The 69,881-nt window shown below is 33.7% G+C and overlaps 10 protein-coding genes across 12 annotated transcripts in view; 2 read left to right on the top strand and 8 right to left on the bottom strand.

The window, feature by feature from the left end:
• Nucleotides 1-5,192, bottom strand: part of LOC145571942 (uncharacterized) — a 7,045-nt gene extending 1,853 nt beyond the window's left edge. The window contains exons 1-8 of the mRNA XM_081630959.1: nt 4,905-5,192; nt 4,578-4,644; nt 4,263-4,466; nt 2,754-2,935; nt 2,437-2,611; nt 2,143-2,354; nt 1,474-1,599; nt 1,248-1,390 (exon numbers count right to left, since the gene is read on the bottom strand). Of these exons, the coding sequence (XP_081487085.1) occupies nt 1,248-1,390; nt 1,474-1,599; nt 2,143-2,354; nt 2,437-2,611; nt 2,754-2,935; nt 4,263-4,466; nt 4,578-4,644; nt 4,905-4,938 (1,143 nt within the window). The 5' untranslated portion in view covers nt 4,939-5,192. The remainder of the gene's footprint in view (nt 1-1,247; nt 1,391-1,473; nt 1,600-2,142; nt 2,355-2,436; nt 2,612-2,753; nt 2,936-4,262; nt 4,467-4,577; nt 4,645-4,904) is intronic.
• A 4,056-nt stretch (nt 5,193-9,248) lies between these two features.
• LOC145570308 (serine/threonine-protein kinase MHK-like) lies at nt 9,249-16,687 on the bottom strand. 3 transcript variants are annotated; one of them, XM_081629345.1, is made up of 18 exons: nt 16,422-16,687; nt 15,120-15,503; nt 14,943-15,021; nt 14,194-14,262; nt 13,989-14,078; nt 13,461-13,599; nt 13,219-13,321; nt 12,979-13,031; nt 12,635-12,701; nt 11,847-11,955; nt 11,693-11,758; nt 11,499-11,567; nt 11,361-11,421; nt 11,167-11,271; nt 10,723-10,757; nt 10,576-10,621; nt 9,681-9,756; nt 9,249-9,545 (listed from the first exon to the last, which is right to left on the bottom strand). In XM_081629345.1, the coding sequence occupies exons 2-18, from the start codon at nt 15,125-15,127 to the stop codon at nt 9,470-9,472; spliced, it is 1,251 nt and encodes a 416-aa protein (XP_081485471.1). In that variant the 5' UTR covers nt 15,128-15,503; nt 16,422-16,687; the 3' UTR covers nt 9,249-9,469. The 3 variants fall into 3 exon arrangements, with proteins under 3 accessions (XP_081485471.1, XP_081485470.1, XP_081485472.1); XM_081629344.1 differs by having other exon boundaries at nt 15,120-15,377; XM_081629346.1 differs by having other exon boundaries at nt 9,249-9,542; nt 15,120-15,377; nt 16,422-16,686.
• A 13,035-nt stretch (nt 16,688-29,722) lies between these two features.
• Nucleotides 29,723-31,785, top strand: LOC145571941 (F-box protein At3g59000-like). The gene is made up of 2 exons (XM_081630958.1): nt 29,723-29,875; nt 30,478-31,785. The coding sequence occupies exon 2, from the start codon at nt 30,480-30,482 to the stop codon at nt 31,563-31,565; it is 1,086 nt and encodes a 361-aa protein (XP_081487084.1). The 5' UTR covers nt 29,723-29,875; nt 30,478-30,479; the 3' UTR covers nt 31,566-31,785.
• Nucleotides 31,786-31,891: 106 nt separating this feature from the next.
• LOC145571940 (uncharacterized) lies at nt 31,892-32,635 on the top strand. The gene is made up of 2 exons (XM_081630957.1): nt 31,892-32,122; nt 32,249-32,635. Exons 1-2 carry the CDS (start codon nt 32,018-32,020, stop codon nt 32,492-32,494), a joined length of 351 nt encoding a protein of 116 aa, XP_081487083.1. The 5' UTR covers nt 31,892-32,017; the 3' UTR covers nt 32,495-32,635.
• Nucleotides 32,636-32,973: 338 nt separating this feature from the next.
• LOC145570307 (quinone-oxidoreductase homolog, chloroplastic) lies at nt 32,974-36,916 on the bottom strand. The gene is made up of 4 exons (XM_081629343.1): nt 36,666-36,916; nt 34,924-35,065; nt 33,995-34,086; nt 32,974-33,817 (listed from the first exon to the last, which is right to left on the bottom strand). Exons 1-4 carry the CDS (start codon nt 36,729-36,731, stop codon nt 33,128-33,130), a joined length of 990 nt encoding a protein of 329 aa, XP_081485469.1. The 5' UTR covers nt 36,732-36,916; the 3' UTR covers nt 32,974-33,127.
• A 2,210-nt stretch (nt 36,917-39,126) lies between these two features.
• LOC145571939 (quinone-oxidoreductase homolog, chloroplastic-like) lies at nt 39,127-42,777 on the bottom strand. Its single transcript, XM_081630956.1, has 4 exons — nt 42,619-42,777; nt 41,121-41,262; nt 40,339-40,430; nt 39,127-40,156 (listed from the first exon to the last, which is right to left on the bottom strand). The coding sequence occupies exons 1-4, from the start codon at nt 42,682-42,684 to the stop codon at nt 39,467-39,469; spliced, it is 990 nt and encodes a 329-aa protein (XP_081487082.1). The 5' UTR covers nt 42,685-42,777; the 3' UTR covers nt 39,127-39,466.
• A 509-nt stretch (nt 42,778-43,286) lies between these two features.
• LOC145570305 (quinone-oxidoreductase homolog, chloroplastic-like) lies at nt 43,287-46,904 on the bottom strand. The gene is made up of 4 exons (XM_081629342.1): nt 46,774-46,904; nt 45,038-45,179; nt 44,405-44,496; nt 43,287-44,274 (listed from the first exon to the last, which is right to left on the bottom strand). The coding sequence occupies exons 1-4, from the start codon at nt 46,813-46,815 to the stop codon at nt 43,585-43,587; spliced, it is 966 nt and encodes a 321-aa protein (XP_081485468.1). The 5' UTR covers nt 46,816-46,904; the 3' UTR covers nt 43,287-43,584.
• LOC145570303 (quinone-oxidoreductase homolog, chloroplastic-like) lies at nt 46,829-50,723 on the bottom strand. Its single transcript, XM_081629340.1, has 5 exons — nt 50,618-50,723; nt 49,964-50,145; nt 48,675-48,816; nt 47,701-47,792; nt 46,829-47,518 (listed from the first exon to the last, which is right to left on the bottom strand). Exons 2-5 carry the CDS (start codon nt 50,027-50,029, stop codon nt 46,829-46,831), a joined length of 990 nt encoding a protein of 329 aa, XP_081485466.1. The 5' UTR covers nt 50,030-50,145; nt 50,618-50,723.
• On the bottom strand, nt 50,066-53,495 carry LOC145570304 (quinone-oxidoreductase homolog, chloroplastic-like). The gene is made up of 4 exons (XM_081629341.1): nt 53,158-53,495; nt 52,111-52,252; nt 51,478-51,569; nt 50,066-51,360 (listed from the first exon to the last, which is right to left on the bottom strand). Exons 1-4 carry the CDS (start codon nt 53,221-53,223, stop codon nt 50,674-50,676), a joined length of 987 nt encoding a protein of 328 aa, XP_081485467.1. The 5' UTR covers nt 53,224-53,495; the 3' UTR covers nt 50,066-50,673.
• Nucleotides 53,496-62,561: 9,066 nt separating this feature from the next.
• Nucleotides 62,562-66,204, bottom strand: LOC145570302 (UV-B-induced protein At3g17800, chloroplastic-like). The gene is made up of 2 exons (XM_081629339.1): nt 65,756-66,204; nt 62,562-63,645 (listed from the first exon to the last, which is right to left on the bottom strand). The coding sequence occupies exons 1-2, from the start codon at nt 66,082-66,084 to the stop codon at nt 62,859-62,861; spliced, it is 1,116 nt and encodes a 371-aa protein (XP_081485465.1). The 5' UTR covers nt 66,085-66,204; the 3' UTR covers nt 62,562-62,858.
• Between the last annotated feature and the right edge of the window lie 3,677 nt (nt 66,205-69,881).

Genomic DNA, 69,881 nt, shown 5'->3' with positions numbered 1-69,881 from the left:
GAGCCTTAATCACCATTTTCACCGCACAAAAGCTTCTCCATTTTCACCATTTCTCTCACTGCTCCACTCACATTCTTTCTTAATTCTTTGTTACACATCATTCTCAACTTGATGTAAACTTTGATTATGCTCATTATCATCATATCATCACGGCAAATGCGGTAAAGCTACAAATAGACAAAAGGAAGGGCATCGATGGAAATTGAATAATGAATGTTGGAGGAGTTTAGGTGGTTAAATAGGCAAATAAGTGGGGTTGTATAGCGTGCACCGTTAAATTTTTGAATGAAGTTTTGTATAAGGTAGTGTTAACAAAACTTTTGGAAGAAACTTGGTTTTTTTTTTTTTTTTTTTTTTTGAAACAGAGTAGTTATTTTCAAAACAGAATATAAACTTGGTAGTTCAATAATCAATCAATCAAAATCTTAATCTCATAAGTGGGGTCGGCTACATGAACCAAAAGTGATTATTCCGTGTAGTCATCAACGGAAATCTTCCTCCTCCATCCCTTACGAATTACGATCCAATGCCTCATCTTCATGCAAATCCATATACTTCATATCCTTCTTAACTCCTAACCAAGTCATTTTCGGTCTCCCTCTCCCTCGTTTAACCCCTCCATGGTCCCACTCTTCCACTCTTCGTACCTCATATAAACTTGGTGGTCATTAACAAAATTTCCTATTTATGATAATGTGAAGGTACAAATTAATCAAACTAGAGAATGCATGTTTTCTGTTTTCTTTTATATGTCCAACTTAAAGGAAAGCACATAGGTTGATTGGATCACCGAGACAAGAGTTTTAACATATTCTTCCATAACCCACAGACTAAAGCTAGCTCAAATCTACGATGCATAACTAATGTAAAGTACTGTATTAAAAATATTCAATTTTATAACTTTAACCTTCCTAAAACTAATATCAAAACCAAAAGCATTAGGGCCAGGGCAACCAGAACTGAAACATCCTAGAATTTTGAATATAGTGTAGCACAATAACATGTGTATAGAAATAAGGTCTAGTAGACCTCCAGTCTCTAAAGGTACAAATTATAACAACAAAACAGGCCACCAGCTTCATTAATTATAGGTCTCCGAGTCATAGCCAAAGACTGAATTAGTTCTAGCAATAATAAGTTTTACTGTGACATAAATCAAGCAGCAGAGAAAAAATTGATAATGAAAAAAAAGCAAAGAACACAGTTATCATGCAGCCATGCAGGTATGAGAATGCATAGGATCTAACCTTTTCTTTGACACCGTCTACAAAGACAGTACTCCTGTTAATCCATTCTCTAGACTCTTTACAAGGAATATTTTTGTCCGCGTGTTCCAAAGAGTATCTTATCATGTCAACAATTGTCAGTTCACTTGTTGGATCAGAGTTATCTGTAAAGAGTTTTCTTTTAAGTAATTTTCTTGACAAACACTATTTTCTTTTCAAAGAAAGGCCATCTACTCCAAGTAATTACCTGGTATGTCAAATATCTGTTTTGCTGGTGGTACACCCAACTTCTCTCCTAAGTAAACGCGGACACGTGCTCGGTCCCCTAGAGAAAGTAAATCGCCATGTGTGACTACAATAATAGGCTTATCATCTGCAGTTAGAAAAAACACAGTTACTGGTGATTAACTCTGTATCTATTGAGGGGCAATATACTGCACGTAATCGAGAGAGAAGCAACAAGAAGTTGATAATATAGGGTGGAATACATGCATATCCTATATGAGAACTTTGTCGAGCAAGATGATCAACACAAACCATGTGTTATACAAAATAACAAAGCACAAGAGGATGATAAAAACATGACCAAGAGAAAGCAGAAACCAAACCAAAAGAGCAGTTGCTCATCCAAGCTAGATTTTAATATATGCAACAAATGTACAGTGCATCAACCAGAATATAGAGGTTTACAATTTAGTTTAACATTGCAGTATGGCATTTTTATTTCTCATTTTTCTGATAACCGTGCTTTTACAAGGAAAATACTCAGTACATAAACACCTTTAATTATACTCCATCATTTAGTCATTAAATAATCTCATACACTTCCTTAAACCAAGATAGACCATGCATGAACATGCAAATCACATACACACATATAGACTGATACATCCAATAAATTCAAGAGCTTCAATACCTTTGAATGACAAATATGGGCAGCTAAAAGTCTTGGCCACCATTTCCACATACGCCTTGTCTTCTTTCTTGTCACTATTCATAGATCTGAGGACTTGAAAGCCATTAACAACAAATATAACAAAGTTGACCTTTCTGATCACAGTGGAAGAAACACCACTCTGTTGAGCCTTGCATTTTAATGACATCTTCAGGTTAGAAGCATCTGAATCCCTACACCAAAGCACCAAGAAAGAGTCATATTATATTATTCATCCTGGTGAAGCAATGTCAGTACCATATCAAATTATCATACCTGATAACTAACTCTCCATGACGAACCCCTTTGGTCATCCAACGCTGAAGTATTTCATCATTATCTGCAAAATTCTCCGACAAGCTACGAGTATCAAACAAACAAAATGAAGTTGAACCTCTGGGAATCATATATTCCTGAAGGAAGTAGGTCCCCTCCCCGGTAGATGGGTTATCTGACATAAACAACCAAATAGTGAGCTTCATGCATTATTCTTCTGATTGCAGAAAAAACTAGTAGCAGTAAAATATAGAGAAAAAGAGGAGGGGGGGGGGGGGGGTTCAAATCACATAAAGGAACAGGGGAGCTGAAAATACATGTTACTTGGGCTCTTTCTGATGCAAACTTGTCATCTTCAAACACTCTTGATATTCTGTTAATCAAACTGCTTTTCCCAGATCCTGTAGGACCAATTAGTAAGAGCGTCGTCGTTTTTGGTATAACATAATTGCTGAGCTTCTTCCCACCAGCATTAGTTATCCATGAACCAGGGTTGTAGCTGCAAAATTTGTTGATTTATCCAAGATGAGTGTTCAATTTCCTCACTTAGTTGAGGTTTGTTAAATAACTCTCTTCTCTTCTTGCTCCTAGGCTATCTCAGTATCTCATATTTTCACTTATCCACTTCACCCATGCAAATGAGATTTCTTCTAAAAACAAAAAAGTAAATCCAATTTCAAAAATACAACTGCCCTACAATGACAGGTTTATACAAAGTAATCCCTTTGTTTAAAAATATTTGACACACTTCCCTCTTGTGGAAGCTTCAGAATAACTGTCAAAGTTCCTTATTTGGACATGACCCACCATTCTGTTTTTATCTCACCAACTATGACAACTATATTTTTCCCGTTCTCACATGTCCCATTTTATTACAAAATAGAATGATTCCATTAACTATACTTTATATCAAACAACTTACTTAAAAGTCCCCACTCAACATTTTCTTAAAATTTGTGCCCGAATGATAGTGTTTATTACTACAAAACGAAGGGAGTAATTGATACCATGAGGTAATGAACAATGAACTAGCTGAATCCCAAGGACTTGGATAAATCTGTTGATCACAAGATTCACAAGTATCACAGCCACCACAACCCATTTAAGGCTTTAAGAGCTATTTAAGGCACCACTAAGCTGCAACAACCATCTAAGGTACTGCCAAACATGTATGACCCAATGTATCTTAAGCACAACCACACCATCCAATAAACAACCAAAAGTATGGTATTGTTTTTTTTTTTTTTTTTTTTTTTTTTTTTTTTTTTTTTTTTTTTGATAAAATGTTATTGGTTTGTTTTATTGATCATAGAAATCAACAATGAGCTACTCATACTAGGTTAGAACTAAAAAGAAATACTTAACCTATGGATTGATAGCATAACCCTAATGATTGATCTAGGATCTCAATTCAAGGAGTAAACACCGTTAGATGTAGACTTTGGGGTTAAATAGTCATATTTAGTGAAAAGAAGGGATCAATAGGTGCTCCCAAAGATGAGAGACTTTTCCAATATTTAAAACTAACAAGGATTAATCTCTTCTGAAACATCCAATACTAAAGATAGTGCTACTATGAAACTAACAAGGACTAATCCCTTATAACAAAGAAGGTATAACCGTATAAGCAAGCAACACAAAATCCAACTTCAAAAATACCTTAAATCAATAGTTTTATATTTTTTTTTCCCTCAATTTTTAGTTGCAATACTTTTCACGCTTGACATACGCACAAAATATCAAAGTAGAAAATTTTAATCGGATAGTCCATCAAAAATCTGAAGCAGTATACATAAACAAAGCAAATAAAACTTTAGAGAACAAACCTCAAAATTTTACTCTTTGCTTGATAAAGTCCCTCTTTTCGAACCCACAATTCATCATAATTCTTCATAATCTCATTGTAAGCATTCTTCCTTCTCCTCAAATTTCCATCAAATACTACCGAATTTGAAGAATTTCCATGACTCACTTCATCAAATTCTTTAAAAACAAATTCATATGACTCACTGATTGATTCATCACCATCCCTGAACCAACAAAACCCCTTAATAAGATCAACATTCAACCGAACAACAAACCTATTAAACCATCATAATTTACTAAAATTACTCAATATCCCCTATCAAACAATCAATTACCTGTAAAATGAGGAAGGATGAGCTGAATAATCTGGGTAATCATAATCCAAGGATGATAATTCTTCTTCTGTTTAATTTCAAATAAGGAAATATTCAAAATTGCAATAAAACCCCATTAACACAAAATTACAACTTTAAACAATTAAGCAAACAAGATTAAATTTTGAATAAAAAGGATTGAAGCTTTGTGGATGTGAACTAGCTTAGTTGGTTCAAGTCTCGGAATGGTATCCAAAACCGGCCCGAGATCAAAACCCGTCTACATCATTGCCTAACACCCAACAAAACATGAAAACTTTGAACAAAGGAAGAGGAGAGAGATAATACCAGAGGTAGAACAAGGAAGATTATCACCACCCATTGAAGCTGAACTTGCTTCCCCCTCTAGTAGCTGCAACAATGACGAGATTCGGGATTATGAATTGTTCCTGATTTTTCTTCCACTGTAGCACATTAATTATTTAACTAATACGAAGTACTAAAAATTTATATTGGTTGGAAAATTTTTAAATATATATATATTTTTTAATATTTATAAATTTATTTTCAGGAGTCATTCACTGCATAGGAATTGGTAAGCTGTTGAAAATTGGAAGTTTTTGCTGGCTGCCCAGATCAAACTTCAACTTCAGTAGATCATTATAAAAAAAAAAATACTTATATTTATATAAAGGGGTGCTTCATCACATTGCCACATCCACATGGGAGCTATTGGTTGATTTTGGAGTATAAGCGTAATTTTTTTTGTTAATTAAAATTACAATGCATAAATATGTTGTTTAATTAAAACTTTCAATGATTGTTTGTATTGTTTAAAGTGAAATTGCATAAGTTTGTTTACTTTACTTTTGATAGAATTTATTTGAACTTATCGTGTACAAAATATTATTCGAATAAAGATAAGGTGAATAATGTAAAAGATCATTATTATCCTTTATAAATATAATAGGATCTAACAGAAGTGCAGTGTACTTTTAGATGGAAATAGTCGATGTGTACATTAATGATAAATAGAAATTGGTATTTTTTTTCATTAAACTAAATACTAAGTATATAAATTGAAACATAATTAATAATAATCATTAGATTGTTGCAACGAGACTAAGAGTATTATTACCTTATACGATCGTATTGAGCTCTTATCTAGTAACTTAAACTATTGAATGAGCATTTAGCTCTCAACAAGTTTCTATCAAGTTAAAGAACACATCATCCATAACGATAGCAAGTTGACATACAATTGTTCTAACTTCTAATGTTGGGATTTCATCACACACACATACTCTAATACTTTTGTAATGATGATGAATGATACTAATGGGAATTTAATAAAGTAATTATAATAAAGCTTTATCGCAAAAGTCCAATACTTATTACATACTCCATAAACGATGAGACGTGTATGTACCATGGCGTCCATGAGTATACAAGTCGAACATTCCTTAAAAAATTCCTCTTAAATTCATAATCATAGCCATAATTACGGAGTTTAATTGTAGAACAGTGAATGCCAAGGACAATTGCTGCAGCATCATACAAAACGAATGCAAAAGGATTAAAGAAGCTGCAACAAACCAACAATAACAAATTAACAACAAGAACATGTTTATGGCACTATATGTCCGTCCAAAGAAAAAAGCCAATTTAACACGTATTATTTGTGCCTGAACTTTATTTTACTAACACCATCCCTAGATCTGATCTAGCAAATGTATTGGTCCATTATGAATTAAACAAAGCATGTGAATTGCTAGTAAAATACATTACTTCTTAATAACCATTTTAATACAATTTACCTGATATTCTTTTTTAGCCTTGAAGAAGCATATCAACTTACACCAAGTTACATTAGTATAATTTGTTAGAAGTTTTAACAACATTAGCCTGCATTTAGTGATCCCCTCCGTATCTAACAGAAGTGCCACAATGGTATCCGTTGATGAAAAGCTCGGTCTGACTTCTGAGGCACCTGTATTCCGGACATCAAAATCTTACCACTCTTTCTTTATGAATACCTGAACAATTTGACTCGTACTTTTACAGTACAATTACATACAGACGAGGATTAACACCATCAAGGTGTAGGTAAATGGTCAGAGCCATATCAACAGCAAAGCCATTCATTCTTCTAGGTAGTCAAATTGCATATATAAGGCCTAAAGATTTACTACTCTGCTTATTATCAGGTTACGAAAAAGAAGGGGGGGGGGGGGGGGGGGGGTGATATGCCATTGTCAAGACTGGTAAATTAAACCTTAGGAAGCTGAACCCCTACACATATGACATCATTTCAATGTGCCTCTACATGTCATCCATACTCATCATTTACAATACGATTACATACTGGTTCAGTAAAATCAAAATAGGAGCTCCTGAAAAAGAAAGAAAAGTTGAAGATCATGATTTAATATAGAGATCAGTGCACTGATTGGCATAAAGTTTGTGGATGATGAATATAAATGTTGCGTAAAGGCACACGGAAATAATGTCCTGTCCTAGAACAACATTAAAAAAAAAGAATTGCTACTATATAAACAATATTTCTAATGATGAACATAGCTGATATTCACAAACTTCGTAGATACTTTTCTTCAGATTAACATCGAATCAGGACTAGTTTAGGATAAACAGTTCGTTTATACAAATTTTCTTATTAGATAGTACGAAGTATGTGACTAGAAAGAATGATTCACTGAGCTGAACAACCAGATCAGACTTCACCTGTCAGATGGTTTTAACACATAGATATTGATAGCTTACAAACAGTAGCATCATAACATTCCATGATAATCAGTTCGGAGGACTGACAAGAATATTAACAAGTATATAGAATTAGTAGGGCATTCTTCTACTATGTACATCATAAAATGAAATTTACTGCACATAATGCAAGCCTCAAGAAGCAAATACCTTTTGATGATGGACACTAGAAAGAAAAAACGTGTAATCATGAGCAAGTATCATTTAATTCTGTATAAATGATGGATCAGATAAATCACAGTTCTTCTTAAGCTCTTCCATTAATCCATTATACGAGTAAAATCTGTAAAATGCCGATTGCAGTCTTACTGCCCAATCTGCTTCCTCATACATCGATCTGAGAAGGTGCCTAAAAACTCACAGCATGCAGTGATGCAGACCTTCTGACCCCATTTCCTTACCTTTCTTTAGCCTAATTATGGGTCATTCTGGCACAATGGTACCAAATGAACAAGCCTGAATTAGTACAGGCAGTAATACGTACGCAGTCAGAAGAACAAACATCTTCCTGAAGATAACATCAACATGACAGGAAAAGGACGAGTTTGGAATTCATCTGGTGATACACAAGTGATGTTTGGCAGGGAAGTTCGTTCCATGTGTTCAGATGTTCCTAATAGCATCCTGAATCTTGATGCCAAAATTTAGTGTACGTTTCACTCGAAAGAAACGTAGGTTGGGTAGCTTCTGCTATACTCCTACACAGAAATCAAAACAAGTTCAAGGCTTCCCTTATTCTCGATCACAAGTAGGAATAGTTTGCTACTTCTGCACTCAAACAATCAATTACCAATTTAAAGAAAATATAAGCTCTTTACATTTGAGGGCCTGGTAATGAGGCACCCTAGGACTCTGCATGAATTGGCTCAAGTGTTGGACTGTGAAGGCTAGATCAGGCCTTGTATGAGTGAGGAAGTTCAGCTTGCCCACCAAAGTTCTATAGAGGCAGAATATCGAGCTATGTCTAATGCTGCAAGTGAGGTTGCTTGGATGGTTAGACTGCTGGAACAAACCTCAAACCTGTTACACTGCATTGTGATAATCAGAGCTTAATTCACATCGCAAAGAATCCAGTGCAGAATAACCATCATACTAGCAAAAGAAATGTGCGACATTATACCCCGTATGAATGTAGATCAATCTAAATCACAATCGATGCAAATTTATAATCTGAACTAGCAATAACCATCATACTTGACTTATTACGGAGTACCATAAAATCTATTTCAACAAAATTGAACCCTTAATAATGAATCAGTTATTACAACACCTTTAAGCATGATCATAAATTATATACTTGTACTATAATTAACATGAGATTAATGTTTAACTAGTATATACTTGTCAAAAAAAAGCTAAAAAAATCTTACTTTGTTTAGGTTGTAATCTTGCTTTTCTTTTATAGAACTCTTTGTCAAAAAAAAAAAAAAAAAAAAAAGAAAATGTTGTGCAAACCAATTAGAAGCTTTTTGCGCTTTGTCAAACGAATGAGAATAATCTTTATTTTTTTTTATTTTTTCGGGTGGGTGGCCAATGGGGGTGGTTGCTATGGATACAGCTGCCAAACAGCCCATACATTTGACTTTAATATTTGTGGCTCACATAATCACATTACGACAAGGAGTTAAATTATGCTTTGAAAAAATATGGCTAAAAATAAAAGTCATCTCCCCCCTGTGGTTTTTTTTTTTTTTTTTTTTTAAACTCGAATATAACCTGAACCGGATTAACCTGAAGAGACCTAATCCAAGCTCAATCACCAGGGATTCACCCGAAGAGACCTAATCCAAGCTCGATCACCAGGGATTCACCACCAGTATATAACCTACGTACTGTGTTAAAAGAAAAGTTACAGAAAAGTGTTTCAGAGTGAAAATTAGTTGAAGTCAGAAATGAATGCTTACTCGAATGTTAACTGCTTAAATATATTTACAAGTGGCTACAATGAGCGTAATCAGTTAATCACTGTGATCCCTACCACAATTGTTTTTGTGTTGGATAAGAAATAAGGAAAATAAATGAAATAATTACATCTCTATGATTCCTCCGGATTAAATATAAATAAAAGTTAAAAGTCACTAAGAGACAGTGACTCGGCTGTAGGGGCGAGGAAACAGCCAACAATGGGCCATCTAAAATTCCTGGCTGCAAAGCTGCAAGGCCGATCCTGAATGAGGAACTGCAATTGGGGGGTGCGTCATTGAACTGCTAGAAGCGAGAATTCAGTTAGTTCATAAATCTGATAACAAATGCTTTGAGCCTGACAGCAATCGATGAGATATAAATTTTAACCTTCTCGGAGGGTTTTATCATGTAACAAAATATCAAAGTTAATTTACCAACCTGAATGAAAGTGACAAGGACGGATCAACTGGAGGAGTCGCTCCATTTCGGCAAGGTGAAAAAAGTGACCAGAAAACTGTATTAAAAAGAAGCACGTCAGTTCTCAGTTGCTCACAGAATAGAGGGAGAGAAGTTTAGGTTCTGAAAACAGTTTAGATTTGGACTTGGGAGACATGAAAATCAGCAAGTGGAACAACCTATTTAAAAATAACAGTTTCTACATTATATATATAAATATAAATATATATATATATATATATATATATATATATATATATATATATATATATATATATACGTATTTGATTACCAATTCCCAAAACAATTTTCTCCAAAGCAGGCAATGACAATTTAAGGTAAGATTATTGAGGTCATAAGCACAGCCCAAATCTACAGTCCTCACCAGGCAACTCCTTACAAACTTTCCCAAGTGAAGCAGTTTGAAATATTAATCAAAAGTTTTAGGGACTAATTCCAAAATACAAGAAGCTTGAATCACATATCTGCATATGCAAGGACTTGATCATGCAGAAAAGGTGTCTTTGAGCCTGCAAGTACATTCTGGTGTTCTACTAATACTCTAATAGTAGAAATAAATTGTTTCACTGGAGCCAGGAAGTTCCAAGAACATAAGGCTGAAGTTACAAGTCAACTAATAAAATCTAGTGATTCAAATGCGAATGAATCAACCAGATTGCAAGGAACTATGCAGTTAAATATAATTTGACATTAGGAGAAATGTGAGATACCCATGTAAATTTATTGACGAACTTAAGAAGCCCTACCAAGTACCAAGAGCCTAGAGGTACCTTTCATCAAAAAGCCTAAGTGGAAAAATGGCCACCTAACCAGCGTTCTAACATTTTGTGTAAAACAACGCTTATGCAAAAATTACCTGACTGCTCTGGATGATCCTGGAAATTAGAGCAAAAATATATATCCTGCAAGGTCAAATATACAACTTTAGATGATCGCCAGAAGGCAGCTAATTTCAAACAAAGTACACCACTTCCAAGTAATTTGCTGAGCATTATGTGCTAACCTGCCGTGTGCTTCCAGATACACTAGGTCCCATCTCTGCACACAACAATGGCATTATTAAACTTGAAGAAGTAAAATAAAAGATTAAGGCTTATTACAGCAAATGTCAAAAAAAACATCTTAAACCTACAATTTAACAAACAAGTTTCTCCTCAAGATTATAATTTCAAGGGAAAACAGAATCAAGTGCAGTTGATGGTCAAGCAAACAGTTGTCATTGATTCTCCAAACAGAAAAAAGAGCAAGGAACCTAAAGCACCTTTACTTGCGAGAAAAATCAACAATTTAAGCAAACAACTAGAAAAATCTAGCAATAATCCCATCATTATGCCTCTTAAGTCTCCGCTTACACTAGCACACCAAAGCAGAATAGTTTTCAGCAATCTAGTACTCATAGTAACTGCTTCTAAATAAAGGGTGATCATAATCAACATAGATCTCTCACCTAAAGCTGAAACACCAGGGTTCACAGCCAATGACAGCCCAAGGAAACAATCATCTGGCTTGCTGTCAAAGTCCCACAGGTTCAGGTCAAGGTTTGGCTTTGTTTCTGTTACGCAAGAAGGGCAATTAAATATCAAAGAATTACTGAATTAGTATAAAGAAGGTTCGACATAACATGTGGTGTTAAATGCTTACTCGTATACTCTGGTTTGTTCTGTAAAGGATCATGAATTGGATGAGGGACCCATGAAGCAACCTGCCACATAGCTCAAGTAAAGTTATCAATCAAGCACAGGAAAGACCTTATGAATTTAAACTTGCATTATTACATACATTAAAGAATGGATGCTGCAGCGCCTGCTCTGCTGTTGGCCTCTTAAGTGGATCCCAAGAACACAGTTGCTGAAAATCAAGAAAAAGTGAAATTAATACTGTCATTCACACGCACAATCACGCAAGAAAGAATGAACATGATCATAAATACAAACATTTAATGGGCATAAATATTCTACACAAGGAACACATACGCTGATAAGATCAACAGCTTCCCAGCTAGCATTTGGGATTATGTCTGCCAGATTCACAGGCAAAATCTGAAGATGTAAGGAAAAAACCATGATTTAGAAGATACAGCAAGTCAGAAATAACACATAATAGGTAGATAACTAGAATATTTCCAACCTGTGAATGACAAATATTGGCCAACTGTGTGTAATTTTTTGCATCTGGAAACACAGACCAATTAGGAGCACCAAGTATACTGCATATTTTGTACAGCTGATCTATTTCACTGTTCATAGATACCATATCAGCGTACTATCACCAGATACAGAAATAGACCATAATAGTAAAACAATGCACTTCAATCCAGTTCTCAGCTGATATGCATAAACTAGATGAAAGCATGTAGGGTATGCATAACATTCACTGCTCAAAAAAAAAAAAAAAAAAAAAGGTACCCTACCCTTCACAAGCAAGCAGGAAAAAGAACTTTAAAACGGAGCCAAATTATGGTCATGTGTCTCACTGTTAAATACAAAAGAAAAATGAGTTTTTATATATTAAAAGAAATTCAGCTTTTATATGAACCCTTCTCAAACTGGTATTTGAATTTATTCTGGCCATATATAACATCATGTTCTTAAATGTGGTACAAGCCACAAATATTCTGAGATAGGCAACATGAACATAGTATAGGTCATACACACATATTTTGTGATTTCTTTGGAATATGTCTATGCAAGTTCGTACTTTCCTCTTTCCAAACTCTCAGACACTAAGAAGTAAGGGGCAGGAGCAGCCATCACTAGGATAAGGTAAAGAACATAAACCATAACGACATTTAAGTATTTCCAATGGTACAAAAATCAGCAAAAATATACACCCCAAAAAACGTGTCAACCAAAGTTCTATAAATTACTCTAAATAATTATTTCAGCACAGACCACTAAGACTAAATTAAAACTTACCTTTCTCCAGGGAAAATAGGACACAAGGTAAAAAGTTCAGCCATTACTGCACCAATTGCCCACATATCTGCAACAATACAAACACATTTAGCAGCTTGCAAGGAAATGGAGAAATGGACTAATAATCATCTAGGACAAAGGAACATAAACAGGTAGTATACACAAAGCGAGTAGAAGAAGAATGCTAGAATTCACATACTACCAGCAGGGATATTATACCAAATAAATAAAGGAAACAATACAGCACTTCATGAAAGACATTATCAAGGCAGTGAAAGACATTATTGATTGATGAAAAAAGGACCAGCACTCAATGAATTAAAAAAAAAATTAAGAGAACAAACCAATTGCAGGAGTGTAAGTTGAAGACTTTAACAGAACTTCTGGGGCCCGGTACCTGGAAGACAACACAAAAATCTATATGAGATGATGCAGTTGATAGCTTTAGTGCTTTACACGTTATTGAAGACGCAGATGCACATAAGACATGATGATAACTGCAGGAGCTCTTTAGTTTATTACATAATTATACTGTATATGCATAGAATAGACATGACAAAAGGGGAAGAATTTTATACACTCACCAGCGTGTTGAAACATAATCAGTATAAGGAGGCATTGATGAAAGCTCCCTGGCGAGTCCAAAATCAGCAATTTTGATCACATCATTCGTTACCAAAAGATTCTCTTTTATGGGCAAAATTCACAAGAAAATTTAAAAGGTTAGAGAGAAAAAACCAAAGGCACACTTAGAGGACAGAACATATTTTATAGTCACTAAATGACTTCTGATGTGCTGATCCCAAGGCATGGCTAAACATCATACCGGGTTTTAAATCCCGATGAAAGTATCCATTCCTATGCATGTGTGCCAGCCCTTGAAGAACCTGAGTCAAGAGGTTTCTTATATCTTCTTCCGAAAAAGGTATCTGCCGTTCCTTCATTAAATGATATAGATTGCATTCCTGAGGTAAATACAAGTTAAAATGGAACCTTCAAAAGCAACCCAGCAAGCAAAGGCATGGTGTGACTAAACTGGTCATAAGTCAAAAAAAGATTCATTGGCATAATCCAGTAGCCTAACTTATTTCCTCAACAGCCAAAACTTAAAAATTATAAAGTCTTTCATCATCTCTATGCAAGAGACTGGATATACTCTACAGCCTCATTCATGCATTGTGTTTTTTGTTAATGATGAGAATTAACATTTAGGACATGGAACCAATCTTTAAGAGGCACACGCAGTAAGTAAGCCAATTTATGGAGTTTTTATGTTAAAAATCAAAGTTAAGTCAGTATCTAAATATTACATATGTAACCAAGATTGCAAACAACATGACACTTAGAAACTTACCATATATTCAAATATAAAAAATAGCTCATTATTTTCTCGTACGACTTCTTTCAGCTTTATGATGTTGGGATGACTCATTCTACGGAGAGACTGCAAAAGTAGGTAGCTTGTCAGGGCACTATCACAGCATGAAAGTAAATATTGCTACAATCAACGCCTGTAGCATTCAATATTTCAGACTAGCCATGGTAAATGCAAAAAGTACCTTCACTTCCCTCAAATTTACACATTCTTCCCAAAAATAGAACTTCCTCTTCATTTTCTTGACAGCAACCTGTAAATAAAAGGAACAGTCCATCTATCAATCTGATGAACCAAATCTAACAACAAATTCAAACCCCAGCCATCAATGTATGATATAATAGTATCACAAAATCCAGAAAGAAGCAAATACATAAGAAGCAAAGTATAAAAGATCCAACAAAAAAGAGCAATAACAGCCATTTCTAATTTGAAAAAGGGTTCACTGTGGTCCACTTAAGTTGAGAAAAAGCTAGTCACGATAAAGGGTTTACCAATAAAAAATTTGAGCTCAATAGGCTTCAAAATTAAAGCAACAAAAGCTTCCAGATATACTAGTATTATGTAGGTGTTGGTTTATGTGGTGAGCATAAGAGGGTTAGACAAATAAAAGGGATAGCCTCGATAAAAAAAAATGCATACTGTAAATTAGATAATAGAATTTAGGAATAATTCAGCAATAATGATATTGCCAACAAATTAATCATATGCTGATAAAAAATAGCACGTATTTAATACGCTGCTTGGAAGACTAGATAGAATAGTAATGTCATGAAGAGAGCATGATTAATCTAATAAATCAATATTCACAAGTACACAAACACAAATTGATAGATTTCCTTTGCTTCAAAATTGTTACACACACAAAAAAAAAATATAAAAAATAAATAAATAACGATAACACTACCATGAGGTATTTATAGAATGACTTACAATCTCATAATTCTCTCTATTGACAGCCTTATATACAGTTCCACAAGTTCCATCACCAAGCTCTTTCAAAAGTTTATATCTGCACATAACAACAAGAGCATAAAGAACAAATTGAATAACATGGTAAATATTAGCTAATTTTTTCCCGCAATGGTTCCAACATGGCATAATACTAACCTGTCCATTATTCTAAAATGAGGACACACCCGTACAAAATTGTCAATGGACCTCTAATAGCCTCCAAACATAACTTTCTTTTGGGACAAAGTCTTTGTTACTTGTTTGTTGATGAAGGTTAGTGTTCAATTGCACCACAATATGAAAAAATTTGTTGAAGACCTGATTCTCATCATATAGATTTACAAAATCCAACGAAAACGCTATCAACATGCTTAGTTGCAGCCACCGCAAACTGCTTCAATCAACTGGTACCATCTAAAACCCACCAGCAGGAAAAGAAAAGTTGCTTAAACAAAAAATTGTTTCACTTTACAGAAAAGAAAATACTCCACTTAATAAGTTTCATTTCCATTTACTTCTAATCTTTCCCATACGGGACACCTGCATAATCACACATCGAAATTAGTTAATCACAGCATATCCATATCCTACTTAAAATACCCAAAAATACAAATCCAATATAATCAAATTAACACGTCATAAAAAGAAACAAAAAGAGCAATTACCCAACAAACAAAAATAGATATCCAATTACACACTCTACAGGAAGAAGGGTTGCTATGTTACTCAGACTCGGCTAGAAGTTTCAGACATGGATACGTGCCCAAGTGTCAAAATACGAGTATCAAATACAGCCATCATATGAAAAATAAGCGCGATTTAATCAAATATGAAGTGTGTCTATCCGGGGAACTTGAGGTGAAATGGACAGTTAGTCGGAATAATAGATAATTATAATAATCATATATAATCCAGAAACCCCAAATCTGTAACAATTTTCCCTCTCAAGATGAAAAAACAAAGGAATTCTACCATATGCTCATCGAAAATTTGGATGTAATTTCACTACCCAACAAATATAATCTAATCCAAAAATATTTTAATAATATAATCGCATTAATTAAAATTAGTACTGTATTTTATGTTCTGGGAATTACAAGAAATATGCATATTATCAAAGAAAAGCCTAAAAGTAAATAAGGGGATCAAGCAAACGAAACTCAATGAATTTTACAACTTTCTTTTAATGAAATTGTACTGGAAAATAAAAAGGGCTAACAAGAACGTAACAATAATAAACTAAACACGAAAAAGATTATATATTATCACATATATCAATCAATTGAATTTATGAAGAATGAAAAATAATGCAATTCAAACAAAACTAAATAAATTTTTTTAAAAAATTAAAGCTAAAAATCCCCAAATTACATAAACAATCTATATTTAGAAACAAAACTAATCAAGAAAGAAACCTAATTATCTCACAATGATTAAGATCGAAACATTGGAGCTTACCCAGAAATCTCACAATTTGCAATTTTAGCCCAAAAAAAAAAGGAAAAAATCAGAGGAAAAAGAATGTGAATATTCGGATCATGAACAATGTACCAGCGATTTCTTCGAAAAGAAGCTGAAGAGATGAGAGAGAAAGTGAGGAGAGAGACTTGTGAGAGAGATAGAGACAGAGAGAGAAAGGGGTAAAATTTTAATGGAGTTTGGCTTAAATTTCACAGAGGAAATTCAAGGAGAAGAAACCAGAGAAATTTATATGGAGTATTTTTTTATAAATTTTAAAATTAAATATTGAGAAGAAAAAGATAAAGATAAAGAGATTAAAAATAAATAAATATTAATGAAAATTCTAAAAAGCCCTCAAACAAAATTGTTTAAAAATTGAGCTACCATCCTAATGAACAAAAGCTAACTAGCGTTTGGGTGGCGTTAGATAAGTTAGTTAAAAGTGAAAATATTAAATTAAACTGAATATTAATTATGTCGATCGACGCGTGATTTTGGCATACATTCTCAAATTAGGCTTTGTTTTATTTGCCTTATTTTTATTTATTTCAAAAAAAGAAGTTCAAATAAAAAATAAATAAGTTTAGATTAGAACATCGTTTTATGTGCGGTTTTTTATCGCTAAATATCTTTAATTTCGTATTGAAAAAAATTGTGAAAATTACATATTAATAAACTTCATATTATTATGAATCTAACAAGATCCCACTTGATATAATTTTTCCTTATAGATTATCATGCATTTAAGGTCAAAGTTTAGTCAAATCAGACAATCAGATCAGACTAGACCACATCAGATCAGATCAAACCAGACCAGACCAGATCATATCAGCAAAAATAAGGTGAACCAAACAAGGTCTTAATATCACTTTAGGAAGTATTTTAAATGGTTATCTTGTTTTAAAAAAAAAAAGTTTATTTAACGTCCGAGGGCATTCGTTAGCAAGATCCATCTTTAAAAAAAGGTCTAAACTACCGATGAAATGGTAGTCCCAATTTGTTGTTCCTTCTTAAAATAGTCTCTACCCCTATCTTATTAGGGGTAAACAAGAAAAAGGTTCGTTTGGCATCACTGTGGTTTTCTGTTTTTCGGTTTTTAGTTTTTCAAAATCATATGATGTATGTCATATAATAAATCAAAAATTAGTCAAACTTGTTAAAATTATAATAATTTTGAAAACTGACAACAGAATAGTGGAAACACCTTTTTCTTGTTTCCTATTTTTGGTTTTTTATTTTTAAAAAAAAAAATCTGAAAACTCAAAACAAAAAATGATGCCAAACAAGTGGTTTGTTTTAAAAAGCTAAATAAACTCTCAATCTTCCCCTCTCTTACCACCTCTGCAACCACCACACCCTAGCCATATATCGATGTATTTAAGTTCCCATACCAACTAATGAAAACAAGAATGTGAACATTATTAACCAATCAATTCGGTTAAAAACATTAGTTTTGAGAAGAACCCCAATGTTAAAGCCGCCCTAAGTTGATCGATAATTGATACCTTTTAAAGAAAAACAGTCTTAGTTAGGCTGTTAGAGTCAGGTCCTGTTCACATTTACTTAATTCAGTTCAGCTCCAATCAGTTCAGTTCAACTCCTAATTTCCTTCTGTCATAAAATATTCATTTCAGCTCACTTCAGCTCCAATCAGTTCAGTTCAGTTCAGCTCACTTCAGTAAATGTGAACAGGCCCTCAATTATTCCTTCTGTTAAAGCAGTAACGGTAAAGAGAGAAGGTGAGCTCACAATAGCACGTAGTAGCGATGTCTTTGCATTTTTGGCTTAAGTAACAGACTCGTTGTCTGGTTAGGTTGTTGGCCCCTAAGCACCCATTTCTCTTGTCCTTTCTTCCTTCAATTCTTTCAACTGGTTATATTTTAAAACTGATACTGGTTTTTGGCCCGAGCGATGCTTCGGGTCATTATATAATATATATTGAAAATGAGCTTTTATACATAGTATTGAAAATTTTGTGATGAAAAATATATATAGATGAAATTAGTTACATATACTATAATACTCACATCATTTAAAATATATTTTTTCAATTACTATTAAACATCAATACATATTTTGGGATACTTATATCTTAAAAATAACTATAGGTTTTATGTGACGTATGAGCAAATAAAAGAAATTAGATAATTTTTTGTTATTATAGATTGTTGTTGAATATTTATGTATAAAATTAAACATTAAATCTTCAAGTTTATGAATACGATTAAGTCTTTTTAACAAAACATTTTACGGAGTAGACATAAGATGTGTTATTGGAATAGCGGTTAAAGTTAAAGTATAATGAGCATGAGTTCATAGGTTCGAACATTAATGCTTACAATTCATCATTTGGTTATCTTCGCCTGATAAGGTGATATAGTTTAAGTTCTGAATTTTATCAAAAAAATAAGGGTATGATCTCTATATTTTAAATTTTCTATACTAACATTATATTTTAAAAAAATTAAAACATAATAAGAAAGTTTAAATTTTAGATAACAATTTTTTTATTTTAATTTCTGGTAATAAATAAGAATGTTTAGATGCCTTTTTTGAAACAAAATTAAACATTCTAGTTGTTCAATTTATCACAAAGTTCAACTAGTGTATACCCCGAGCGATGCATCGGGTTTTACTTTGAATATCAACAAATATTATTTAACCTATAAAATATAAACTATATAATTAGAATAAAAATGAACAATAACTATGAAATTAAATAAGTGCTCTCAAATGGATGTTTAATACAAAGTATTTATTATATTTAATTGCATATGAAAAATAACTAAACGATAGCTAAGATGGTTAGAACATTAGATTAATTCTTATTGGTCTTGTGTTCAAACCTTGTAATAAACATTTTTATTGATGTGGTATATATCTAATATATGTAAAAGGGTGCCACGTGACACATATTTCGTTTTAGGAACACTTTTTAATATATAAAAATATAGATATAGATATGACTGAATAGCTAGTTATTATCAAGATTGAATGGCTTTGATAAATTATAGTATAAGTGAGATTTTAACCACTGGAGTCAATCGTCAATCTCATAGTTATTTCAATTAGATATTCGATTTAACAAATACTTAGCATATTGAATAAAAGGAGAAGAATTCCTTCCAAGAAAAGAGGGAAAGAGATGGTGTATACTCTTTTTTTTTTTTTTTTTTTTATTTTTTTTATTTTGCCTAGAATAAATAATACAGGTACTTCTTAACTTCTGTAAATAAGATTCCTCAAAAAAAAAAAAAAAAAAAAAAAAAAAATTGTGAATAAGAGAAAATATAACTAAAAAATGTTTTTCATAAATAAATAAAAAAAAAAATAAGGAAAAAGAGAAAATAAGGAAAAAAAAATTAGAAAAAAAAAAGGAAAAAGAAAAGGTAGAGTATGAAATCGAAACGGCAAAACACTATTGATTCCTGGTGGTCCCTTAAATAATAGTGGACCTTATTTTGAAGTATTTTTGTTTGGCTAATTTAATATACATAAATTCTTTTCTATAGATGGAAAAGTAGGAATGGTGAAGTTACTGTAAAGCCCATCTGAAGACTTTATTTCCACTCTTTCAAGGATAAGACAATCGAGAAATCATGGAATATTTCCATTCATTTTGTAATAATCATAGTATTAGGCATTACACAGTTTTAAATTAATTATAGAATAAGGATTAAACGTCATTTTAAGATATATTTAATTGGGGGTTGCTAAACGCAACCTAAGTTTACTTGACGCAACCCTTTTCCATTTTTTTTTCAACCTTAATAGAATTATAAAAATTATCTTTTCTCCCCCTCTTTCAACTTGGTAAAACATATTAGTAAATTTGAAATTTTCTATCACACGAGTACCAAAATTGATTCAAAATACTGATTAATGATTGCAAAGGAGGACAATTCTCAAAATTGATGTAAGTTTTTCGTTATTTTTATTATTATTTTCGAGTACACTCTGCGTGAAACAAGTAAATTTCGACGACATTGAACAATATCAATGCCTATATTTCGCACACATTGAACAAAACAATATATTTATTTCGTACATATTGAACAAAATTATATACTCTATTTAATATCATACATATTGAACAAAATAGTATACTTTAATTCGTATTTATTGAACAAAATAGTATACGTAGTACTATATTTCGTACATATTGAACAAAGCAATAAGCTCTATTTATCACAAATTAAATAAAACATGACCACGATAACCATGAAGCAACTTGATCGACAAAAGCCCACCTGGTGCTGCAGTTGTTCTTCTGTGAGGCCTTTTATTCCATGCTCGTTTTGCCTCTACTTCTTTTGTTTGAGACCCATTAGGTTCTTGTGGAGGACAGCTGCAGGGTGGTTGCGGGGCAGTCTACTCATGCCCAAGTGAGCAGCAGGCAGCTTGCAGTGTGGGCTGTTTCCCCCCTCCCCTCCCAAGTGTAGCAACCAATTAACCTAACTTTTATGATACAAGTGTAGGTGTTGCATGATTTTGTTAGCAAATGGAACAAGAGACATGAAAGACAATTTAGATTAAAGAATTAAACTTATTTTAAGCAGGCTTGAACCAGACGATGAAAATAGATACTAGTTGAGACAAATTAGATCATAGCTTACAAAAAATAAAGGAACATGCTATTAAGAAACAAGCTGCCATTCATCTTACTTATCTTATACCCATTTGGTCTCCTTTCTTTAGAAGATTTAAGAATTTATACTGAAACTATTGTGATCATGTCCTATAGTAATACCCAATACATCTAGTCATGATTCTTTGCTAAATGTATTAAGCAACAAGGAGTATGAGGAATAAATTAACAGTTGGTTATATAGCTCACAAATTAGAATGCAAACTAGTAATTCAGATTCAAATGAAAGAAATAGTGATTTCTATTACTACTCAGTTATACAAAACAACTAGAACTATTATATCCCTGTTAGACAAAAAAACTACAACTATTATATCCCAGTTATCGGAATTAATTCCTCTATTTTAGCCCATTCATACAAAACAGTCCAATCAATTTCATACCAGTTACACAAAATGGTTGAAATTGCATTAGTCAATTTATCTAATATTACCCAATTTCAATTCAATTTTTTCAATTGAATGAAAGTTCGATCCCAACAAAGATTAAACACCCCACAAATAGAATAAAGAGTATACAAAACCCCCAAAATTCATCATACTCAAGCAACAAACCAAAAAAAAAAAAAAAAAAAAAAAAAAAAAAAAAAAAAAAAAAAAAAAAAACAAACGAAATTACACCCTAAATTAATTTGTAAAATGGGGCAACAAAAATATAAGAGATTGTGTAGATTATATTACCTTTACAACAACGGTGGACATTTGTAGGGAAGATCAAGCGACAAATTTCGATTGAAGAAGTTCTCAAATTGATTTTGAGTATTGAATGAATTTTTTGATTGAAAATTTTTGGGTTTTAGGTTGAAAGAAAGGAACGAAAGAAATGACAGGGAGTTTGAGTGTGAGGGTAAATTTGGATTTTTAGGGGGGTGTGTTAAGTAGATTAGGATTGTATTTAGCAATCATGCATATTAACGAAACATGAGTGAATTCGGACTCTTACGGAATATGGGTTAATTTTGCATTAAAATTCCGCCTACGATGATTAGATCGGCCATATTTTTAATCTCGAGTGAATTCAAGAGACTAAGGCCCGTTCTTTAGAGCTGTTCTGTTAAAATTTGATCTGCTCTACTCTGCTTTGTCCTATCCCTGCTCTAATAATAATAATAAATAATTAATATTTAACAATAATAATATTAAAAATTAATATTTAATAATAATAAATTATTATTATTTAATAATAATATTATTATTAAAAATTAATAATTATAATAATAATTAATATTGAATTATAATAATAATGATGATGATAATAATAGTAATAATAATACTTAATAATAATAATAATAATAATAATAATAATAATAGTAATTGATGTTTTATAATAAAAATTAATATTTAAAGATAATAACTAATATTTAAAGATAATAATAATTATTAATTTTTAATAATAATAATAAAAATAATAATTAAATAATATTTAATAATAATAATTATAATAATAATATTTAATATTTAATAATAATATTTAATGATTATAATAATAATGCGATAATATTAATAATAGTAATAATAGTAGTAGTAGTAGTAATAGTAATAATAATAATAATAATAATAATAATAATAATAATAATAATAATAATAATAATAATAATTTGGCTGTTTATAATGAGGCTGAAATTACTTTTTCGCGTATAGGGATTTGGTTATGTGGGGTTTGCTTTAAAACGCATACGCATCGTACTAAGTGTCGTCATAGTGTGAGTGAGTTTGTGTCACCCCCGAATGAAGGAGATGGTATTGTTCGTTTTGTGCTTCATGGTTTCTCCAAGCCACAAGCTCCCTCTTCTCCGGCTCAGCTTGGACGCATGGGTGGTTTGGTGCAAGATCAACATTGTGGTTTTGATGTGGCTCTTCTTGATTGTTTGTTCTCCAAGAGGTTTCGTACTGTGAAGTCTATACCTCCCAAGTGTCGTTTGGGGTTTTCTCGGGTTCTGAAAGGTGTCCTTGATAAGGTGATCTTTAGGCCTGATGATATTTCTAGTTGGATCTCTTTGTTGGTATTACCTCTTTGCACCCTTAAAACCTTTCACCCACGAAGCAGCTTTGAGTCTAGGTCTTCATTAGAGCGTCGGCATCAAGAAGAGAGTATTTCTCGTGCTATTTGTTCTTGGAGTGCACCTGGTGGTAATTTGCAACTTGTGAGGGATATTTTGGCAGAGGATTCTTCTACTTTATCAGTGATTGGTGATGAGGACCTTGATTTGGAGGAGCGTAATATCAAGCAATGTCGTAGGAAGATTTGTGATGGCCATTACACTGCTGTAGTCCGGGTTCTTTCTTTTTCAGGCGTTGCTCCTTATAATGGCGCCACTCTCACGGATTTACAATCTAAACACCCTACTTCTAATGGCCTTCATCTCGTTACTACTTCTGTTGTTGTTTTGAATCGAATTAAGAGTTTTCCACGTGGCACATTGTGTGGTAGGGACGGTTTACGTGCTCAGCACCTTATGGATTGCTTGAGTGGTGTTGCTGTGGCTATATCAGATGAGTTAGTTGATTCTATTTCTAGGGTGGTTAATCTCTTTCTAGCTGGAAAGTGTCCTATGGAACTAGGAGAGTATATTGCAAGTGCTCCTCTTACACCACTTGTCAAGTGCGGTGGTGGTATTCGTCCTATAGCTGTGGGTAATGTTTGGCGGTGTCTGGTTTCGAAGGTGGGTGTTGTTATGGTTGACCAGTCTTTGGGAAGTTACTTTGATGGTCTTCAATTTGGCGTTGGGGTTTCTTCAGGTGGTGAGGCAATTCTTCATGCTGTGAATCGGTTGATTGAGGATCGTGATTCTAAGGTTGGTCTTTCTATGTTATTGGTGGATTTTCAAAATGCCTTCAATCTTGTTGATCGTACGGTCATGTTGCGTAAAGTTCGTCGTCGTTGTCTGGGAATTTCGCGATTGGTTGAATTCTGTTATTCAAATCCAGCCAGATTATATTATGGGGACTAATCCTTATGGTCGTGTCAGGGGGTGCAGCAGGGTGATCCCTTTGGTCCTCTACTTTTTGCTTTGGTTTTACAGCCAATGATTTGTAAATCAGAGATGCTTTTGACTTATGTCTTCACGCATGGTATTTGGATGACAGCACTATTATTGGTGACACTTTAGTGGTGGGGAAGGTTTTGGAGTTGATCATGGAAGAAGGGGCTTGTTTTGGGTTACATCTCAATGTGGAAAAAACTGAAGTTTTCTAGCCTTCAGAGGACACTCGAAGCAGGCTTGTGGGTATCTTTCAGCCTAATATTGCTCGACCTTCACATGGTGTTATGTTGCTTGGTGGTCCAGCTAGTTCTGATCCCGGTTTTGGAGATGACCTTGTGATGCAAAGGGTAACCAAGACCATTGCTCTAATGGATAGGGTTGCTAAGCTCGATGATCTCCAATATGAGTTATTGTTGCTTAGGGCATGTACCGGAGTTTCTAAACTCTACTTTGCTCTGCGTACTTGTCCTCCTAATACTTTTGAGTTGGCTCAGCGCACTTTTTACGAGGCTCTTCGATTTTCCTTGGAGCGTATCGTTACTGCTTCGGGGCCGAGGTTTGGCGATTGGCAGTGGCGGCTTGCCACCTTACTATTTGCGTTTGGCGGACTTGTTGTTTATTTTGCAGGTGATGTTCGTCATTATGCGTTTCTTGCTTCTCGGTTACAGTCTGCTGGGTTGCAGACACAGTTTTTACATCATGCTGACGTTGTTGGCCTAGGTCGAGCCTTCGCAGATGCGTTACTTCTGTATAATGGAGTGGTTGAGTCTGACATTTTGAGTAATCCTAGTGAGGTCGCTATCCCTAAACTCATGAATAAATTGGCAGATATATATTTCACAAAGGTTACCGCATTTGCAGAATCCACCTTCTCTTTATCTCCTCGTCAATCAGCATTGTGGAAATCGCAGCAAGGAGTTCACACCTTTGCTTGGCTACGGCTGTCCCTATTTCTAGGTTGGGCCAGACGATGAACGCGAAGACATACTGATGTGTGTTGTGCTACCGAATGGGTGTTCCATTGTTCTTTGTCTCGACGCCATGCTTTGCTTGTTCTTGGGTTTTTACTGGGGATATTTTCAGCGACCACGCAGTGTCGTGTGCTGGTATTGTGGGTATTAAACATCGGCATAATGTTGTTCGAGATACCATTGTTGATATTTGCTACAGATCTGGGATTTCAGCAAGAAAGGAGGTTGACATAGGATTGTTTAGAGGGAATGACGAAGCCCTCAAACCTACCGATGTGTTACTTTATTCATGGGATCGTGGTCGTGATGCATGTGTCGACTTCACATGGTCTTGTCCTTTGACACAGATAGGGCTAGCTGACTTTGTTTCTGGACGGGTTATGACTGATGCAGCTCATCGGAAATCGGGTTAAGTACAAAGCTCGTTGTCAGGCGAATGGATATGGTTTCATTCCCTTCTCCTTTTCTTCTCTTGGGGAATTAGAGAAGGAGGTTGTTGCGTTACTAAAGCGGGTTCAGAGGTTCTCGACGACGCAAGACATTGGGGCTCGTGCGGCAGCTCATATCTTTACTCGGGTAGGCTTTGCTATAGCTAGAGGAGTGGGAGCCCAGATTATATCTCGGCTTCCCACTAATTTATTATAGGTTGTATGACTTTTGTTTTTGATATATAATAATAATAATAATAATAATAATAATAATAATAATAATAATAATAATAATAACAATAATGAAATATGCTCTGCTCTGCTCTTCCTAGAAGCTCAAAAGAACAGGGCCTAAGGATGATGAAATGGTGGTTAATTTCATCCATGGATGAAGAAACTTGAAGAACATTAAAGAAGCTTGAGGAACAACGAAGAACATTGAAGAACGATTTTTTATTTTTATTATTTTGTATTAATTGCAATATTTTTCTTTTTTTTTGCAAAATTTTCTATTTTTTATCTGTTTTGTATTAATTGCAATATTTTTCGTTTTTTTTTTTATCTATTTTGTATTAATTGCATCACTTTCTTATTTAATAAGCCCCTACCACAATGTTATTATTTTCTCTCCCGCTAACTTACTTGCACGATAAGGGGAAAGGAGGTGGGAATAATGATGAGGGGAAGGGAAGGGAGGAAAGGTGATGGCTGATAGCTGATAGCCTGATAAAGACAATGGTCGTGGTAAGGGGGTTAATGGAAATCATTGAAGGGCTTTAGAGAGAAAAGGGAAGAAGAGGGGAGGGAAAGAGAAATAAAGCGGGTGGGGAAGGGAAGAGAGAGATATTAGGTGTGTTTAACCTATCTATAAATATAACTAAAATAATAACTGCTAACATTATCACTGTCCAAGAGTCAAATTCTCATAATAAAATTTTCCTCCAAAACTTTTGATATCGTAATATTTTTTTAAAAAATAAATAAAGGTTAGAAATTGGTAGATTAATTGTATATCTATACTATCTATTAAAAGACGTTTTTAAATTTGTGTATGTGCCACATGTATCATTTCTCACACAAGTATTACACCACATAATCATTCAACGACCTTTAACATCATCCACATCATCATTCAATGATCTAGATTAAAAATGCATACAAAGAGATTCGAACCTAAAACCTCTTTGAATGAAAATAACATGTATTACCATCTTAACTAGAAGTAAATAATGCTCTATTAATTCACATCTATATATAAATACAAGTATTAGAATGTAAAATAAAAACAAAATAAATCCAAATATAAGTTATTTTTATCATTGTATTCTAATTTACCCACAATATAAAAAAGCTAACAAGACTTTTAAAACGTCTAATATAAAAATGAAATTATTTAAAGTATCACTCGGAGCAAAGCTCTGCTCACACACTAGTTTCCTATAGTATTTTATGATTAAATATAACTACACAATTTTTAATGGATTAAAAATAAAATAAAAATTGGTGACTGGACTATATCATTTTTTATAAACTATTTATCTCCTCCTTCTCTATACATTTATAATGATTGTATGTTTTTGGGGTTCCACTCTTTATTATTTTTTCAATGAAAAATAAACCACTAAATTAATGCTAACATCTTAGTAATAAGTTTGAAATAATGTATTTAAATTATGAAGTATATAGTGTAATAAGGAGCATATGATTATAATACTCCTTATTTAACATCATATCTTTCCTTATAGAGTTATTGCTCAATTTGTCTAATAAGAAAGCACACAATTTTATTATAAATTTTCTTAATTACATATTACATACAAATAAAAAAATCTATACTAATATATTAAAAAACGTTTATAACAAAGTATACATGGCACATGACACGTTTCTCAAACACTAGAAACATGCTTTATCATCTCCAATCAACAGTTTTTAATGCTAATAAAAATGATCTTTATAGGGTTTAAACTCATGACCAACAATAATTAAGTTGAAATTCTAACCATCTCAACCAACTTTTAGTTATTTTTATACTTAAGACTCTTAATTATATATCTCACTTTAGTTGGTGTGTTTATTTATATATATTTTTTTGGAAAATTTGATTCTAATAATCCAGCCTTTAAGCGATTTTTTTTTTATTAATCCAACCTTTCAATTATTCTATAATAATCCAAGCTTTGGGGGGTGTTCTATTCTATTAGGTCAAGCAGGTCACTTAACCTATAATAATAAGTCACCTGCCACGTGTTACATTTTCATTTGTCCAAAAATATTTTTAATTTTAAAAAAAAGTTTTTTTTTTTCATTTCCTCTTCATCTTCTTCCTCCCTTCCACACCTCCATGAATGGCTCCAATTTCCGACCAGACCTCCACCTCCACCTCCGCCAGCAAGCCACCCACGATACCCGAACCCAAAAACCCGACCACAAACCCCAACCAACCAGCCACCACCTTAGTCGAAACCCTTAAACGCGACACCCGAACCCATAAACCCGACCCACAAACCCCAACCAACCAGCCAACCACCACCTTAGTCGAAACCCAGAGACACGACACCCGAATCCAGAAACATGACCCACGAACCCAGAAACCCCAACCCACCACCGATTTTTTTCCAAATTCTCTCTCCCCCAGATCCTTCTTCTTTCTTTCTTTCTTTATTTGTTTCAATTTCCCTCCATTTGCAAGAAATCTTCGATCTTCAAAACCCTAGAATTTACCCCCAGTTTGATTAGGGATTTACAAGATCAAGAATGAAACTTCCTCAAGAACTCTATGATTTCAGCAAAAATTCAATCGATCTTACTATGGGATTTGAAATTCTGAGTTTTAATTTGTACTCGATGGGTTTTGATTAAAAATTCTCAGTTTTATTTGGAATTTGGGTTTTTGTAGGGTGTGGCGTGGCTGGGGGAAGGGCTGGCTGGAGCGGCGACTGAAAGAGAGGGGAGGGGGAAAAGGGAAGGGAATGGTCAGAAAAGGGAGGTCAGGGCGAAGGGGGAGGGAGTGGCCGAAAAAGGGGGGTCAGGGCAAAGGGGGGGAGTGGCCGTTAATAGGGGCTGCCAGTATCAATGGGGGAGAAGGGAAGGCTGATATTCAGTTTTTTTTTTTTTTTTTTAGTTAAAAAAATTGAAAATGAAAAATAAAAATTACCTAAAGACCAGGTAACAGGTCACCTTGGCCTAATAGAATAGAACACCCCCCAAAGTTTGGAATATTGTGGAATAATCGAAAGGTCGGATTAATAAAAAAAGACCACTCAAAGGTCGGATTATTAGAATTAAATTTTCCTATTTTTTTTCCATTAGTTATTCTATTGTTTGATAATTAATATTTATGATGCATTGTGTATACAAAAAATTTAAATATTACAATATGATAATTATAGTAATGACATAAAGCATCGCTCGGGCCACACACTAGTTAATTGTTTAAATCGTGCATTGCGCGGGACTAACATAGGGTATGTTCTAACTGAGCTGAATTGAAGTGAACTGAATTCAATATTTTATGAGAAAAAGAAATTAGGAAGTGAACTGAAGTGAAATGAAAATAAGATGAAGAGAATAGGCCCCTAGTTACTACTAAATCAATTACCAACAAACAACAAGTTAGAGATCAATAAAAGCAAATTATCCTTGAAAGTTGGATTGGCTAAAATTGGATTATGGAAGCAATTTTATTATTATTATTTCTATTTCTTATTAGCAATTAAATTAAATCATGATTGCTAAATACAACCCTAATCTAGGATCGTTAATATTGAAATCATATGCGAAATTTAATGCAAAATTAACCCATATTCGGATTTTAAACCGTCCATATGCGTGATTCGGATTTGTCAAAATTGTGAGATTTCCTAGCTTTTCTTTTTCTTTTTTTTTTTTTTTGGAGAAATAAACATTAAAAGCTTGAAGAACAACGAAACTGAAGAACAATTTTTATTTTTTATTTTTTTAGTTTTTCTTATTTCTGGATTTTATGAAAAACTGATTTAAATAAAATAATTTCGAAAAAAATAAAAAGAATTTAGGAAAATCAAAAAATAATCTTCATAAAATAGAAAAAGAATTAAAAATAGAAAAAATTAAAAAGAAGTTTGACCAACTTTTTTTAAAAAAAGAAAAATCAGCCAATCCCATTTAAGTATAGTGGTGGTCATTTTAAGTATGACCATAGTAGAAACATCCCTATTGATTATACTCATCAATCAAAATAAAAATCAATAGCAATTACATTCAAAAAAAAAAAAAAAAAAAAAAATCTAGGATTGGCTGTATAACAATATAAGTAATCAAGTGTTCAATTATATACGGAGTAACGGAGGAAACAAAACTAATACTCCGTATTTCGTAATTCTCAATTTACTCACTCGTTCAATGCACTACAGCAGAAAATTTCAATTTCAATTTTCTAGGTAATTTTATTAACGATCCTTATTACGGTTTTTTTTTTTTTTTTTTTTTTTTTTTTTTTTCTCTCTCTCTCTTTTACTATTATTCAATTCTGATTTATGTAACCCTTCCTTTACCTCTAAGCATTTAAGATTTTAAAAATTATACGAGTATATGTTGAAAATAAATTGTTACTCCATATTCATACATCAAACAGTGTTATTTACATTTATTTTAGTGTTTTAGTGATCTTAGAGATGCATATACCATATTCTTGTTTCAAAGTATCTTGAAGTGTTGAGTCAAATATAGTTTTTGGTTGAATTATACTTTGCGATTGTAATTTATAAAGCCCTACTGATTCACACCAAAGAAAAACAAATAAACATTAATACTCGCATTATACTTTAAATGGTTTTTTTTTTTTTCCTTGGTGTGAATGAATCAATAGGGCATTACAAATTACATGGAGGATTTGAACCTGTGATCTATATATTGTACACATACCCTTAGTATTAACTATTAGGCCAAGGCCTCGTTGGTAGCTTTCATGTGTTTTTTTTTTTTTGTTTTGTTGTTGTTGTTATATATAGCATGATCCTAATTTCTTCTAAAAATTACACAGATATGGTGAGAACAATGGATAATCCCAGAAAGAGTGGATGTGTAGATGCAGATGATCGGATTTCGCAGTTGCCGGAACACTTCCTCCACCACATTCTATCATTTATTCCCATTAAAGACACAGCTCGAACATGTACTTTGTCAAAGGAGTGGAAGAGAGTATGCACTTCTTACAACATTTACACATGTTTGAGTTATGATCACAACTCTTTTGCCTTACAGTTACTACTTTCTGCTGATGCATTCGGGCAAGAGCCCGATGTGTATGAAATAAGGGACAAATTCGTGGATTTTGTGGTACATAACTTAGGAAGAATAAGCCAACAAAAGTCACCAGTACTAAGACTATCATTAGATGTGGCTGTATTTAACGACCAGTTTTCTATTGTAGATGAGTTGATGGGTCAGGTTGGAAAAACTAAGGTTGAAGAATTGTGTGTTACCGTGCAAACAATTAAGTCTAAGGTGTTTACAGAGTGGGGAAAGACGTTGGAAGATGTATGTTATGAATTTCCCTACCCGACTGTACTAGCTTCAAACTGGCTCGAATCTCTTACTATTCGATGGTGCAAGTTCCCTGCGACAGCTGCAGGCACGTTTTCATCCCTGCGACAACTGTGGCTAGAACAAGTTATGTTTAGTGAAGAATCATTAAGCACTTTGGGAGGTTGTTGTCCAGGGATTGAGTCGATAGATTTTGATGATTGCACGTTTTGGTTTGAAGCCCTTAAGCTGTCGAAGTTTCCTAAGATAAAGAAGGTTTCCATAGCTACAAGCAAAATTGGTTTGCTCAATAATGTTGACACTACAGAAACTAACCTAGAGAATTTTCATTATGAAAGTTATGGACACAGATGGGTGACAAGTCCAGCTGCTTGTCGTAATATCAGGGAACTCGACCTGTATGAATGCCCTGTAACTGCGCCTAGTCTGTTTGAAGACTTTACAACAGCTTTTCCACTTATTGAGAAAGCACGTATCAGTCATTCAAGTTTTGAAGGTGTAGATTGGTTAAAAGTTACTACTAATTATCATCTAAGGAGTTACATATATTTAATAATAAATCAGTTCTTCAGAAGCTTTATGTAGACTGTCCAAACCTGAGGTATTTCATGTTTTATGGTACTGTTTCAGAGGAGGTTTATATCAACTGTCCAAAACTAAGGAATTTTCAATATTATGTCCATGGTAATAACTTTCCAAAGGTTATTTCTGTTAACCTTCCGACTGCCTTGAGGTATAGATTCGATATTTATTTGTATAGTGATCTTGACACGTCGTGGTTCATCAGCTTAAAGAAGTTCATTGAACAGATAGGAGGACACAAGAGTATTTGGCTCTCTCTTAGGATTTGCCTAAAGATAATATGTGCAACAATCTTTGTTTTTCTGAGCTTTTGCAAAATATGTGTTAGAAAAACATTATTCATTGTACTGTATGTTTTCTTTTGCAAGGTTAAATTTGTTCTAGATGAATTTGAAGCAACTCCGATTTCCCAACTTAAACATGTCCACCTAGAACTGGATATTGCAAATGATAAAATGGCAGATAAAGGCCATCTAGCAGCTTTTGTGGATGGTCTCTTTTGGGCTACCTATCCAAATACCTGGACTTTACGAAGTTATTACTGTTATAATGTTCTCAAGGTATGCCGATTCATTCCTATCCAAGTGTATTCAACTGTCTAAACGGATTAAGTAGTTTCTGAAATAGTTGAGAACTTGTTATAACTATCAACTATATATTCATGTGTTTCTGTTTTTGGTTTTCAGTACTTGTGTGGAAAATTAGCAGACACGAAACCTCGAAATGAATCTTGTTGTGAGCTGCACAATAAATATTGGTGGCATAACATAGAAGATTTTGAAGTTACGCTGGGAGATAAAGACATGAAGGAGAAGTTGACGTGTTTGGCAGAACAGACAAACCATCAAAAGAGTAACCCTGAGTTCAGATTTCTATGGTGCACCATTGAAGGAGCCATAGCAAGGTTTTTGATGGAGATGCATGAATCTTGATTATAGTACTTTCTCCGGGTTTTTTCTTTTACGGAGTACTTCAAATGACTTGAAGCATTATTCGCATTATTCACTTTGATTTTTGTTATTTTTTTCTAATTAATTTTCATGAGTGTTTTATTTATTAAAACAGAGTGTTTTTTTAAAGAGTTCTAGGAGTTGTCTTTTAATCTTGAAAAATCAAAGAAAAGTGATCGGACGTACTTGAGATGGGCGGAAGCCTGTTTGAAATGTCTACACTGCTGAGCTTCTCTTCCTTTGAATTTGCTGTAAAGCATAACAAAATCTGAGGAAACTTCGTCGGCAACCTCATATTGAGACCATCTCAACATCCCATGGCATGGATACAACCACCATACACCATATACTTGTTTTTGCCTCCTTGCCGCTCAGACTCTCATCAAACTCAAAAAGAGGTTAATCATACAGGATTACAGTATACAAGTTTATAACCAAGAAATAAGTTGACAAAAATAGTATACACCCAAAACCTAACTTCTTCTCCATTAGGAAGTATTCCGTATAACTTTTATGTTTATAAACAAATTACGGAGTATAAATAAAAAAATATACCATTATAAACTTACATGTTTATTACAGTCAAGCTATATTGTCTGCATCAATAAATTCTATTCAAGGCTCTATGATAATCTTCCCAGTAGCATGACCACTCATTATCCTACTCCAAGCTTCTTCAGCTTTCTTCAAGGGATGTTTTGAGTCTATGACTGTTTTAAGCTTTCCTTCCTTCACCAAATTCACCACATAATCAAAGTTTTCTGTTTTTGGAATCAAAAGCAGGGGAACCAGCTGCTTCTTTGAGAATGTCAGCTTCTTCAAAGCAAAAGTCATCATTGCACTTGGAGTGGGAGTCAAATCTATTACCTTACCAGTTGCACTCAAATTGGGTTCAAAGGTGGACCAAGGGATTCCGCTCGCACCATGGATCACATAGTCATATTTCTTTCCTGATGGACTATTTAAGGACGCCCCTTCCGGGGTCTTGTAGTCGAGAACCTCATCGGCCCCTAAGCCCTTGACAAAGTCTAGGTTGCGAGCTCCACATGTAGCTGTAACATGTGTGTTTCCCATCTTTGCCAGTTGGACTGCATAGTGGCCTACACCCCCTGATGCAGCGGTGATCAATATGTTCTTTCTTTCACCACTTCCATCAAGCTTGATGTTTGCAGACTGGGTGAGAGCTTGGTGAGCAGTAAGGGCAGCAACAGGTAGGGCTGCACCATCAGGTGCTGATACTTCTGGTGGTCTGGAAACTGTCAGGTTCTCCTTTGCCACAGCGTATTCAGCCAGTGCCCCCCCAGTCTGTCAATCATAACATTAATCAGTCACAATTTTGGTTTTCCCCACAGAAAACTCACTTATTGGTTTCATGAGATAGGGCCTCTGTGATCAAAATAGCAGGTGCGGCATACCCCTCACTCATACACAGTTAAAAAAATATCTACTAAAAGAATTAGATTTGGGAAGCAAGCAACTTACAGCATGGCTAAGAATGGCCACAACCTTGTCACCAGTTTTGAACCTCTTTACAGAAGATCCAGCCTGGACTACCTCCCCAGCAACATCAGTTCCTGAACCAACACAAAAAGATTTTTAGCTACATAGGTATGATGCAAAATATAATCATCTTCCATGCAAAGAATTGCCTAGATAGAATCAAAATTATTAATTTAACAAGCAACCATTTGTACAATGCCTTCTTAAGATTTTACATTAATTGAGAACATTACACATTTTAAGGAAAATGGTCACAGCCACAGCCCTTCCAGAAGAATAAAAATGGTAATAACAATTCTGAACTTGATGTGCAGTTCTACACCCTGTAATGAATTTAAATGCCAATATAATAGCTTAATACAAAAATATAGGGAGTTAATTCTTGAGCATATATGATATAACACACTGGTATAATACAACAGCATTATCTGCATCCTACATTAATCAAATAGTGAGATTTCCAAGTTCCAACACAGTTCACCACAGAGAGGTTTAACTTCTGCCACAGATTACCACCATCCACAGTCTTCTCACACGAAAGAGGGCAGAGGGTGGATAAACAAAACTACTCAAATATGTCAAGTGAAAACCAAGAACTAAACTTTTGATGGTTATCCATCAGCAGGAGGGGATAGGGGGATAAACTCCTGCACGAGATGAGTGTTAAATGGACCCACAATATTGGGATTCATAGGTGCAGTGCCATCCACCCACCCCAAACCTCATGCTCAACAAGAAAAGCTAAGTACATCCTAAAATCACACATTCACACAGTTGACATAACACAGAAGATGACTATCAAGCTGCTTGAAGAGTATACAGTATTAGTTACAATAGTTAAGACTTGAGCCAAGAGTGTAAATAAAACTACAGCAGTATTGCCACTTTGCCAGTATGAGTGTATGGCATACCAGGTATTGTGGGGAACTTGCGGGGTAAGAAGGGCCGTAGAACACCCGTCTGTATCTTCCAATCAATTGGATTCAGAGTTGCTGCCTCAATCTTAACCAATATCTCATCAGCCTTTGGATCAGGAACACCAACCTTAACATGCTGCAACATAAACAAAACTAATGAGAACACATGAAGATAACATTTTGGTTCAAGAATTATTCACCTGTTTCTTGTTTAAGTTACTTTTACCTATGGAATGAATGCATCATAGTTTTAAACACATGGTATATATCAATTAATTAGGGACTCTGAACAAAAGTTCGAATGTAAATAACATTATACTCTCCTTTTTTATTTTCTTTTTTTTTTAATTTCTTCTAGCGGATTACAAACGTCAGCTCACTTAGTAAGATATGTACAGTTAAATAAGCAGAGTAATGAGAACACATGAAGATAACATTTTGGTTCAAGAATTATTCACCTGTTTCTTGTTTAAGTTACTTTTACCTATGGAATGAATGCATCATAGTTTTAAACACATGGTATATATCAATTAATTAGGGACTGAACAAAAGTTCGAATGTAAATACCATTATACTCTCCTTTTTTATTTTCTTTTTTTTTTATTTCTTCTAGCGGATTACAAACGTCAGCTCACTTAGTAAGATATGTACAGTTAAATAAGCAGAGCTAAGGTTCAACAAAAAAACATATGAAATATCAAATAAAATGGGAAAGGAAGGTCGAAATTTCCAACCAATAAAAGCAAGACTTTCAAATCCAAAGGATGGGGGACAGAGCACAGAGGACAGACAAACAGCATGTATACGAAATGGACTAGATCCAAAAGATGAACTAATTCACATGCGTTTCAGCACTATCGTAACAATTTAATCAATGACCATAGAACCTCGAATAAAAGTATACTGATTTATCTAAATTTAGTTCCAGTGATCTCAAGGTTACCTACAGATATCTTAGTATGAGCAAAACATAAAATTAAAATACAACATTGTTCATGTAATAAATTTCACAACTCCCAAATTCTGTATCTTCAAACAGCAACAACCAAACCACTCGGTGTGCATCCTTCCAATGCCGGGATTAGCAAGTTATGACTTAAGTGTATAATTAATAAGGTGATGTTGTGGGATGATCATGATAAAGTTCAAAACTTAAAATCCTACGAAGCGTTACCAATTACCCTTAATCAATTAACTCTAGAAGAGAGAATCACTAATCTTCAAATTGAAAACTTCATATTGTAGTTGGTAAATTAGATGCATTATTTTATCAACATTTGGGCCCAAAATTTAGTTTATAATAGACTAGTAGATGCTCCTAGGTCCTGGCCATAACCTAATGGAATATACTACTCAGTATATACAGAAATCTTCAACCTTTTCAATCAATTATATTACTTCCTCTATTTTTCAATTCCAAAAGCAATTGAACTTACACATCCTAATCAACTTTCAAGTCCATCAAACATTTAAATTATTACACAACTAAAAATATATAAAAAGAAAACAAAACCCAATTTGTTAATCTACCTTAATTTCTCTAATTTATTCATTTTATATACGAAATATAAAATCAACAACTTGGGTATTACTCTGTATACAATATACTACCATTCCAAAATTTCAATTGCCATGCATTGCCAGAAATACATATACAAAATTTAAAAAATACCCAATTAATACCAACAAAAAAACAATCAAATTCGATGGAAATTAAAATTAAAATTAAAAGGGACCTTCAAGGCATCAGCTCCACCGCCATAGCCAGAATATTGAAGCGCGTGCATAAGTTTGGAAGCCATTTGAGCGTCAGATGTCAGATGATACTCTCTCTTTCACGTCTCAGTCTTCTTAGTTCTTCGGTATTTGGTTTATTTTTTGGGAGAGTTTCTTTTCGCCGATGAATATGATCACATATTCACATTATTCGCATTTGACAAGGAATGCGTGGTCTGCAGGATGGCCACATTTGTACAAAATCGTGGATGTTACCACCTTGTCGATTAAAGTTTTAGGGGTGGTACTCCGAATGGAGAGCAAATTTCGGTAATAATTATTAGGGGTTAGTATATCGGGTGCACGGTCAAAATTTTAAGATCCGAATTCAGAATTGGTTGGTATTGGGTCTTAAAATTCGAAACTAGAATTGGAATTGGTTCAATCGGGTCTAAAAATTTAGGACTTGGAATTGGAACCACCAGGTACCGGTTCCGGATACCCACTTATGTATATAATCGTTAAAATATAATATAAATTATAATTTTTTTTAGTCTATTTTCATTTTTAGCGTCTAACACTTGTATTTACATATGGATTAAGCTGCTTGTCGTCAAAAAAAAAAAATATGGATTAAGCTATTTTATTTATGTAAGGTATTAAAAATATTTTTTTAATTTACTAACTAGATACATTTAACATTATTTTATTTTTAAAAACTTATTTAGTGTAAGATATGTTGGGTAATCGGGTACCCAACCAGTTCCGGGTCCAAAAAATCAAGAACTGGAATTGAAATCGGTTCCTTAATTTATTATCCACCTTAATTTATTATCCATTATTGGAACCACATGGTCCAATTCCATTTCTAGACCCGTCGGTTTCTAACTGGTTCCAGTTCCAAATCCGGATATTCGGAATTTTTGCTCACCCCTAACTATATATAAAATAAATTAGTGAAATTGTTATTGGTGATTGTTGAAATCTAGTGAAATAATAAAGGATCCATTTCAAACACACATATCTCTCAATCTAGAAATGATTTTGAAATGATCCAAGTTGGAGGTTGGAGGTGATAGCTTGTTTCAAGAGCTTTCCAATGATGAGTTATATGCTCACATTCGATATGAAAACGAGAAAGTTATGATCGTTTTATGAAAAACTATTGAAGCTGACCCTATGCAATTTTTATAGTTCGGCCCTTTTATCATAATTTAAATTTTGGTAAAATGATACTTCATAAATATTAATTTCAATTGTCACATTGCACGGTAAATTACAAAAAATAAAATCCTGACATTTTCACGGGCACTTTTAAGACCAATTATCTCAATAATTTAAAAATATAGCAAAATATATTATCATAAAAAATTTCAGCAAGTTGTATTAAAAACTATGTTAACTAAATTTATAGACAAGATATGTTCAATCAATCAATTAATCAAAGTCTTAATCCCATAAGTGGGGGTCGGTTTCATGATGAAATGTGACAAGATACGATAAAGTAATTTTAAAAAAAAATACTTACCTATAGATTCTTCACTAATCGTTGATTGTATAAGCGAATTTGAGAAATAGAAAATTAGGTGTAATTTTGTGTAAGAAAATTAAGTAAAATAAAGAGACAAGTTATAAACCAATATACTTTAGAATGAGAGAGTAGCGAAGATATGTTAATATATGGTCAAGTATTGGCCCATAGCTACTATTTACATGGTATGTAAATAGCAGCTACAAAACAAAACAGTGGTGAATTTACTAATTAGTCCTTCTATATGCATCCCAAACAAATAGCAACTATACACTTAATTACATTATATATCTAGAACGAGAATGAAAAAACAAAGTACTCAGGATTTCGGTCTTAAGAGTGAATATTTTGGTCTTTTGGAGGTGTTTATTGGGTTAACCCTTAGCGCATAACTCCTATTGATTTAGCAAACATATAGGATAAAAATGTACCTTTACATGTACAATAGGTGACAGGTGGTAAGTGTTTTGGAGGAAAATATTCAACCTATATGTTTATAAAAAGTACCACTACATGCATAATAGTACACAAAATGTACTATTCAGACAATTTATACTTTAATTGTATATTATACCTGCATAATAGTACATCATGATACATTATAATGTACCACCGTAGAGTAAGTTTTTTCCAAAAGGTTATCAAATTTACATTTTTGCCCTCCTATGTGTCTTGTACATGTATAGGAGCTATGCGCCTATATGCACTCGTGTTTATTGACTCATACGAAGTAGTTTTCTGTGCAAAAAATAAGACACATGGGGTACAACGGTTGGTGGCAAAGGGTAACTCAATAATTTTGAGGTCATGGGAATCAAATCCCTGATTCCCCTCCAAAACTCATTTATCCTAACCAGCAAACCAAGAAGATCTTTATTTAAGATTGAGCTCAAAACCACCAAGTTGAAGATAAAAGGACTAAAATTGATCCTATTATTTCCATGATTGATAACTTCATGTTACAAGAAATGAATTTCACCTATAAACTACTAGTGAGGTTAACAAGAAAGTAAGAAACACAAACGATAAGTACTACGGGAGTGGATTATGTTTAACAACTAACACACCCTCCTTGCCTCTAATCACACATAAAGAGAGTAACTTTACAAGATTATGTTTTACATGTTTATAATCAAGAAATTGGTTGATGCCGAAAATATTACATGCCAGCACCTAATAACTTTTCCATTTAGGATGTATACCTTTAATATTTACAAACACTGTATAATTATGAACTTGAATGTTTATTACCGTCAACCAATTTGCAGTGTCTGCATCAATATAATCTGTTCAAGGCTCTATGACAACCTTTCCTGTAGCATGACCGCTCATTATCCTACTCCAAGATTCTTCAGCGTTCTTCAAGGGATGTTTCGAGTCTATAACTGTTTTAAGCTTTCCTTCTTTCACCAAATTCACCACATAATCAAAGTTTTCTGTCTTTGGAACCAAAAGCAGAGGAACCAGCTGCTTCTTAGAGAATGTCAGCTTCTTCAAAGCAGAAGTGATCATTGCACTTCGGGTGAAAGTTAAATCTATCACCTTGCCTGTTGCACTCAAATTGGGTTCGAAGGTGGACCAAGGGATTCCGCTTGCACCATGGATCACATAGTCATATTTCTTTCCTGACGGACTATTTAAGGACATCCCTTCCGGAGTTTTGTAGTCAAGAACCTCATCTGCCCCTAAGCCCTTGACAAAGTCTAGGTTGCGAGCTCCACATGTTGCCGTTACATGCATGTTTCCCATCTTTGCCAGTTGGACTGCATAGTGGCCCACACCCCCTGATGCAGCTGTGATCAATATGTTCTTTCTTTCACCACTTCCATCAAGCTTGATGTTTGCAGACTGGATGAGAGCTTGGTGAGCAGTAAGGGCAGCAACAGGTAAGGCTGCACCGTCAGGTGCTGATACTTCTGGTGGTCTGGTAACAGTCAGGTTCTCCTTTGCCACGGCGTATTCAGCCAGTGCACCTCCAGTCTGTCAGTCAACATATTAATCTGTCACAACTTTGATTCTCCCACACAAAGCTCACACTTATTGGTTTGACGAGATAGAGCCTCTATAATCAAAAGAACAGGTGCGGCATGCCCCTCACTCATACTGAGTTCAACAAATCTATTCTGATTAAAAGAATTAGACCGGGGAAGCAAGCAACTTACAGCATGGCTAAGAATGGCCACGACCTTGTCACCAGTTTTGAATCTCTCTACAGCAGATCCAGCCTGAACTACCTCCCCAGCAACATCAGTTCCTGAACCAACACAAAAGGCGGCCTTTAGCTATAAAAAAATAGGCAAGATAAATCATCTTCCATGCAAAGAATTGACCAGCTAGAATCAGAAACATTAATTTAACAAGCTACACATTGAGAACATTTTAAGGAAAAATTTCGCAGCCACATCCCTTCCAGAAGAATAAAAATGGTAAGAACAATTTTGAACATGATGTACACCCAGTAATAAATTAAAATGTCAATATAACAACTTCATACAATAATATAAAGAGAGTTAATTCTCCAGCATATATGATATAACACACTGGTATAATACAACACCATTATCTGCATCCTAATAAAATAGCATTGATCTGCTTCAAACATTTGAGATTTCGAAGTTCCAACACAATTCACCATCTACAGTCTTCTCACAGGAAAAAGGAGTTTACACTGATTACCACTAGTGCAATATTGACTGACAATGGCAAAAGGTTTACAAAAGATAGGTTAATAGCTTTAGGCTATCATTCTCAAAATAGTTTGAGTCTATCACTCTCTAAATATGGCTCGAGGCCATAACTCGCTAGGTTTCCCAATACAAATTTCTGCCTACCATTTTCTTTCCCTCTCTCTCTATTTACTAAGGAGTAAGGACTATTAACCTAGTAAAATAATATTACTAGAATACGCATACTACCCCTCCTTAGGTTAGTCTATTACACATACCAGGTATTGTGGGGAACTTGCGGGGTAAAAAGGGCCGTAGAGCACCTGCCTGTATCTTCCAATCAATCGGATTTAGAGTTACTGCCTCAATCTTGAGCAATACCTCATCAGCTTTTGGATCAGGAACAGCAACCTCAACATGCTGCAACATAAACAAAACTAATGAGAAGACATCAAGATAACATTTTGGTTCAAGAATTATTCACCTGCTTACCTACTCAATAAATACATCATAATTTTAAGCACACTGCATATACCAATAGATTAGTTACTATGAACAAAAGTTCAAAAGTAAATAACATTATACTCTCCTTTTTTTTTTCCCCTAACTGATTCACGTAGTACGATATGTACACTTTGGATAGGCAGACGTAGTACGATATGTACACTTTGGATAGGCAGACCTAAAGTTCAACAAAAACATATGAAACATAAAATGAAACGGAAAAGTAAGGCCGAAATTTCCAACCAAAAAAAGCAAAACTTTCAATTCCAAAGGACGGGGACAGAGGACAGACAACCAGGACATATAAGATATGGACTTAATCCAGATGATGAACTAAATCACATTTATTTCAGCACTATCTTAACAGTTTAATTAGTTGCCATAAAACCTCGAATAAATTCTATTGATCTATCAAAATTTATCTTTATATGTGTGTTCAGCAAAATATAGCTATATACTTCCTTTGTACTTTTTTACTTGTTTCTTTTATCAAGCTTGTCAATGCAAACCTTTAACGATCAATAACTTTAATTCTCCACAATTAAAAACCATAAAAGTTATATATCATGATAGTACTTATTGAGACAGATTCAAAAAGATCTCATGTGAATATGTTCTTCCTTATATATTATTCACAAAATACGGTCAAAGAAGGGACGGTGAATAGTGTAAAAGTGGGTCAAGTAATAAAGAACGGAGGAAGTATGAGAGTAACTGTTAGCTGTTAACAAAGTGTTACCCATTACCCACCCCTAATCAATTGACTCTTGTAGAGAATCTCTTAAATCCTAATCTTCATAGTTAATACAACAGTAGTTGGTAAATTAGATGATTTTTGCAACTTTTGGGCCCAAAATTTAGTTTCTTCAACCCTTTCAATCAATTATATTCCTAATTTGATCTATCTTTTAATTCCTAAAGCAAATGAACTTATAGATCCTCTTCAAATATCAAGTCCATCAAACAGTCAAATAATCATATAACTACAAATATATAAATAAAGCAAAACAAAACCCCATTTGTTAATCCACCTTAATTTCTCTAATATATTCATTTTATATATAAAATTAACAACTTGGCTATCTATATACTATCATCTCCAAACTTACCTTTTCAATTGCCATTGCATTACAAGAAATACATATACAAAATTTTAAAAAATACCCAATTAATACCAACAAAAAAAAAAAAATTCAAAAAAAATTCAATCAAATTCGATGGAAAATTGAAATTTAGATAACAATTAATTTATTTTTTTTCAAAAAAAAATACCTTCAAGGAATCAGCTCCACCGCCATAGCCTGAATATTGAAGGGCGTGCATAAGTTTGGAAGCCATTTGCACGTCAGATGATACTTTGTCATTCTGAGTTTTAGGTATTTGTCATTTGACTTACATAGTGTTTTTTAGGAGAGTTTCTTTTTGTTACAAAATCACTATCGATGTATGATATGAACACTATTGGCATTTGAATATTTGATAATGGAATGCGTGGTCTACACGAATTTCAAATTATGTTTAAGTATAAAATAAATAAATCGGCACCTTTCTGGTGCGGCTGACCACTTCAAATAAAACGGTTCAACTTTAAAAATAACGGAAGACGGGATTTGAAATTTAGGTCTGAAATGATTTGGGCCTTAGAATGCATTGGGTCTTATTTTGATAACGCAATTTTAGTAAAATTTAATAAAACTCGGCATTGCACGAGGCTTTAGCTAGTTTCACCTATAAACACATATTACTATGAGCAGTGGCGGAACTTGGAGCTAGAAATTAAAAAGATCTTTGTATTCTCACTCAAAACCAACTCATCTATATTACAACTAACATAAATTAATGCAACATCTATTAAATAACTAAAACCAAGGGGGAGGCCAAGGCCCACCCTAGCCCCCCCTTGGTTCCGCCCCTGACTATGAGGTTAACAAGAAACACAAATGAGACCTTAATCAAATACTAGGAGAGGCTAGAGAGTAGATTATGTTTAATTACACATTTACACCCTTGCCTCTCATCACACACAAATTAAACACACAAAAAGTGTTTAATTTTACAAAATTACAATTTACATGTTTATAACAAAGAAATTGTCTGATAAAATTATTCTATGCCCAAAACCTAATAACTTCTCATTAGGACATGTAACTTAAACAATATACAAACACAATATAGAAAATATACCATTATACTGTCAAGCAAGTTATGGCGTCTGCAATCTGCATCAAAATAATCTGTTCAAGGCTCTATGATAACCTTTCCTGTAGCATGACCACTCATTATCCTACTCCAAGCTTCTTCAGCTTTTGTCAAGGGATGTTTCGAGTCTATGACCGTTTTCAGCTTCCCTTCCTTCACCAAATTCACCACATAATCAAAGTTCTCTGTCTTTGGATTCCCAAGAAGAGGAATCAGCTGCTTCTTAGAGAATGTCAGCTTCTTCAAAGCAAAAGTCATCATTGAACGTGGGCTCGGAGTCAAATCTATCACCTTACCAGTTGCACTCAAATTGGATTCAAAGGTGGACCAAGGAATTCCGCTTGCACCATGGATCACGTAGTCATATTTTGTTCCTGAAGGACTGTTCAAGGACGCCCCTTCTGGGGTTTTGTAGTCGAGAACCTCATCAGCCCCTAAGCCTTTGACAAATTCTAGGTTGCGAGCTCCACATGTAGCTGTGACATGTGTGTTTCCAAGCTTGGCCAGTTGGACTGCATAGTGGCCCACTCCCCCGGATGCAGCTGTGATCAATATGTTCTTTCTTTCACCACTTCCATCAAGCTTGATGTTTGCAAATTGGGTAAGAGCTTGGTGAGCAGCAAGGGCAGCAACAGGTATGGCTGCACCTTCGGGTGCTGATACTTCTGGTGGTCTAGTAATTGTCAGATTCTCCTTTGCCACGGCGTATTCAGCCAGTGCACCCCCAGTCTGTCAGTTGTAATATAAATCAATCACAACCCACAGAAAGCTGATTTAATTGTTTTATGAGATAGGCCTCAGTCAAAATAGCAGGTGACTGAGATAGCTAAGAATGAGAATGGGAAAGCAAGAAGCTTACAGCGTAGCTAAGAAAGGCCACAACCTTGTCACCAGTTTTGAACCTTTTTACAGCAGACCCGATCTGAACTACCTCCCCAGCAACATCAGTTCCTGAACCAACGTGAAAAATGGTCTTAAGCTGAAGAGGGATCATGAAAGACATAATCACTGTCGTCCATGCAAAGAATTGCCAGCTAGAGTAAATATCACTAATTTACTATGCCTTCTTAAGCTTTTACACTACGTCACTACACATTGAGAACAATTAAAGGAAAATGGTTGCAGCTACGACACTTCTAGAAGAATAACAATGCTAGTAGCAAATCTTCTGTGTTCCGTCAAACTTGACATACATAAGTGAAAACCAAGAACTGCACTTTTCATTATGAAGTGAATACATTAGCAGAGAGGGGGGAAGAGGGGGGGGGGACTCATGCAATTTATGAGAGTTGAATGGACCCAAAATCTTGGGGTTCATAGTTGCAGTGCCTTCCACCCACCCCTCAACCTCATTCCCAAAAGGAAGAACTAAATGCAATCTAAATTCACATGATTACAAGTTTGACAAAACATAGAAAATGACGAGTAAGCTGCTCGTGTAAACAGAGTAAATAAACTACAGCAGCATCGCCAGTATGAGAGTATGACATACCAGGTATTGTGGGGAACTTGCAGGGTAAGAAGGGCCGAAGAATTCCATTCTGTATCTTCAAATCAATTGGATTCAGCGTTGCTGCCTTAATCTTAACCAATACCTCATCAGCCATTGGATCAGGAACAGCAACCTCAACATGCTGCAACTCAGACAAACCTAATTAGAAGACCTAAAAATTACATTTTGGTTCATGAATCAGTCACCTGTTGAGAAGACCTTAACCTAATGACAGGACTTAAATAAATGAAAGTACAAGCATAAATCATCAAATAGATTTCAGAACTCCCAAACTCTCAATCTTCGAATAGCATCGACACTTAAAAAAATACTGTGTTCATCCTGCCAAAGGCGGGATTAACGAGATCAAAACTCAAATTCCTACGACGTGTTACTGATCACCCTAAACAAATTGACTGTAGTAGAGACTCTATTAGATTCTAATCTTCATATTATATCTAAAACATTATATTAGACTGCATATTTTTAGTTTATACTCTGTTACAGACCAGTAGATACACCTAACCATAACCTTATGGAATAATTCTCATTCTTCAACCCTTTCAATCAATTAACTTCCTAATTCGCTGTTATATTCATTTCTACAACTATTGGTTTCATACTTCCTTTCCAAATTTCAAGTCCATCAACTAGTCAAATTATTATGATTATACTACTAAGAATATAATTTCAACTTTGTGTTTATTATACTATCATTCCCCAAATCTATATTCTCATTTGCATGCAGCCCAAAACATACATATACAAAATAAGAAAATAACCAAATTAATCAAGAATTGAAAAACCAACCAAAAACATCAATCAAATTCAATGGAAATAAAAATTTTGATAACATTCACTTCATAAAATAAGAAAAAAGAAAAAAAGAAATAAGGACCTTCAAAGCATCAGCTCCACCACCATAGCCAGAATATTGAAGAGCATGCATAAGTTTGGAAGCCATTTGTGCTTCAATATGGGCTTATATGAGAGTATATTTTCGTTATAAAATCATCTATAAGTATGGTCAGTTGATCACTATGATGGCATTTTTTACACATGACAAGGATTGAATACATAGTTTACAGGATGCCCACATTTGTACGAAATTGAAAATGTCAGCCTATTCAATGATTCAAAGTTTTGAAATTGATAATTAACAGATATATATAAATAAATTCGTATTGAATACAATGGGTCAAATATTATGATTAAAATGATTTTAATTCATTAGGCCCTTCCCCTCCCATTGCCAACAGCTTAGATAGCAAAAAAACAAAAAAAAAAAAAAAAAAAAAAAACACACGTTGCAATTACTTTGAAAAAAGGGGGGTAAAAATTAAAAATTTGAAAATCCGCTGTAACAATGATAATCATATACTGGTATACTATTCAACCTTTACAGCTAATGATAAACTAACAAAACTTGCTGCTGGTTCTAGTAGCAATATTACAAGTTTACAAGATTAAATTTTACTTATGACATATTGATAAGTTGCTGCAAATATACGTCGTAGTACAATGACTGGAGAGTGGATTATGTTTGATAACACCCCCTCGCCTCTCATCACACGCAAATTAAACACACACAAAAAGTGATTAATTTTACAAGATTACAATTTACATGTTTATAACCGAGAAATTGGTTGACGAAATTATTATATGCCCAAAACCTAATAACATCTCATTAGGAAGTGTAACTTCAATATATGCAAACACAATATAAGAAAATATACCATTATAATGTCAACCAAGTTATGGTGTCTGCATGACTGCATCAAAATAATCTGTTCAAGGCTCTATGATAACCTTTCCTGTAGCATGACCGCTCATTATCCGACTCCAAGCTTCTTCAGCTTTCGTCAAGGAATGTTTCGAGTCTATGACTGTTTTCAGCTTCCCTTCCTTCACCAAATTCACCACATAATCAAAGTTCTCTATCTTTGGATTCTCAAGAAGAGGAATCAGCTGCTTCTTAGAGAATGTTAGCTTCTTTAAAGCAAAAGTTATAAATGCACTTGGGGTGGGAGTCAAATCTATCACCTTGCCTGTTGTACTCAAATTGGGTTCAAAGGTGGACCAAGGGATTCCGCTTGCACCATGGATCACGTAGTCATATTTGGTTCCTGATGGACTATTCAAGGACGCCCCTTCTGGGGTTTTGTAGTCGAGAACCTCATCAGCCCCTAAGCCTTTGACAAATTCTAGGTTGCGAGCTCCACAAGTAGCTGTGACATGTGTGTTTCCAAGCTTGGCCAGTTGGACTGCATAGTGGCCCACACCCCCAGATGCAGCTGTGATCAATATGTTCTTTCTTTCACCACTTCCATCAAGCTTGATGTTTGCAAATTGGGTAAGAGCTGCGTGAGCTGCAAGGGCAGCAACAGGCAGGGCTGCACCTTCAGGTGCTGATACTTCTGGTGGTCTGGTAACTGTCAGGTTCTCCTTTGCCACGGCATATTCAGCCAGTCCACCCCCAGTCTGTCAGTCATAATATTAATCAGTCACAATTTTGATTTTTCCCCACAGAAAGCTCACTTATTTGTTTGACGGGATAGGGCCAATATGATCAAAATAGCTAGTGTGGCATGCCCCTCACTCATAGAGTTCAAAAAAAATCTATTCTGATTGAAAGAATTAGATTGGGGAAGCAAGCAACTTACAGCATGGCTAAAAAGGGCCACGACCTTATCACCAGTTTTGAACCTTTTTACAGCTGATCCAACTTGGACTACCTCCCCAGCAACATCAGTTCCTGAACCAACACAAAAGGCGATCTTTAGATACAACGGATCATGCAAGATATAATCACCTTCCATGCAAAGAATTGATCAGCTAGAATCATAAACATTAATTCAATAAGCTACCATTTGTACTATGCCTTCTTATGCTTTTTATACTACACATTGAGAACATTTTAAGGAAAATGGTCGCAGCCACAGCCCTTCCAGAAGAATAAAAATGGTTATAACAAATTCCGAACTTGATGTACACCCTGTAATGAATTAAAATGTCGATATAGAAGCTTAATAAAACAATATAGAGAGCGTCAACTCTTGAGCATGTATGATATAACACACTGGTATAATACAACAGCATTATCTGCATCCTAAAGAAACTAGCATTGATCTACTCCAAACATTTGACATTTCCAAGTTCAAACACAATTCACCAGAGGGGGTTAACTCCAGCCACCGATTACCACCATCCACAGTCTTCTCATAGGAAAGAGAGCAGAGCGCGGATAAACAAATCTACTCGTACACGTCAAGTGAAAACTGAAAACCAAGAACTGAACTTTTCTTTTTGAAGGTTATGCATCAGCAAGAGTGGGGAGGGAAATAAACTCCTGCAAGTAGATGAGTGTTAAATGGACCCAAAATATTGGGGTTCATAGGTGCAGTACCATCCACCCATCTAGTGCATTGTGCAGGGTCATCCACAAACCCCAAACATAATGCCCAACAAGAAAAGCTAAGTGCATTCTAAAATCACACGTTCACAAATTTGAAATAACACAGAGGATGAAGATCAAGCTGCTTGAAGAGTATACAATATTAGTTGCAACAAGTTAAGCCACGAGCAAAGAGTGTAAATAAAACTATAGCAACATTGCTGGTATGAGTGTATGACATACCAGGTATCGTGGGGAACTTGCGGGGTAAGAAGGGCCGTAGAGCACCCGCTTGTATCTTCCAATCAACCGGATTCAGTGTTGCTGCCTCAATCTTAACCAATACCTCATCAGCCTTTGGATCAGGAACAGCAATCTCAACATGCTGCAACATAAACAAAACTAGTGAGAAGACTTCAAGATAACATAATTTGGTTCAAGAATTATTCACCAGTTTGTTGTTTAAGTTACTTTTACCTACTCAATAAATGCATTATAATTCAAACACACGGCATATACCAAAAAATTAGAGACTAAGAACAAAAGTTCGAAAGTATCTCTCCTTTTTTTACTACTAGTAAATGATTACAAAAGTCAGCTCACTTAGTATGATATGTGCACTTGGATAAGCAAAGCTAAAGTTCAACAAAATTCATATGAAACATCAAATAAAATGGCAAAGGAAGGTTGAAATTTCCCACCAATAAAAACTTTCAAAACCAGTATATATACGAAATTTACTAGATCTAGAAGATGAACTAATTCACATGTGTTTCAGCATTATCTTAACAGTTTAATAAATTTAGTTCCAATGATCTCAAAGTTATCTAAAGATATCTTAAGGATGAGCAAAACACAAAATTAAAAATACAAGCATTATTCATGTAATTGATTTCACATTTCCCAAATTCTGTATCTTCAATCCACAGGGTGGGCATCCTTCCAATGCAGGATTAGCAAGTTCAAAAACATCATATGGGTTGGTAAATCAGAAGCATTATTTTAGCAACATTTGAGCCCAAAAATTTTGGTTTATAATAGACTAGTAGATGCTCCCAGCCACAACCTAATGGAATATACATCATTCTTCAACCTTTTCAATCAATTATATTCCTAATTTGCTCTATTTTTCAATTCCTAAAGCAATTGAATTCGTAAATTCTTATCAAATTTCAAGTCCATCAAACAGTCAAATTATTATACAACTAAAAATATATAAAAAGAAAACAAAACCCCATTAGTTATTCTACCTTAATTTCTCTAATCTATTCATTTTACAGTAGTATATAAAATCAACAACTTGGTTATCTATATACTATCATTCCCCAAATTTACATTTTCAATTGCCACATTACAAGAAATATATATACAAAATTATAAAAACAGTAAAACACCCATTTAATAACCCACCCACCCACCCCCCCCCCCCCCCCCCAAAAAAAAAAAAAAAAAAAAAAACCAATCAAAATAGATGGAAATTAAAATTTACATGACAACTTTTTTAAAAAAAAAATATCAGGAAAAGAAAGGACCTTCAAGGCATCAACTCCACCACCATAGCCAGAATATTGAAGCGTGTGCATAAGTTCGGAAGCCATTTGCGCATCAGATGTCAGATGATACTCCCTCTTTCAAGTCTCGGTCTTCTTACCACAGTTTGAGGAGGCCTTTCTGAGTTTTTGGTATTCGGCTTATTTTTTGAAGAGTTTCTTTCCTTTATACAATTGTTGAATATGAACACATTATTATAAAATTACCGTATTCGTAATATAAAATCACTAATTCAACATTATTGACATTTGACAAGGATTGAATACATATTTTACAGGATGGCCACATTTGTACAAAATTGAAACTGTCAGCCTATTCGACAATTTACAGTTTTGGAGGTGATACTAACAATAAACAAATCTTACAATAAAAAATAATCTTAGTTCAATGATAGAAATAAGTTGAATATTAGGGGGGGGGGGGGGGGGGGGGGAAACCATTTATTAGTTTGATAAGTTGCTACATATATACTTAGAACAATGATATGCATAACATAGACTTAAAGAACTAGAGCTGGTGACTTAGGAAACGACATGAACCCTAATCGAAGTTATTGAGGGAATGGGACACCCACACAAACCCAAGTAGAGGATTATATACTAGTATGGCAGTATGAAGTACTTCGTATCACATACCTAAAGCTCTGAAATCTTTAAGCCAGTAATAGTATCTGTCTATACGTATTTTCTATTCAAAGCTCTATTATAATCTTTCCCGTAGCATGTCCACTCATTAATCTACTCCAAGCATCTTCAGCCTTACTCCAGGGATGTTTCGAGTCTATGACTGTTTTAATCTTCCTTTCCTTTGCCAAATTCACAACATATTCAAAGTTCTCTATCTTTGGAGACAGAATTAGAGGCACCAATTGCTTCTTAGAGAATGTTAGCTTCTGCATAGCAAATGTCATCATCGCACCAAGGCCAGGAGTCAAGTCTATCACCTTACCAGTTGCAATCAAATTAGGCTCAAATGTGGCCCAAGGGATGCCCATAGCACAATGGATCACATAGTCGTATTTCTTTCCTGAAGGGCTTTTCAAGGAAGCTCCTTTTGAGGTCTTATAGTCAAGAACTTCATCAGCGCCCAATCCCTTGACAAACTCTAGGTTACGGGAACCACATGTTGCCGTTACATGTGTGTTTCCAAGCTTTGCCATCTGCACTGCATAGTGACCCACACCCCCTGATGCAGCTGTGATCAATATGTTTTTCCTTTCACCGCTTCCATCAAACTTGATGCCTGCATGGGTAAGTGCTAGATGAGCAATAAGGGCAGCAAGAGGTAGGCCAGCGCCTTCAGGTACTGATAATTCTGGGGGTCTAGCAACTGCCATGTTCTCCTTTGCCACGGCATATTCAGCCAGTGCACCCCCAGTCTGTCAGTCGCAAAAAAAAATCAGTCACAACTTTGGTTTTCCCCACATCATTTAAGAAACTATATATTTCCAATTAAAAGCACAAGGATATTAGAAGCAACTCAGCAAGAAACTTACAGCATGGCTAAACAAGGCCAGGACCTTGTCACCAACTTTAAACTTCTTTACAGAAGATCCAGACTGGACTACCTCCCCTGCAACATCAGTTCCTGAACCCAAAAAAGAGGTGGTCTTCAGCAATAATTGAAGAATCTTGCAAGGTTATCATCTTGGCTTTAATAAAAACCATTATTTCGCAAAAGTTTAATCCATGCAATGAGAACATTTTACAGAAATGGGGTGGCCATGGCAATTCCAGGAGAATAATAATGATAACTGATAAGGACAATAATATAGCAATTCAAAATTAAAAGTGTATCCTGAATCTGGTATTTAATACTCTGAACATTTAGACACTTATGCAATACTAAAAGATTACATTATATGGTTTAAACCTTGAGATCTCTATTAAATGTCAGTTAATCACATTCTCCACAGAGAGGACACCACTAAGTACCACCCAATCTACAGCTTTCTCAAAGGAAAGAAGGGGGTTGCAGAACAAAACAAATATGTCAATGCCCTCAATGAAAAAACAAGAGGCACAGGAAGGTGATAATTTTAACTGCTTAGTAAGTATGCAATTTTAACAGCATGAAGTTAAACCTCAAGGGAAGAACTGAAATTAAGAAAAAATGCAGTATGACAAACCTGGTATATAAGGGAACTTTCGGGGTAATATGGGCCGAGGTATGCCCTCTTGTATCTTCCAATCAAATGCGTTTAAAGATGCAGCCTCAACTTTTAACAGGACCTCATCAGCCTTTGGATCAGGAACAGCAACCTTAACACGCTGAAACATAGATAACAACCCCCATGAGAAGACTTGCTGAAGGCAGGTATAAGAAGTTAAAAACCTACTAGTACATCATAAGGATTTAATCCAACAGACAAGTAGCAATTGTTCTGAGCTCTAATCACCACATTTCAACCCCATATTTCAGCAATTTTCAGTCTAAAAACGAAATTAGAACAAAGTGTAAATGATCCTTTACTCCTTAGCCCTAAAACTCCTAACCATATCTTTTTAAATTGGGTCGAACTTTGTAATAGCTATGAATAGTCATTGACTCCCAGGAAAGGGTAGAAAGATGGGACATACAATGCATTATAGACGCATGATCATTACGCTTCAATCGAGTTATTCTATTCCACCTCTTAGAAAGAAAAGAACTTAAGTTTTGTACAACATTTATTCAAGGGTGACCTATTCATAGGAGGAACAAGAATCGTTTGCACCATTGTTTTTATTGTATATTCGAGCATTATTATATACGAGTACATAAATAACATCACACATGTTGTATGCTAAGATCAAAATATAACCATCACACTTATCTTTAATACAGCTAATTGATAATATGTTCAAAATACAATATACTTCGTGTATAATAGTGATATATTCATTGCAGTATTCAAACCAAGAAGATTCAATTTTATTCAAGTTTTTCCATCATCCCTCAATTAATACAGCACACAAATGAAATTGTAGTTTGATAATTCTCTAATCCTAAAAATCATAAAATTAGCATCTTTATTCCAACTTCAATTTATCTCCTTAAATACCCAATTAAAAACTCAGATAGAAAACCAGAGATTAATAAAGTATTATAAAAACCCAAGTGCAAAATCATTGAAATAAAGGGAATTGCAAGATTAATTACTATAAGAAACCCAAAAAAAAGGGGGAGAAAAAACCTTTAATGCAGCAGCTCCACCACCATAGCCAAAATACTGAATAGCATTCATTAATTTGGGTGCCATTGCTCCACTGCACTTGGAGGAGGATTAATTGGGGAGTTGTGGTATTTATTCAGCAAATGACTGCAATTTGCGATATGAAATTTCTAAGTGGAATTTAATGAGGTCAGTCGTCTCTGCCGCCATGGAAGAACATTGACTACAAATTCTTATCTGCACCATGGACCACCTCGCAGAATCTCTCTTCACTTCTTCTTCTTCTTCCTTCTACTACTTCCTGCCATCTTTACCATCTTTTTTTTTTTGTTAATATTTTGTTTCCTTCTTTTACATAATCTCTCTTTTTTTTTTTTTTTTTCTAAATCTGATCTCTTTTTATTTCTTTCTCGATTTTAATTCATTCCCTTTTTTTTTTTTCAAATTCTTATTTTCTCTCACCTCTGTTCTTTGATTTCTTTTTCCCCGTTAAAATTGTCGATATTCCTGAAGAAATTAATCCTGATAGTTAATTATTATGAATTCATTGTGATTAATATTAATTTATTTTTGATTTTGAGATAAATTTGTAGATGAAATTATTGTTTTAATATCTATTGAATTTGTTTAAACTAATCTGATCGATTTCAATTCGTAATTCATTATGATTGATTAATTGATATTTTTTATCGTTCTTATTAATTTGATCGATTAATTTAGTTAAAAAATTCGAACATTGCATATTTTGAACATTTAAAAAAAAAATTCTGAACAATTGCAAATTTTGAACATTTAGTAAAAATATCTGAACAATCGCACTGTACCATGTCTATACTTTTGAAAATTTAGTAAAAAATCTGAATGATTGCAAATTTTGAACATTTAGTAAAAAAAATCTGAACTGAACATCGAAAATTTTGAACATTTAGTAAAAATACTTCAACAATCGCAATGTACCACGCCTATACTTTTGAACATTTAGTAAAAAAATTTGAACGATTGCAAATTTTGAACATTTAGTAAAAAAATCCGAACATCGCAAAAGTTGAACATTGAGTAAAAATATATGAAAAATCGAAATGTACCACGCCTTTACTTTTGAACATTTAGTATAAAAATCTGAACAATTGCAAATTTTGAACATTTAGTAAAAAAAATCCAAACATCGCAAATTTTGAACATTTAGTAAAAATATCTGAACAATTGCAATGTACAACTGCACGCTTTGAAATCGATCAGGCTAGATTCAACAATTCATCTTCATCACTACATGTAGAATAATTTATCGAGTCTCTTAAAATTTCAGTGAAAATAAACAAATTACTACTCTTAACTCGAATTACTACTCTAAAATTTAATTGTATTTGTAACAACTTAAGAATTTTGCATAAATTTATATACATTATACGAAATTTAAATGAATTTAAGAATTGTAATGAAATTTTTCTTGTTCAGTTCAGTTCAGTTCTAATAAGTTCGGTTCAGTTCAGTTCAGCTCATTTCATTCAATGAGAACAGACCCTTAATCTATCATGATTGAGCCTAATTAGAATGATTCGATTGATGATCATAACCTTTAAACGTACAATATATAGGTAGGTGTTATTTATATTGAGTGCTATACATGTTTGACTAGTTCAGAACAATTTTGGTAAAGATATAAAATATACTGATACATGATCATGGCCTAAATTTTCTATTTTGTCCATTGATTTAGTTGTTGTACTTGCTCCATCTTATATTACTTATTATACTGTATTTATAACTTCTTAAACTACTTGCTGCATTTTTTTTTATTATATTGTGCCACTCTATTTATTTCTAAACTTAGGTTTCATATATAATCATCCAATTTTCTCTTATACCTTTGTAAAAAATGTGTAATTTGCTCATGAAGCCTGCTTATTGTGATAGATCGATGGAATACACAATATGCGATTGAAAAGTGGCAATAATTAAAAGTACGGGCAATGATAATACTTGCTTCATTGCATGCTTTGGGCTAAGAACACTTCCGCATAACCGGTTTCAACTCTCCCTTGAATTTGTTCACTCGTATTCCTTACCACAAATCTTTTTAGCTATCAGTTTCTTTCAAGTGAGTAAGACCGGGACGGGCTAACTCACGCTAAATAATAAGCTTGCCTTTTCCTTGTCTTTCGTTTAATTTGACTTCATACATTTCATGCACGATTACACATTGAAACCTATTAGTAATATCAAATGGGTCATCCACTAGACTTATAAACCAATTCGATCTCTTAACAAGTTCAAGTACTCCGTAGTAACCAAGTAAATTTTCAAACAAGCGACCTACTATATGCCTTTCTTCACCCTTCACCCTTCACCCTCCTATCCAAAGAGTGCCTTAAATATTGTATCCAAGTCTATACACGTACACTTCTACATACTAGTGAATAGTGATATTACTGTACTTTGTTATATCAACTTATACATCCATCCTCGGCCCTTGCAATATACTGTAAGGTTCATTTATTTATTGTGTACTCCTATCCGTACACAATGCAGTAATTTTCATAGTCATATTTTACATAATTACACTACGACTAATGTATTAATTTCTCCTAGATTAATCCAATGGGGTCAATCATCAATGCCATTTGTCAGATTTAAATTTTATAACTAACACATAACATCATGCATTAATTTTTTCTAGATATAACCAAACTTTACATTAAAATAAATCAGATATAATTATATAAAGATCAATAATTCCTTTTCATAACACCCAATTTCCAATTATAATCGAAATAATGAAAAACATTATGAAACAGATGAAGTAGTTAATAATTTCTGCACCCGTGCCTCACAAGTTATGCAACATTTATATTGAACAATTTTCCCAAAGTTGGGAAAGCAAGTCAAGACTCAAATGACCAAAAAATTAGAAGACAAATATTAATATAAGAGTTGGTCAAACCAACCCTCATGTAAATCATTATTTCATGCATATGGTTGTTTGTAAATGAACGTAAAGAAGCTTCCAAGCAATCAATTAATTAATGAAATGGTTAATTTACTTAATTATACGTATGAGCTGGTGAATCTAATTAGACAAAAATGTTACTATCCATCACCAAATTAATAATCACATAATTAATTACATGTATGACATCCAAAACTAAAAAAAAAAAAATGTACATAATAATATACGTAATACATTGCATCAATTCAAGCATTTTCTTGAACAATTCCTAAAGCTTCCATAGAATTATTCAACAAATCAGTAATCATAGTAACAATCATCTCAGAAAATCCTTGAATAATCTCAGGAACATCATTCAACAAACCTTCAAAAGAATTCTTTGTTTGATCAATCATTTCTCCTAGAGCAGACGAACCCGAAACAATAGACTCAATAATCCCATCTTTAATCTTATCAAAAATGGTAGATATTATGGTTACGATCACCTCTATTATAAACCCGAAGACGGACTCGAGGACCGAACGGAAGGCGTCGGCTGCTTGCTCTAGGATCCCCTTGGTGGCCTCTCCTGGAACCTTTAATGCATGGATTATGAGAACGACGAAATAAGCTGTTGTTGAAAATAATACTTTGGTAATTATGTTGCAAAAGGTGTTTATTATTAAGAAGATTAGCTTAATTAAGGGAGCTAACATGTTAGATTAGTATCTTTATTACTTCAAATAATTGAAGAGCTTTTTTTTATTTGTTTGAGAATTGGGAGAGAAATAAAGGAAGAAGTTTTGAGAAGAATAATGCAATATTTATATTTGGTTTGTTTGTTTGTAAAATAAAATGGTGTTTGGTTTGGAAGAAAGTATGTAGTAAGGGTGATTCATAGAAAGGTACAAATACTGTATTTTAAGTATAGTTTAAACCGTTGAAAGATATGGTTAGGTTGGTTTTGGTGGTGATAATGGTCTTTTTTTAATTTAAGGGTAGGTTTAAATGTGATAGCTATATACAAGTGACTAATTTTTTTTTAGTGTACTTGGTATTACTTGTAAATTTCTCTTAATTATTAATTAAATAAATTATGTATAGTTGACTCACTTGAGGGGAAAAAAAAGGAAATACCTCAAACAAGTCACATGCATAAGGTTTGAAATTCGGGGATTTTTTTTTTTTTTTTTTTTTTTGTTGACAACAGCAAAACCCTAAATTAATCATAAACTAAAGTACACACTAGAACATTAGGCGTAGAACCATATAACAACTTTCTATTCGGAAGCCATAGGAGTTCGGTGGGATAAGACGCTTTTCTTTTTGAGCCACTCATCCTGCAAAACAAAGGGTTAGTAAAGATAGAAGTAGTTAAACTTCTTAGAGATTGACTTTTCCTTCTAGCTCTGAAACGACAAGTAGAAACCAATAACTTCAAATTCTGAGAAGAGGGGTTGTTGGGGCTTGCAGCAGACTTCAACGAGGAGTAGACTGGAGCAACTGGAAGGGGCACCGACGTACTTTCCCACGATGACACTTGATCAACCATACCTATGGTCAAATCATCTTGTGCCAATTTTGGAGTTGCTTCACACCTATCATGCCCTTTCACAGGGGGGTGACTAATCTCCATTGGTGTAAAAACTTCTTGAGTTTCAACACAATCCATCTTCTTTGGAGGATCGAGTACTCGGATGCTAATAAAATCCTTCTTGGAAGAGCAATAGTAGTGTAGTGTCAAATTCGGGGATCTAAGGTGAAAGCGATGTCACTGCTCTACTACTTTAACTTTTATTGGTAATTTTTATTGATGTCTATAGATTCATCTAAATACGGGGTATAAGGTCAATAAATTTCAATCGAAATCTTACCTTCTTACGTATTGTCGCCAAATTTTTTTTTTTTTTAAAAAAAAAATCAAATGTGAGTAGAAAATTAAAATAAGAAACTTACTCCCTTTATTCCTTAATACTTGTTAACATAATATAAATGTTTACAACTTTTAAGATCGAATTGCATTGAATTGTTAGGAGAAAGCTAAGTATATAATAATATGCAGAATAAGGGTACATGTTTTCACTTATCTAAACTTTTTAGGCCTTATTATAATTTATTTTAATTATAATTTGAATTTGAACACCCTTATTAGAACTTTTTATCGAAATTTATCTGAACTTAATTTTCTTTAACATAAGTAAAAATAAGATGAGTAAAAGAAGACTTAAGTCGTTAATTATCCTCAATGTATAGAAGTTAGAGTATTAGTTAGCTGATCTCAGCAAAAGTATTAGATTTTGTAATCTCTTGAAGAGTAGTTGAATCATTTTGGCATGCATGCCAATTTGCCGTATCAAAAAGAAAATTGATTAAATACTCCATACAGAGTTGACTCACCCACAAAGAAGATGCCAGTCGAGCAGTCGGACCAATTAATATTTCTTTTAACATATTTGTGTCGTCAAATAATAATTTTAATATCTGATTCAACTCACACAATAAAAAGGAGATTAAAATTCTAATAATCTTGAACCTTATTAAAGGTTTCAATATGTTTGTAAAGTTTTTTTTTTTACTATCTTTTCGTCTCAATTTATTTGTCTAATTTAAATTTTAAACGTATAAGTATTGATCTTTTTAGGATTTCCACATTAAAATGAAAGATAAATGTATTAATGGGTTTATGAGTGTAGTGGAGTAGTGAATGTTTGGGATGATGCCAAGTTAACACGCCAAAGCAACATATATAGCAAAATGCACTCCATCTCCGTCTATTTATGTCTTGCCGTGAAAGTTTTCTAGTTGGTCCCTGAATTTGACACCAAGTCCAGTCATTTTCAATTTTACAGGTTTTCTTTATGTTCCTTTCAAGTTCGTTTAATTTATTTTATTTTGATATTGTAAAATAATTACGAGTACTCGTATATCCTGATATATGTGTTTAATATGCTATTTTATTTCCTGTCCCACGGTCATTTATATCCATATTTGAACTCTTCGGAGCTACTTTTAGTACTAATGTGTGGTTTCAAGTGTTTTGTAGAGTTGACATTTGTTTTGTAGGAATTTCCCGGATTTGTCAGTAATTCCTATGGTTTTCCTGCCACTACGAGATATTGAAGCTTGCAGCACATTCATGACCGTTGTTTGTAGCCCAAGACCGATCGTATCGGTGACTAAGGGCTTGGTTCGTGGAATTGGTCCGAACAATGGACCGAGAAGAAGTTGGGCCTTTGATTATTGAAGCCCAAAGAAAACAAAGAGGAGAAGAGTCGGCCAAAAGAGATCGAGCCCGATCGGGCAGCCTACGGCCCGATCGGGCGGTTGCCAGAAGAAAAGAAGAAAGAAAAAGGCGGGCCCGATCAGGCGCGTATAAGTTTAGGCGGCTTAAGAATTTCTATTTTGGCTAATTTTCGAGCTTAGTATTAAAAATCTTCTTGTAATCTCTTTTAGCTACGTTTTCATTATTCCTCTTTTCATATAGAAAGATTCTTAGTTGTGGATTATTGTAAAACTCAAGTTTTCCCCTTTTAGTGCAATTTCACATTTTCTTCTTTTGGTATTCTTTCCTCTCTCCTTTATTGCTTATTTTCTTTGCTTTGACTTTAATCGCTTTATTAATTTGTGCTTTGATCTTAATCATATTATGTCCTTTTCATATGCTTTGATTAGTTTAGATTTAATTATATGCGAGTAGTTTAATTCTAGGGTTTTTGGGGAATCCATAATTATTATGAAGGGATGATTTGTTTTGGTTGATTATTGACATTGTATGATAATTTCTTATGGATTGTTTTAATTCTTTACAATTGGATTATGAATCAAGCAGATGTGATTTGATTCTAAAAGTATAGCAATATTGAATTGATGAATCGAGCATATGTTAATTTGATATTAAAGGCTATTTTCAATAGGAACTTAGATCTAGTAAATTGCGAGAGCCTGTTAGATGTATGTTGATTAATAAATTGCGAGAGTCTGTTAATCATGTTATATGTGCAGTATTAATTGTTGATTGTTATGTTTTATCCCGGAATATTAATTATTGGTGAACCAGTGACCCTAGGCTTTTTATTATTGATTTCTCCCTATTTGTTCTTTTTAGTTTAATTCCCCTACAACAATTTGGTTAGATTATATTAATTAATTAGGAATAGAAAAACTTGTTTTTCTGTGGATTCGACCCTCTTCCCTATCTACATTAATTAGAGGACTTAGGTAATACTTTTGTTTAGGTGATACAACTTTAGCCTATCATATACTTGTATTAAATATAGTGGAGCGAGGACATAATCAAATTTTTTTTTTTCAGGGCATGATCGGGATTATTATTAGTTCAAGTTATGTCAAGGCAACAATCCCTTGAGTTTAAAAGTCGATACTAACCATCTAACACAATCAAGATTTTGATTTAATTGTAAAACTATGTACTACCTCCGTTAAATGTTATGTGCAACTTTGGAATATTTTATATCTCACAAATAATACCCCAAAATTGCACATAACATTTAACGGAAGTAGTATTTGTTTAATTTGTGGATGTTTTACTTGGTCATTTTGACAAGTTTGTATTGATTGTTTGTGCTACTCTGCTTAAGAAAATAAACCATGTTTAAAAATTACGAAGTGGAATTTGATTTCTATGTTTGCCACAGTGCCACACATAAACATTAACACATAGCAACAGTGTGAGTGATATGCATGACACATGTTTGGTAAGGGTATCAAGTTAAGCTTAGTTTAGTGGAAAACATTATACCTTCTAACCTTGAGTAAACTTAATTATATGTCACTTACCTTGAGGGAATAATATGAAAGTAAAATCTTCTTTGTATTGTAGATTTGTAGTAAGCTTAATCATATGTGGTGCATATGGCACATCGATGTAGCCTCTTTGGTGTTTATACATGAACAATACCTCCAAATAGATGGGAGATATGGTGTACTTAAATAGAAATTTATCCTATTTAATTAATTTTTTTATTCATTTTTGACATCTGAAATTGAATTTAACATTCTGAATGAAAAATTATTGCACATTTGGTGCATGGATGGTGATACGAGAAAATTGATAAAATCCAAAGAATCCAATAAAAAAGGACATTACACTACTCAAGTAGTGTGAGCTACTGACTACAGGTACACCAAAACTGGCATGTATTCAGGGGACCCCAATTACGGTTGAATGTAGGTGCAAGATTGTCTGCTTTGTACACCAAAAATGATGCAACTCTTTTTTGCTGCTCAAGTCAATATGTGGTTGATGTATTAGGTATATCGTCCTCCAATTTCAAGGCCCGTAATGTTGTTATGATGATAAAGAGTGAGTTTTTTACTTTTAAAATCTCACTAATTAAAATCTTGTTATCTTCGCTTTTAAAAGATTGTATTATTGTATTAATATCTAGTAAAAAAAAATCAATTTTAAATTAGTAATCTATAACAACCTATACTTAAGCCTTTTTAATGCTAGTATTTCATAGGAGTAGTGATTTCTTATTCGTGACAGTAACTCGGTAAGTGTATAGAGTATTATTAGTGAAATATTGTAGATAACACTGTCACTTTGCAGTTACCATGTAAAGCACTATAATAATAGACACTTCAAATGCTACAATTGATTTGACTTTATAGTTGTGATTATAATTGGCACTATAAACTCTCAATGATATGTTGTCCTTGCAATTGTGTATTTGAGTTGATTTAATAACCAATAGGATAGATTAATTTTGCTATGAAAAATAAGAGTATCAAATACTCCATAGTACTGATTACATATGCTGCCAATGTGCCATAATCATATGATAGGAGATTAGGAGGTAACTTTTCGTAGCGTTTAACCTGGTAATCGACACCAAAGGCTATGGCAACAATGGATCTTGTACCGAATGAAGATTTTGTTGGGAATGTTTTCATCGCAATCATAATTGGTATTTGTTGCAATAATCGCCACAAAAATTAACCTTACTTGTATGGTGTGAATCAATAAACATAAATTGGTATCTTTTACAAGTAGAGCTTCACAAGTCAGTTCAGTATTTGTATCTTCTACAAGTAGAGTTTCACAAGTCACTTCAGTTACACAAGTCAACTCTTATGAGAGTAGTGGGCGAGATAATAAAATCCCTTTACTCCCAAGAAAATTATGTAGTTTGTGAGACTCGAACTCGTGACCTAGCCCATCTAGGTTTGCAATTTGGTATAGTAATTTTTTTTTTTTTTTTTTTTTTTTGGACCCTACCGGATTGAAACTTCTCACGGGTTCTCTCAACCGGGCTAACAAGCTAAACACTTTGAAAGTGCAGGAGAGGGTAATTTGATCTAGTGAATGACTTGAATGCGGTGTAAAGAACGAGGATAATACTTCAAAATTTCATATTACTCCAAAGTCCCAAGTCTCAACTCTTTACGTCAAAAATTCACAAGCATTAGTGCATAACTAATGCTTTATATTTGGGCCAGTCTTGATGTATGGGCTAACGAGACCAAAAGAAAGGGGTGGCCCAAACAAACAAAAGATATTTACTCAATTCTGATCACATACGATTTAAAATTGTTCAATGGATTGCCAAAGTGGAAGATGAAGGAGAATATTTACATCACCCAACAACACATATTTTAACTAGTATATAACTGTCATACTATATTACTATATACATCCCCGAGCAGAGCAGAACAGAAGAAGCTGAAGCAGCAGAGCGCTGCCTGTTCAAGTCATTGTATGTCTAATAGTGGGCTAAGAGCAAAAGCCAAACAGCTCCATATATACAAAATCAGCCTAAAAGCACTTTTAAATCTATCCTTGAGAGTTGAGAGTATATATCCTGTTGACACACTCTTCCGCATCCCATAAGAAACACCCAAAAGCTACTGCCTCCAACACCAATCGTTTCAAGCTTGACAAAGAAGTTAAGATCATATCATTGTTTTCAGCATTAGTATTCCCAAATAGTGCCCGACAATGCTTGTCAATAAGTTCAGCAGACTCCTCTGATTTCAGTTTTGCACACTGCTCCATAGTCAGCGGGTCAAAACCTGTCACATAGCACCTTAAATTTGACTCTTTCTTCCCGGGTCTTCTAGTGACCTGGCTTAATGTAGTGGAACTTGGGGAAACCATTTGACCAAGCATGACATTCTCAGAACCATATGACTCGAATTCTGGAGGAGTCCAACTGCCAAAAGGAATGTTTTGGTAGGTTGGTGGTATGCTTTGCTCCAAATCAAGCCTCAGAGAAGCAGATTTCAAGAAGTAGCCGTACAAGATAGATGTTGCATAAATTTGGCTAAGATGTTGTCTCCGGATTTTAGTTGGGGACCAGTTGACAGCAACACTGGAGCCTGCCTTCCATCCAAGGGCGGTACTCAAATGTTCCCTAACCATCTCCAAGACCTCCGGGTCATGAATAGACTCTAGCTCCCAGTCCTTGGAAGGTAGAATCTCCAGTCTTCCATTGTAGAGGCATTCAGAGAGGCTAGGAACAAGAGGCACTCTTATCTGAGAGAATTTGTACAAGATTATCATGTACAAGACATCTTCAACAGCAAGTTGACACTCTGTCTCTTTCAATTTTGCGATCCTCCTAAATTATTCAAAAAATAAAGAATGGTATCAGACTCATAAAATCGAAGTGTATTTGGACTGAAAAGACAACGGAGCATCAGCACAATCTGACGTAGCAATTTAAAGCACATTCACAGGTAAACATAGATTCATCAAGCTAGAGAATAGCTGGCAACTTATCAAGGCAGGGACTTTGTTGACCATTGAAGCATTGTGTTATAGAGGTCCAAAGTGTGGCTGATTGGAAATTTCCCATGGTAAAGATAATTTGAACAATCTTGATGCTCAACTCCAATCACACCTCCATAACGCCAAGAAGGGATATGTGACAACGGCTGGCAGTTGTCACATATTGCACTCTGTTCAAGGCTTTGAATTATTAATGCAATCCATGGTGGACAAGATTATAGCGCCCTAATAACATTACCTCCATTTCGTAATCACCTTACCTTTGATACCTTTTAACAGACATGTGAATCTACTGCAGGGACAACATCATATTGGCTATTATCCTTATGAGCCACTTCACTCTACTGGATTGCTCAGATTTAGCGTCCAGCAAAGAACTATTGCAGTTGTTGATTTCATGATATCAAGGATGGGTTAATTAATGTGAAAAATTCCAGTACAAAACTCTGCGAATAAAGTTCATGGTAAGTAACAGCATACTAGCATTTCAGATTCATACAAAATTTTCCATCAAGCAAATAATTGATGGACAACTCTGTTGATACCTTACAGGCCAGATGAACCAACAGCATGAGAGCATATCAGAATGGCAAATACAAGAGTTATGCAGCATTCAAGCATCAGAGCAATCAAATAATATGAATGTAGAAGAATAAATCAAATATGCTTGATAAGTTGATTTCGTTCAGGTGACTTGGGTTGATTACGTGAGTGTTGTAAATATCACTTGCAAGCAATCAAAATAACAATTTCATCTCCTATAATTAACTTGCCGGATGCAATCAATGAAGATGAGGGAAATTCTAAAAAAGTTTAACTCACGAGTCTTAATAGATCATTACAAATGCTAATTAAGGAACAGAATGACATACAATACGGTGGAAAGTGGTTTGTGTCTTGTGCATCCATAAAATTTGAATTAATTAAAGCCAAATGAAACTACACAAATTTTTGGGACAATAGAATACATACCCCTAACTCAAATCCCTACTACTACTACTACTACTAGTCTACTACTATCCATCCATTGCATTGGTGGCTAAGGAAAGACTATCTTAAGCCCTATGTCATGGCTCATGAGTCATACCACAGACAAAACTTTCGAGGATAGAAAGAAGCAAAAGATGAGATAAATTTGTATAGGTTGGTCATAATATAAATGCAGGGCGTGTTCAGCAACCACTTTTGTAATAGCTTTTAGTGTTTTAGTACCTAAATAAGTAGGTAAAGAAGTTTCCCGGCCTGAGCTTTTCTTAATGCGCTTCCATGTGAAGATGCATCAAAACTCGAAATCAACTCCCTATATAACTCAGCTAGTTTCTTGATTCGATACCATTTATCAATAAGTACTAATAAAACATAAGTAAATTCAGTATTAATTAGTATCAACATAACACTTCTTGTTTTCTTCAATGAAGATAAATTCCATGTGAAAAGCCTTGGGAACTTGGAGATTCTACGCTAAATATTTCAACTTGAAATAAAATACTTAGCAAAATAATTGAATAAATTTCAACAAAGACAGGTTTAATTTAATAATATGAAAACGACAAAACAATTTCACCAATATTTAGTTTAATTAAACCAAAACTAGTTGAAAAGGGCATATACTTATCAATAACAAAACGCAAAGATAGCAGGCAACTTATTAACAATTTAATTTCTTAAGATCGCACATTAATACAGTAGGACAATACCGTACCATTAAACAATAGGAAAGAGAAAACACGAAAAAAGGATAAGGTCAAGTCAAGCTATATTTTGACCAACAAATTAACAGCATGAAATAATAAAATATGCTTTAAATTATCAACCAAAATTTGGATAATTACTTATCACTTATCAATTATCATATCATACTTAACGAAAATCCAAGCAAAATTCATTAATTAATGAAATAACACTAAAAATAAAATAAATTAAAAAGGAGAGAGAAAAACCTATGAAGCGAAGCCTCAGAAGAGCCCAAGCTAAGATTAAAACGAGCAAAAGCAGCATCACGATCTTCAACAACACGATTCAATTCAACCGAAACGACGTCGTAAAAAGAATGAGGTTGATTCAGAACAACACTACTCAACGATCTTCCTAACTCTGATTGAGGCTCTAACGGCAAGTTCAGGCAACACTTCAACGGGAAAACCACCGTTTTCCGGCGCCGATTAACCGGAAAACACCGGTTATTTAAACTGATGATATTCAGAGGTTTACGAGAAGAAGAAGAGAGGAGAGAGAAATTGGGCTTAGTTTGAGAAATTGAAGTTGCCATTAATTATTTTTTGTAATTTTTTTTAAGGATAATAAAAGGAGGAAATTTAGTGGGGGATTTAAAGAGGTTTGGTGGAGGTGGGGGATGAGGGTGAGTGAGTGTCGTAAGGTGATAGGATTTGTTTTGGTTTTAAAGAGGTGAAAGTTATCTTAAATAATTTCAATGATTGAGGATATATTTTTTTTAATAAGAGCAACATTATTATTAGGAGTGGGATGTAAGGAGCTATTTTAAAGATATTCTAGAGATAATTGATGATAATTTATTTTATGCTTTTAGTTTTTAATGGATAATTATAAACTAGTATTAGAATGATGTGATGCGATTTTGTACTATTATGATGAGGTTTGTGTGTCAACAAGGAGGAATATTAGGTAAGGTTGACAAGTTACTTGCAATATAAAATAATTTAAAATTAATGAAAAAAATTGACGGGAATATAATATTAATGGAGTAATAAAAATTATATAGAAAGTACTCCGTAAATCCGTAATGAAGGTTTCTCCCCAAAATACGGAGGAGTGTGTAATATGGAATGAGTTACATCCGTTTGTTTTTAGGTTATAATACAAACTAGTATAGTGTTCGTGAGATGCACGGAAAAAAAAAATATAATTCGATTAGTAATAAAGGGCTAAAATTTGTTATATACACCCGGGTATACCGTACATCCAAGTAACCTAAGGTTAGTTTTTACTCTTTATTTGATGATAAAATGAAAAACAATCATTAAAATGAAACACAGATACTCATGGGTGTATCGTATAACAATATCTCATAAAGGACGATTTACTAAAGGCCGATAGAAAAATAAAGGAACGTAATTCGTATTTTTTTTTATAAATTATTTAAATAATTTTATTATAGTGCATAAAAAAATAAATTTTATCATTTATCTAAGAGAGTGGCAATTATTTTTTGTTTGAAAAATATAATGTATAATGTATATTTTTAAAAAAGTTAATAATCGATGATATCACTCATAGAAATGGAGGGAAATTTTTTTAATGTGAGAATGACACGTAAGATACATTAGAGGTTGTCAAAGTTGATGATGTCACTCATAGAAATGGAGGGAAATTTTTTTAATGTGAGAATGACACGTAAGATACATTAGGGGTTGTCAAGTTGATGATGTCAGCAATGTTTTGTTTTAGTAATAGTAAATAGATATTATTAGAAATTTTTGTTAGTGTTTTGTTATGAATAATAATTTCAGCTTTTCTTACAAAATTATTAAGTTTGAAAGTAAAATTAAGTTAGATCTTGTTCACTTTACCTTGTTTTTGCTGAAATGGAATTATTTTTACTGAACTGAAATTAATTTTACCGAATTTCTATTATAATTCTTCTTTAAGAGTTTGTTCATATTTATTGAATTGAGCTGAACTGAACCGAACTGAACTGAACTGAACTGATTGAAGCTGAACTGAATTGAACTGAGCTGAGCTGAAATGAATTTTTTATGAGAGAACGAAATAAGGAGTTGAACTGAACTGAACTGAACTGATTGGAGCTGAACTGAAATTAAGCTGAAGTGAACAGACCCTAAGTTTACTGATTTTTACTGAATTGAAATTATTTTTACTGAACTGAAATTATTTTTGTTGAACTAAACTTATTTATTCTGAACTGAAATTATTTTTAATAAATTGAAATTATTTAAACTGAATATTATTTTTTAAGGTGAAGTGAATAGGGCCTAAGAGCTACACATCATTCTCTATATATAAAACAGTCAATATATGTCACAAATTACTTGGAGTTACTTTTATTTCTCAAAATCAAGAGTTAAAAACTAACCAAAATAATGAGCAATTACTATTCAAAAATTATTTAGGCCTATTCCATGTCCTTAGCCCAATGTACCTAAAATGACAAAAATACCCTCCATCATCCAATCCACCATCCTTAACCATCCATTAATTATCATAAAATACAAATTTACCCCTAATTTACCCACTAAAGTACAGTTTTTACCACCTGAAATCTATCAATAATCAATAACTATATACTAAAAGACACACCAGCAATAACACATGTCGTTTTCTGGTGTGTTCTTAATTTTGTTTTTTTTAAAAAAAAAAAACAAAAAATATTGAAAACTTATTTTGGGCAAAAATTTCTAATCAAGTTAAAAACAATTAATTAAAATGTAAATAGCCATAATGGTAGCGAAATAATTATAGCAAGAATTTATGTAGCAAATCAATCCTAGCAAGAGTTTTTTTTTTTTTTTTTTTTTTTTTTTTCAACAATCTTCTCTACTTTCTATACTAGACTTAGGCTAAATTAAATTTCATTATTTCTTACTTGAAAAAAAAAATTGACTAAAGAATCAAATACGAAATATTTTTTCTAAAAAAAAGATATTTCAAATAATCATAAAACGTATTCCATTCAAGTTTAACTGTACTCTAATGTTTTAATTAAAGAAAAATAGTACGTATGTATTCAATAATTTCTAAGTAAAAATTACAAACACTCTTTTAACGATAACTTTGATAACTTAAACTTTTGAGTATAATATTAAACTAATGGTAAATTATGAAGATCACCTTGCATGGCACAGGACCTAACCTAATATCTATAAATAACTAACATATGATTAATGATGACAACTTTTTCTAAATTTTCCTCATTCTCTCTACTATCTCTCTCTAGAAAGTACACACTCTCTTTTGAAAGTACAAGGGGCTTTCCTGGATCACACTTCAAGAATTTTTGGACAATTAGAAATAGACACTAAAACACCTTGATACTTGAAATACCCTAAAAGTGAAGTTAGAGATCAAGTTTCTTCGTGACACCTTAAAGTGCAGATTTTCTTACCCTTTTATTTCCCCCTACTTTCAAAAAACCTAATCAAGACTATATACACTTGTGAAAGATACCAATTCTATAGGACCCTTCTTCTCCTATATTCAGACTCTTCTTCATACTTATTAAAAAAAAAAAATGAACAATTTATTGAATCTTATTCTAAAAGGTACAGTACTGTATTAATTAAATAAATATGGTAAATAAAATTTGAGAACATCAAAAACACAATGGATATTTCATACAGTACTTGGAATATACTCTACTAGACAAGATGCACAAAAGACGCCTAAGACAATCATAGGTTATTGTGGGCGCAAGGATAAATGGACAAGTGATCTACAATTCTGCTTTTCACTATTATCAATCCTATTAACCACTTATCTTACACGTAGTAAGCGGAGCACTTTTCTCATCTATAAATAGATAATCAAGTTAGGCCCTGTTCTTTTGAGCTTCTAGGCAAAGCAGAGCAGAGCAGATTGAAGCAGAGCCGAGCAGAGCAGATTTTATTATTATTATTATTATTATTATTATTATTATTATTATTATTTATTACTATTTATTATTATTATTATTATTATTATTATTATTATTATTATTATTATTATTATTATTATTATTATTATTATTAGTACTACTACTAGTACTACTACTACGGCCCCGTTCTTTAGAGCTGCTCTGCTCTGCTTTGCTCTGCTGAAATCTGCTCTGCTTTGCTCTGCACTGCTCTGCTCTGCTGAAATCTGCTCTGCTCTGCTTCAATCTGCTCTGCCCTGCCCTGCTCTGCTCTGCTTAAAATTAATACTTAATATTGAATTATTATAATAATAATGTATATTTAATAATAATAATAATAATAATAATAATAATAAATAATTAATACTTAATGATAATAATAATTAATATTTAATAATAATAATATATAAATAATATTTAATAATAATAATATATAATATTTAATAATAATATTATTA

Source organism: Chenopodium album, chromosome 12, assembly GCF_948465745.1.
Source record: "Chenopodium album chromosome 12, dcCheAlbu1.1, whole genome shotgun sequence".
Lineage (NCBI taxonomy): Eukaryota > Viridiplantae > Streptophyta > Magnoliopsida > Caryophyllales > Amaranthaceae > Chenopodium > Chenopodium album.
Note: the sequence above shows the minus strand (reverse complement) of the source record. Positions and strands in the feature narration are given on the sequence as shown.

Excerpts from the sequence above, each read along its gene's own strand:
- LOC145570308 (XM_081629345.1), bottom strand. Across the intron at positions 11,956-12,634 it reads CCTATTTTCCCTGGAGAAAG|TGAAATAGATCAGCTGTACA; the intron begins GTAAGTTTTAAT and ends ATCTATGAACAG. Across the intron at positions 11,568-11,692 it reads AAGCTGTTGATCTTATCAGC|CAACTGTGTTCTTGGGATCC; the intron begins GTATGTGTTCCT and ends CTTGATTTTCAG.
- LOC145571941 (XM_081630958.1), top strand. The coding sequence starts at position 30,480 with ATGGTGAGAACAATGGATAATCCCAGAAAGAGTGGATGTGTAGATGCA.
- LOC145571940 (XM_081630957.1), top strand. The coding sequence starts at position 32,018 with ATGGCAGATAAAGGCCATCTAGCAGCTTTTGTGGATGGTCTCTTTTGG. Across the intron at positions 32,123-32,248 it reads ACTGTTATAATGTTCTCAAG|TACTTGTGTGGAAAATTAGC; the intron begins GTATGCCGATTC and ends TTTGGTTTTCAG.
- LOC145570307 (XM_081629343.1), bottom strand. The coding sequence starts at position 36,731 with ATGGCTTCCAAACTTATGCACGCGCTTCAATATTCTGGCTATGGCGGT. Across the intron at positions 34,087-34,923 it reads CAAGTTCCCCACAATACCTG|GAACTGATGTTGCTGGGGAG; the intron begins GTATGCCATACA and ends GTGTTGGTTCAG. Across the intron at positions 33,818-33,994 it reads TGGCCATTCTTAGCCATGCT|ACTGGGGGGGCACTGGCTGA; the intron begins GTAAGTTGCTTG and ends TATGATTGACAG.
- LOC145571939 (XM_081630956.1), bottom strand. The coding sequence starts at position 42,684 with ATGGCTTCCAAACTTATGCACGCCCTTCAATATTCAGGCTATGGCGGT. Across the intron at positions 41,263-42,618 it reads GTGGAGCTGATTCCTTGAAG|CATGTTGAGGTTGCTGTTCC; the intron begins GTATTTTTTTTT and ends TTTATGTTGCAG. Across the intron at positions 40,157-40,338 it reads TGGCCATTCTTAGCCATGCT|ACTGGAGGTGCACTGGCTGA; the intron begins GTAAGTTGCTTG and ends GTTGACTGACAG.
- LOC145570305 (XM_081629342.1), bottom strand. The coding sequence starts at position 46,815 with ATGCAGTCATGCAGACACCATAACTTGGTTGACATTATAATG. Across the intron at positions 45,180-46,773 it reads ACTTGGTTGACATTATAATG|CATGTTGAGGTTGCTGTTCC; the intron begins GTATATTTTCTT and ends TCTGAGTTGCAG. Across the intron at positions 44,275-44,404 it reads TGGCCTTTCTTAGCTACGCT|ACTGGGGGTGCACTGGCTGA; the intron begins GTAAGCTTCTTG and ends TACAACTGACAG.
- LOC145570303 (XM_081629340.1), bottom strand. The coding sequence starts at position 50,029 with ATGGCTTCCGAACTTATGCACACGCTTCAATATTCTGGCTATGGTGGT. Across the intron at positions 47,793-48,674 it reads CAAGTTCCCCACGATACCTG|GAACTGATGTTGCTGGGGAG; the intron begins GTATGTCATACA and ends GTGTTGGTTCAG. Across the intron at positions 47,519-47,700 it reads TGGCCCTTTTTAGCCATGCT|ACTGGGGGTGGACTGGCTGA; the intron begins GTAAGTTGCTTG and ends TATGACTGACAG.
- LOC145570304 (XM_081629341.1), bottom strand. The coding sequence starts at position 53,223 with ATGGCACCCAAATTAATGAATGCTATTCAGTATTTTGGCTATGGTGGT. Across the intron at positions 52,253-53,157 it reads GTGGAGCTGCTGCATTAAAG|CGTGTTAAGGTTGCTGTTCC; the intron begins GTTTTTTCTCCC and ends TCTATGTTTCAG. Across the intron at positions 51,570-52,110 it reads AAAGTTCCCTTATATACCAG|GAACTGATGTTGCAGGGGAG; the intron begins GTTTGTCATACT and ends TTTTGGGTTCAG.
- LOC145570302 (XM_081629339.1), bottom strand. The coding sequence starts at position 66,084 with ATGGCAACTTCAATTTCTCAAACTAAGCCCAATTTCTCTCTCCTCTCT. Across the intron at positions 63,646-65,755 it reads TCTGAGGCTTCGCTTCATAG|GAGGATCGCAAAATTGAAAG; the intron begins GTTTTTCTCTCT and ends TGAATAATTTAG.